This window comes from Ambystoma mexicanum, chromosome 8 (genome assembly GCF_040938575.1).
Source record: "Ambystoma mexicanum isolate Mex_15411 chromosome 8, UKY_AmexF1_1, whole genome shotgun sequence".
Classification (NCBI taxonomy): domain Eukaryota; kingdom Metazoa; phylum Chordata; class Amphibia; order Caudata; family Ambystomatidae; genus Ambystoma; species Ambystoma mexicanum.
Window position 1 is genome coordinate 1,674,462,443 of NC_090929.1, and position 72,089 is coordinate 1,674,534,531.

Below are 72,089 nucleotides of genomic sequence, written 5' to 3' on the forward strand. Positions count from 1 at the left end.
GCTGGGTAAGCAGCGGAAGCCGGATGTGCTGGTTGTACATCTAGGGGGCAACAACCTAACTTGTCTGGAGAAAGGGACCTTGATGAGCGAGATGATGGGTACCTTACACAAGTTAGCTGCGCAACTGGGGGAGACCGAGATAGCATGGTCAGAAATCATTCCGAGACAGGAATGGAGGGGCGCTGAGAATCACGCAGCAGTGGAGAATTTGAGGAGGAAATTGAACGGCAAAATGGCAATATTTTGCAAGGGCAGAGGTTTCCCTCTCATCGGGCACGGATTGATCAACCTTAAATTCCCGGAGTACTATTTGAACGATGGAGTGCATTTGTCGCCATTGGGAATGGAGCTATTTTTCTCGAATGTGTGCATGAAGATATTGGAACTATGAGGGGAGAAGGGGGGAGCCGTAGTGACGGTAACCCACCTTCGGTGTGGCGGTATTTTGGCGACCAGTAAGGAGAGACAGACTCCGAGTGAGCCATTGCTAAGCAGGAGGGGTCTTTGCTCTTTTGGACCAGTGCCTCCTGGGAGCCTAAAACGGCGGGGGCGTCTGGTGGTAGCAATGAGGGCTCAGCTTCCCCCCAACAAACAGCGCTCTCCCAGCCCAGGAACACCTGCAGGGGCAGGTAGGTCTCAGGCACGAGGGGTTTGGGAGAGTTGTGCCTTATTATGGACTTTGGGAAAAGGGGGAAGCAAGTTGTTGGTCACGGAGCAGTCGCCGCACCTTTGGAGCTATTTTCATTTTGTTTGCTGTGTTTATTATGTGTAAAAATAAATCTGCAGCCTTTTTATGGCAAAAAACAAAGGAAACCTGTTTCATGCTGCACCGTATTGGAGGGGACATGAAGGGGCAAAGGAGTAAGCATGGTAATGTAAGTGGCATGACAAATGGCCAAATGCCCAGGTTATGGCACCTCACGGATGTCAGGCGAATGCCAGGTCCTTCAACGGAAGGAACCCCACAGGACGAGGGGAATATCTCTATATTTGCACCACAGATGGATACAGCTGGTCATGGTTGCCCTAAATGGAACATACGTGATGTGTTATGTATATAGCGCTTTGGATTAAGGCGCTATATAGATAACACATCATTATCATGATCATTACATGCAGTTGCAGCCCAGTATCCTCTACACAGACCGCTGAGCTCTTCAGGTTGCGGATCTTGAGTCTAGTGTATCTAAAGGATACAGTACACTAGGCATAATCACCCGTGCGTGATATTAGGTTTATCACTTAATGCGAATCACGCAATGTACCGAAGAATTATCTCAAGACAAATCTGATATGATCCTGCATAATGTATCATCTGTATACCGATGACAAACACTTCTTCATGAAGTAATTGGGTATTATACATTCATGGACCTTTGGCTACTATCATAAGTGATGAGCTAACCCATTATATTTCCCCTCTCCTCCACTTCTCCCCCTCTTTTCCCCCGGATGTTTGCTCTTTTCTTTTTGTGATATGTTGCTAATGGCTCATTTTGTGTGATGTTACTTTATGTTGGATCTTAGCCTAGGCATGACATGTTTGACACTTATTATTTAGTCGCATTGTGTTACAAATTCCGAATTTTACCCTGAGAAAGACCACAGAGGTCGAAACACGGGTTGGCAAACGGGCAAATGGTTCTAGAGGCGAAAGCACCAACAATTAGTTCAATCACACAACTAATAATAAACCCTATTTTGTAAATCCAATGTATGGTGAATTTATGAGATCAGATGGACACCACTATATGTTAACACAGGCTGTCACACAGTGCTGTGTTTTTGTTGTTTCTCTCCTAGGCAGGGGTTAGCCTAGTAGTGCCAGAATCTGCAGCAACTATAGCGCCTACTCTTAAGAAAACAAGCACATTCTTCTCAACCTAGGCGCCCGCACATACCTGGTCACACCCCGTGCTACTTTCTGTTACTCACATTCAGAAGGCACACCTGCGTTTTTGAGGTGACAAGATGGGCCTAGCCGGCATGGATACTGGTCAGTTTTAAGGGGTTCATTTAATACTTTTTTAACGCAAAATAATGTCAAGATAACTCAGTCGGTTAAGCAGCTGCAGCAGGGTCCTGTGTAGCGTACAGGTTCGAATCCCCATCGCGGTTGACTCAGGCTTTCATACTTCGGAGGTCGATAAAATGAGTACCATTCAGGTGAGCAGAATCACCAGAGAATAAGAAAGTACTGGGAGTTAGCAATGGTCCATGTTGCCTTTACCCCTAACGCCTGGTGTGCACATCTCAGCCCCTCTCCCAGCAGCCTCGGGAGAGGCAGGGAGGGGTGGTGGGGGGTGCGGGGGGTGTTAGTGCCCTAACCCTGATCTTGACTGGGCTTTTGTGTTTGCAGAAGGAGTGGTGGCCTGGCTCTTGCTCAGCCTCTGGAAGCAACCCTCTGCAGAGCCCTGGAATTCTCAGAAGCCCAGGCCACACCAATCAGTGCAGAAGAGGCACTTCAAAGAGGCCCCTTTGAAGCTAGAATACTCATGATAAAAAAAAAAATAGCAATTACACTTATATATATGTTGGAGGCTCTGATGAATAACCCGGTTTAATCGTTAACATTTCAAAGGGGCTGCGAGGCTGCTGTTGGAAAGGGGCACCTTCTGTAATAGGGCGGCTTATCTCTCAATGGGAAAGTGACTGTACATTGTACATTCTTCAAACTGCCCAGGCAGGTGGGGATCCAGGCCCGATAAGCTTCTTACACAAGGTGGGGGCCACAAGAGTGAGACTGGGGGCCAGCAGGAGGGTTGGGTAGAGTGGGAGCGTGGCCATGGGGCGAGTGTGGCCCTCTGGAGAGAAAGCCAGAACCCCAAGGGAGAGTGTAGTGTGGATTAACAAAACTGGGTGAGGCTCAGGGTAGAGGGAGGCTAGGGGTAGAGTGAGGCAAGGGGCCGAGAGAGGCTAGGGGCAGAGTGAGGCTCAGGGTAGAGTGAGGCTAGAGGCAGAGTGAGGCTAAGGTTGAGTGAGGCAAGGGGCAGAGTGGGAAAGAAGCCCTAGGCCCAGTGGAGCACACGAGGGAAGCCTAAGGGAGAGTGCAGTCTGTTTGGAAAGGTGGGAGTGAGGTCCTTGCGAGAGTGCGTATCAGGGACAGCAAGGCTCAGGAAAATGAGGGCAAAGTCGTGGGGTGAGTGAGGCCTACTAGAGAAGAAAGGGGAAGCCTAAGGGAGAGTGGAGTTTGGCTGAGTAATAGAGAGTGATGCCCGGAGCAGAATGAGGCTAGTGGGTGGCAGAGGAAGAGCGAAGCCACGGGGGAGGTGGCATGAGCAAGGGGCAGAGGAAGTGGGAATCCTAAGGGAGAGTGCAGCCTGGGAGAGTGAGAGTGAGCTTCAGGGACAACAAGGCTCATAGGAGAATTAGAGCAAAGTCACGGGGTGAGTGAGGCACAGGGGCCAGTGAGAGTGTGAGGCCTACTGGAGAGGAAAGGGGGCATAAGGGAGAGTGTAGTCCTGGTGGAAAAGGGTGAGGGAGGCCCATGAGAGAGTGAGAGTGAGCTTCAGGGAGAACAAGATTCATAGGAGAATGGGAGCAAAGTCACGGGGTGAGTGAGGCACAGGGGCCAGTGAGAGTGTGAGGCCTACTGGAGAGGAAAGGGGGCATAAGGGAGAGTGTAGTCCTGGTGGAAAAGGGTGAGGGAGGCCCTTGAGAGAGTGAGAGTGAGCTTCAGGGAGAACAAGATTCATAGGAGAATGAGAGCAAAGTCACGGGGTGAGTGAGGCCCTTGGGAGGAGTGAGAGTGTGAGGCATACTGGAGAGGAAAGGGGGCGCCTAAGGGAGAGTGTAGTCCGGGTGGAAAAGGGTGAGGGAGGCCCTTGAGAGAGTGAGAGTGAGCTTCAGGGAGAACAAGATTCATAGGAGAATGGGAGCAAAGTCACGGGGTGAGTGAGGCACAGGGGCCAGTGAGAGTGTGAGGCCTACTGGAGAGGAAAGGGGGCATAAGGGAGAGTGTAGTCCTGGTGGAAAAGGGTGAGGGAGGCCCATGAGAGAGTGAGAGTGAGCTTCAGGGAGAGTGACAAGATTCATAGGAGAATGGGAGCAAAGTCACGGGGTGAGCGAGGCCCAGGGGCCAGTGAGAGTGTGAGGCCTACTGGAGAGGAAAGGGGGCGCCTAAGGGAGAGTGCAGTCCGAGTGGAAAGGGTGAGCGAGGCCCTTGGGAGGAGGGAGCTTTAGGGAGAGCAGGACAGGTGGAAGAGTGCGGGGAAGCGGGGGGCAGAGGGGCATAGTAGAGAGTGCCACGGGAGAGAGTGAATCATAGCCTGAGGTTTGAGTGAGAGTGAGAGGAAGCTCAGGGAGAGGTTCAGAATGGGGGTAACGGGGTGACCATGGTGCAAGGAGGGTTAGGCGCACGACAGGCCCGGCTCCAGGAATTTTCATCTGGGTGGGCCAGGGTTCTGACCAGGGGGGCCCACATTTCATTGGGTGTGGGTCTAGGTCTAGGAGTACCCTAATCAAAGTGCTGGCGTGAATCCAGATTTCCCATTTGCACTGCTCTATAAAAAACAGTAGATAGCAAAAGAGAAGCAAGGCAAATAGTGTTGCAACTTCAATCTACCTATCTTCCCTTCCCATCTGCTCTCCCCTTTGTTATATCTGATCCTCCTTCACCTTTCACTGTCCAGACACCTTCCTACAGCTGCCTAACCACCGTTCCCATTTACCTACCCTTCCACCTATTCACAATAGCACCCAGCACACCTTTCCTGGCCTGGCTTGGGAGAATTGAGGGTGATGCCTCCTCATCTTCCTCTGAGAGGCTGAGCAGTGAGGCCCCCAGTCTTTGTACCATCTCAGATGGTGTCTGCCCAACAAAACCTTCCTGAGCACTGTGGCTACTCCCAGCAGACCCCAGAGGAGATGCTGGTGCTCCTTCCATCTTGATGTTAAAGATATACCCCCATAAACCCTAGAATACCGAAGCAAGGAATAGGAGATTTTATTTCCTACAAAATTACATTTTTTTCAAACTAATTTTTATTTTCAAGAACAGAACATACCATGCCCAATCAATACAGGTAGCCTTGTTGATCTTAACAATATTTAGAGCACAAAAACATATCCTCCAATAGGATACACATGTATACAATCCTCCCTTCACCCACCCAGTCCACAAACCCCCCCCTCCTTTCCAACTGATCCCCTACAGTAGTCCCATTCTGAATGTTTCCCATCAATGGTTCATGTCCAAAATTATTACATTTTAAACACAAAATGTTAGATTTTGTTGCATTTTTTCATACATTTTAATTGAGTTGAGAGTGCAAGACAGTGCTAGGGCTGCATCAGGAGGCAGACTGTGCTGGTTGAGGGGTTTCCGGCATCCTGGTATCGCTCCTGGTGGGGCGTGGCATGAAGGAGAGGGCCTTGCTCCCCTGCCATGGCCCTGCACATCATTGTCTGGTACATACTGTTTATACACTGGTTATAATATGCAATTGTCCATGATGTCTCTTTGCATGATGTGTTTACTTTGATTTGGTATTGAATGATACAAATTTGTTCTATAAATGTGGCCCGGATATTTTCAAAGTAAGATGTGTGTGTGTGTGTGTGTGTGTGTGTGTGTCCTTATGCCTGTTCTGCCCATCCATTAAACCATGAGTGAGGCTTTTTGGAATAGCTTATAATGCAAACTGAATCACTTCTAGGGGAACCTAATTTTAACAAGCAATGCATAGTGAAAAATAAAATGCTCAGGATCACACACTTTGGTTCAGTGGTAAAGCCATAATTTCAGACTAGCCTGAAATTTAGATACTACACATCTTCTGAGCTCAGGTTGGTACAAATATATGTTGAATTTTAGCTTTGAATACCTAACATAATGCTCAATTATATACAGATGACTTTAAAAATGCACAAGTCACATGATAAAGCAACCTGACAATGTATTCATCACTGTAGAAACATGTTGATGAAAAGATTAAGGGGGGCATTTTGTTTTGAATTATAAACTGCATAGAGCAGAATTCTCCTGTTTGCACTTTTTTGCAAAAGGGGCCATTCATTAATTTTAATTGTTTCCACCAAGTACTGGAAAAGTAAAGAGTAAAACACAGGCGAAAATGGCCTTTGCTCTTTACTTTACCACTACGTGTCTGGAAAAGTGTAAATCACTTCCACAATTAACGATTGTGGGAGCCATCCACAATGGATTCCTTTTGACTCTGTCCACTTTTGCCTGGTGTAAAGGTCAGGCAGATCCCATAGGAATCCATTGGTTTTCTGCCAACGTAAAAATACATGCTGGTGGAATACCAATTGGATTAGGCAGGGGGACCTGGTTAAGTCTGATCTGCTCTCCAACTTCGCCTGTCAAATCATACAAAATCCTACAGCTTATAAAAAGTGGAGCTAAATGCATTTAATGCCACTTCTTCCACTCTGCTTGACTTGGAAAATAATCCCCTATGACTGTAGCTTTATTTTCCCCATCCTGAATGGAAGCCTAAAAGCTCCAGCATAGCAATTAATGAGAACTTACAAAAAGTCTGATACAGCCACAAAGTGAAATGAAATAACAAATTTATTGTTTCACACAGCTTGTTCCATATCCCCTTAATTACTAATCACCCAAACAGCTTCTTAAAACCCTATATATATATTACTTTTTAAAGTGCCACAGCAATGGTCCCTGCCTTTTTACCTTTTTTCATCTTTCATTTATTTCTAAAGCGCTAGGACAGTGGCCCCGGAGGCATAAGAGCGCTGACATTACATACAATAAAAACAGAGCTCAGAGAGGCCTCAGGAGAAACCTGAGGGAAACTAGTGGAGGCCAAGGATCAATGTACTTGAAAAGAAAGGTGTTCAGGACACATTTGAACCAGGGAAGACTGGCACACAGCCTCAAATCAGGCAGAAGAGTATTCCACAAGTGAGGAATTGCGGCTGGGAAGCATCCATTTTGCACCTGTACCAGCTTGGCCTTTGGGGTGAAAAGCAACCCAGTGTTATTGGATCTTAGATTATGCCTGTTAGATAGCCACTTCAAATGTGCTGCCATATAAGAAGGGCTTAGTCCATACATGCAAGCATGTGCAATGCAAAGGGTATGAAACTTGATTCTCTTTCTAATGGGGAGCCAATGTAATGCTCTGCGTGCTGTTGAAATATGATCTGTTTTACGCATACCAATAACGACCCTCACTGCGTTGTTTTGCACAACTTGCAGACAATTGAATTCTCCTTTGCTACCCCAAGTAGACTGCTGGCACAGAGGTCCGGGCGGCTCCCCATGATCGCCCTGGATAGGGTGGCACAACTGGAGGCCTCAAGGAATGGTCTGATTTGTGCCAAAAGTGTAATGTAGTATGTTGAGTTAGACACTAGGCCACTGATATGGGACCTCATTGAGAACTACCGGTCAATAGTGATCCCCAAGGTTTTTACTTTTTTCAAAGTGGGGAGCAGACTGTCTACAATTTATATTACAATCAATAGGACTGATCAAGCTGGCGCCACTTGGGGCCGGTGCCCAGGATAATATTCTCAGTTTTTGAGTTATTCAGGGCTAGGCCATTATACAGCATCAGCTGGATTTTAGCTGTATGTGGCATTAATGACCTCAGTGTCTTTGGAGTGGTCATCTGATAAAGGGAAAAGGCACAGTATCATCAGCATATCATAGCACTTCCTGTTGTAAATAATCTGCCTCTGAGGCACGTTAAAAAGAAACAATCTCAATGGTAGGGCCTGTTCAGCCATGCTATTTGCATTTAAGGGGAGAGGGTAGAACAGGGGGTGGAGGGCATTGGCATTTTAACCTTGTCCAGATGTTAAATTCACCTCTGATGGCACTCTTTAGAAAATATTGAAACACTGCTTTTTAGTGATAAAAGATGTGCACCTTTTATACTTTGCCCGCAACATTATAGAAAACGCTCTTCTTTTATATTATTTTACGGGGCTTCATGTTTCATTTCTGGCACTGCATAAACACCCAGCACCCAGGATTTACATCATGCTTTCCAAACAAATCTCACAACAAGCATTACATATTCTGTTTGCATGCAAATTCTGTAAAGTTACTCAAACAGATTACAGAATGAGGTTATCAAGTCAGTACCTATCAGTTTGAATCACGAAATGTTCTGGCAGAATAGACTAGGCTTCCAAACAAAGATACATTCTATTTAAGTCGCAGCCCCACTGGTAAGTATGCATGAGAAAATCTGAAATTGGTCAATGCTTGCCAACCTAGCCTTATCATTTTCAGGTAGGGCCTTGTTGGACCAGCACAGTGAGGTGCAGCTTCATTCCCTAGGCATAGCAAGCAAGACACCCACATCTGGGCATATACACATTCACTTAGGGAGACAAACGGAAGCCAACATGCATTGGCAAAGCCAACAGCTTGGGATTTTGATTAGGCATGGATAGGCATTTGCCAGGCACTGCCATAAGGGTACCACATGCGGGTACCAAATAGCCATAAATGGCAACAGCTGGAAAATGGTGCCAGTTACTGGGCATATGATTGCATGCCTGGCAAATGTCGGCTAATACCTATGCACAAGCAAAAACTGATGGAATGTGATTGCTTGTTTAAGACAGGACTTTAGTGCACTGTCACTGAGGCATTGACAAATATATTGAAAATCAACTGGCTGAAGACACGCATTAAGAGAACCAGGAGTTCATTTACAGAGGCAATTAAGTAATTAAACACTCAAAAGAATGCTTAGATATAACACTGGCAGGCCCTACACAGCAACACATTTGGTGTTAGTTTGTGATAGAGCTTGCTCAAAGAGTTCTAGAAAGGTTGGGTTTTGGTGATGAGGCATTAACATAGCCATGGCTAGTCATTAGGTGGGTAACTGACCAGACACCCCCATAGGGTGTGCGTTTCTCCTCACATTGTATTGCAATCCTATCTGTGTTTCACAGCATGTGTTCTGGTTGCACCTAACAGGTAAAAAGTCTCTGAATCAATTAGAACCACTGTCATTGCTCTGGCCAGCCTTCCATACCATTGTTTGCATATCAGACTTGGCCCTGTCACTAATATCAGAAGCCCGTCGCAAACTGCTAGACCACAGGGCCTAAAAATGCATGTGGTTACTTGTGTTCCAGTGCAGATGGAACACAGCCTAGCAATTGATAATGAACTGCTCCTTTTGGTGGCAGCACCAAAAGTAATTTGCTAATGGCTTGTCCCCTTCTGTAATGGCACATACATACTACAGAATTATGAAATGGAATGTTGCGCAGATAAACGGTAGTGGTAATGTTTAATTCAAAGCCTTGCATCTATCACTTTTTAATTTTATTACACTCTTCCCCTCCAGAATTAAATGTGTGTTACTACCAACCTTATCTTTTCACTTATACTCAAGTAGTTAATGCAGCAGAATATATACTTTGAATGTAATTTGTAATGGGCCCCCCTCAGTTGACGCACCTTCTGCAGAAATCTGTGTTCAAGCAACTTTAACTGTCATTTATATTGTTTGATATAATTAACCATTTTATTAAGCATGATGTGAAAAACCACTATGTTCCCACAAAAAATAAACATACTTTAAATTACAGAAACCAAAATTGTGATTTTAGGTTTGAGAAAATAGTTGTAGGCAGCCTGCTTGAATATGTGTGCTACCTCACTTAGAGGTGTGAATGGCCTTCCATCTCCCAGGTCATTTGTACTTTCATAGCTGTGGGGCATAAATCATTGTCTAGGGCAAGAAAACAAATCCTGGCCGAGCCTCCTGCAGTTCAGTCTCTCAGAATGAGGTCTCTGAGGTTGCTGATGAATGTTTAGAGTGACATCCACCCCCCACTCCTTGGTTACTAATGGCGTATTACACCACTGGCATGACCTCCTTTGTAGGGGGGGCCGGGGGCTGGCTCTGGGGGGGCCTGGCCCCCCTTCCCCCCCCCCTGCTGGAGCTGGGCCTGGCGCACGAGAGAGCGGAACTCATTGGGGAATGAGGCCCAATGGTTATGTGAATGGTATCCCCATCAGCCACGTGCTGGAACCTTGAGTCAAAATGCCGCAGGCCGCGACGCGGGGACAGGTGGGGGTGCGCCGGGTGGCAGGTGGCAATTAGGGGTCGGGGACAAGAGAGCAGGGGGTAAGGGCGCAGGACCCCCGTTTTAAGCCAATGAGGGAGGGAGGGGACTACTGTGGACCAGGCTGTAGGGCGGGGGGTGGGGAGGGATGGACGTCTGGCACCCCACTGAATGGGGCAGGAATTAGGAGGTGCTAGATTGGGCCTGGCCTATCACCGACCCATAGAAATGCCCCATATACTATGACGACTAATAACAACGCCTGCATCTGGACCCATATGGTCTGTGCGGAAAGCTTGAATGCCGCAGTGTTCACGTGTCGCTGATACGGAAAGCTAGCTCAGTGGTTTGGGCTCTTGCTTCGGAGATCTCTGCCCAAAGTGCTGCGGCGGGTTCAAAGCCTGGCGTGGCCGACTCAGCCCTTTATCCTTTCGAGGCTGATCAATTGAGTACCATTGCTCTAGGAAGTAATATCAGGTATTGCAGCGTTTACTTGGGGGTTGGGGGGCGGGGGGATGACATGGATCACTTGTTTGAATAATGGGGTGGTCCATAAAGGGTGCGAGACCCCGACCCTCCGGTTAGGCACGAGTGATCTTTCTCACTTTCTCAACATGAAACCCCCCAGTGTCCCCCACTCGGATAGTATAAGATAAGGAAGGTGTCCCCCAGGGTCGGCCCTCATCACCTAATGAACCAGGAGAGGGACACTGGTCTCCTGCAAGGGGCACCGTACACCACCCGAGCTCTTTGGGGGACCTGGGGACTTCCCCACCACCCCTTGGCAATATCATTATCGGACAGCAAACACACTGTAGTCTCTGGAAGCCACTTCCTGTTGCTAAGCGACGGAGTACCTACCGGGGAAGAACAGAAAAGTGATGTTGGAAAGGAGGAGGGACCTTTCCCTAAAAGCATCATATTCTGTGAAAGGATGTGGCAGGCTGGCGGCTTTTGCACACCCCAGATTTACTGCCTGATAATGGCCCTAGTGACGATCATTAATACTTGGCAGGCACTGCCAGGGCCTTCTCACTGCAGCGCTCTATTTTTGCATTTAATTCAAACGGATTTCAACTATTTCATAGTACAGGTTTCGTTTATAATGAAGGCTTTTCCCACACGCCGGCAGCACCACCTTTCGGGTTTACTGGAAGCTCAAGGACACTCTTGCAAATCAGAAAAGTGGCAGTCTTTTTAGAAATCCTCACAGTGCACGGGTGCACGATAGAGGTTGGCAGCGTTTGCTGGGCGGCACGGCCCCCAACCCCCCCAGTCCTTCCACCCACCTCGGAAAAGGGGAGATGGGAACTGAAGGGGAGAATGATGGCTTTTCACACTACTTTTCTGGCTAGCTCAGAAGCCAGCCGTGAAAGGCAAATGCGATTATAAACAGCAGGTGTACACTTCATGACGCCCCTCTGCACCCCTCAGTGCCCTGATAGCCCCCCTCAAATCCCCTCAATAGCAAATACGTGTTTTGAGCGGAGGGGCAGGATAGCACTGGAGATGTGGGGCACGTGTTAGTGACATGCAATGGACCTGTGACCAGGTGACAGGCATGTGTACCACACAGGCACCCTAAAGCAGATCAGAGACACGTGCAAAAGAGACTCTCTGCTCTTCCAGTTTCTCTCATATACCCCACCACCGAGGCACAGAAAGGGATGCCAGCCTCCTCTAACACTCCTCCTGCACTCTCCCTTCTCCTATTTCCCATCGTCCCCATTTCTCTTCTTTTGAATGTGACTAAACCTCTCCCTCTCTCTTTTGCAATCCTCTACACACCAGCTACTCCGCTCTTAGGCTTTTGTGATGACTAGGTCTCCCTTATCTCTACACTCGTCCCTGTCTCTTCTCCCTTTCTTCTTCTTAGTGACTTTGACCTTCATCTCACCACTGCTCACGCCTCATCTCCTCTTCTCGACTCTTATCCTCTCAATCTGATGCCCTCTCCCCGTTTCACAGCTCAGGTTCCCCTCTTGATCTCATCCTTTCATCTTTTTCATGGGGTACGACTGCCGTTGCGCCCCCCCCTACTCGTTGGACCACTTTTTTCTTGTTCTCCAGCTCTCCCTCCTACTTCATTCCCTACTCCCTTTTCAGCTCTTTTGGTTATTCTTCCTTCCTTTCTTCTTTTCCTTCCTCGCTGCCTTCCACTGGCAATGTTGCCTCTCTCTCTCTACTGGCCAAGCTGCTCCTTTCCCGCCTTTCCTCCTTCGAGTCTCTCATTCTCTGCGACCGCTTGTGATCTTGCTGCCATTTTTGACCCTTCTCGTTCCTTGTCTACACATATTTGTAACACTGCCCATACCCGTTGTTTCAATGTTTACAATATTCATTGTGCCCGGCCTTTTCTTTCTTTTCACGCTATGAAACTTGTAGTTATCTCTTTAATCTTTTCCTAGCTCCCTTGTTCGGCCTCCGTGCTTCACATCTTACTCTGCTTAGTTCGGTTTATTACTCAGCGTTCGGTCTATAACTCAGCAATCGGTCTATAACTCAGCGTTCGGTCTATAACTCAGGGTTCGGTTTATAACTCAGCGCTCGATCTTTAACTCAGCGTTCGGTCTATAACTCAGCGTTCGGTCTATAACTCAGGGATCGGTCTATAACTCAGCGATCGGTCTATAACTCAGCGGTCGGTCTATAACTCAGCAATCAGTCTATAACTCAGCGTTCGGTCTTTAACTCAGCATTCCGTTTATAACTCAGCGTTCGGTCTATAACTCAGCGTTCGGTCTATAACTCAGCGTTCGGTCTATAACTCACCGTTCGGTCTCTAACTCAGGGATCGGTCTCTAACTCAGCGTTCGGTCTATAACTCGGCGGTCAGTCTATAACTCAGCGTTCTCATCTTCTTTTATCTTTACCTTCGTGCATCTCTGTTACCTCTTCTCTTTATTCTAATCTTTTGACTATCGTCTTCACTTTTCATTTTCTCTGTATTGTCTATAAGTGTATCCATGGCAACTCCCCATCTTACTTTTCTGCTCTTGTCACTTTATACTCTCCGCCTTGTCCGCTTCATTCTCAATCCCTGCATCGTCCAACTGTTCCTAAAGCTCCCCCTGCCTCTTTGTTTCTGCTCTTTCTCTCTTCTTGCTCCCAAATATTGGAACTGTTTTCCCTTACCCAATGTTTACACAACTTTCGCACCCCTCCTAAAATTCATGCTTTTTCGAACAACTGATTTACTCTTTTCAGTCTGTCATCTGATAATATTTTGTATCAATTTTTGTGAATTGTTTTTGTACGGATCGTATTAATATATGTTCAGCGCTTTGGCAAAATAACTTTATAAATACCAGTAAATGCCCAAAATTCCAAAATGGAAAAATAAAAAGAACAGTGAAAATAGTCCAACCGGACGATGTGCACAAAAATATACTTCTTTGTGATCATTCAATCATTCAACTCTTTCTCAAAACCAGCGAAGTGAGGTACTATACTTAATTGCTCTGTTGGGCGTGGACCTCTCCCCCATTATGCAGGACTCTCAAGTCTAGCCGTTTTCGCACTAGGCAGGATTCCCGAAAACCAGGTATTCAGGCATACTGCGATTAGCTGCTAAGCATATAACCCACTAACCAAAAAACTCAAAACTCTCTACATGCGTATATCGCTCAAAACTAACAAAACCACCTCTCGCACTTCAAGCCGCATGCACTTCACCACAATGCTACACCACAAAGACCGCACCAACAGCACACAAGAACTGACATCGCTCCGATACTCGCACCAAAAGCTCACCACATGGTGTATCCTGAGTTGAAGCTCCCAAAAGACCACCACTTCTCTCACTATCCTACTCACTCTTCACCCTACTAACCCATCCCTACCTTCTTGTTTGCAGATCCGCCAGAGCACCTGGGGACCAACTGCATTGGTGATGGTGCGCGGTACAAATATCTTTAACATTTAACATTTAACATCATGGACTTGTAAAGCCTATATAACATGTGGTTGTATAATGAGTTAAGGGTGCATCACTCAATTGCCACTCGGCTTCGGGAGGATAGCTCAGGGGAAACACGCTTGCCTTGGAAGCAAGACAACATGGAGCAACACAGGTTCGATCCCTGGGTCCGTTAGGAACCTCTGGGTATTAAGTGTGTTATAAATAACCAATTACAATTACACTCATGGAGCCACCTGGCAATGGTGTATGTTGCCAGTCTAAGGGCTAGTGGCCAGTTTCTTCTGAGTTGTTCTTTTCTTCTAGTTCTCATTGGCTTTGTTTGGCTTATGGTTCTGGTTTGTTTTCTGCTGATCTTCACTGCTTATATCAGAATCGTGGCTTTGCCACTGGTCTGGCAGAGGCTGTTTATAAACCCTCTTGCAAGGAACTTCTGGAAGTTTCAGTGTTACTCTCGGACCAAGGGAGTCTCATCTTAGATGGTGTGTTCTCGGATGGGGGAGAAGGAGTTCCAGGGCTTCTAGGACTTCTCCCCTGAGCTGAGGGCTTAGTGAGCCAAACCTCAGGTTTAGGGTTCAAGTACACAGTGACTTACCCTGGTAAAGGGGTGCTAACATGTTTCTCTAAGTCTCGGTCTTCTTCTGGAGTGCGGGCCCCTCCTTCTCCAGCACTCTTCCTGTTCTTTTGTTTTCTCTTTCTTTGTCTCCAGCTCAATCATTGTCCAAGAGCCTTTTGTTTCTTAAGATTGTTAAACTTCTTATTTAATTCAGTCTTCCGCTTCTCAGTTGTGCGCCTGGCTTTGGCCATGGGTTCAGCAGCACTACTTGTGCAGCATACATTTCCTTTCCTCCCACTCCCCCTAATTTTACTGGGCGCAGGTTGGCATCACTATCCCCTTGGGCTCCACCCAAGGTCCGGCACCGGGTTGGAAAGTGGGCATGGGTGCAGTCTGGGACTTGGTAGGGACCGACGAATATAGAAGTAACACCTAGTGCTCCTACTCAGACGAGTGTGCAAGGACCACTTCCTGTCCCCGCCCCTCGCCATTATGGTCCACGTCAGAACCAATATCACCTGAGACAGTCATACTGCGCCAAGAGTCTAGGGGGGAAAGTTAAAGCAAACTAAGACTATGAAGGTGCCTTACGAATGAGAATAGAAGGTGAGACAAGTAGAGTCATAGGTAGTTGTTACTATATAAAGAAATTATTAGATGGCCACATGCATCCGCACAAAGTACATGCAGAAGACACAAGTACAGGTAGACACGATGAAACGCATGGACATGAAATTTGCACTTAGACATGAAGTACATACACACAATATATATATATCACAGGGCTTGCAGTAGCAGTGCTGTAGTTATGGTTAAGTTGCTCATCTCATAGAAAGAGCACTTTTTGGGTGGCTTATAACTTTGCCCCGGTATATGGACTCACTTCCCGATTCGGGGTCCCCGGACATGTCTGGGCAAATCAGGGGGCGACATGATGTCTGCAGACACCGTACACACCCGCTGATTGGTCAGTAAAAAATTTGAGATGCGTCAAAACATTTGAAAGGACGCTATGTTGGATTCGAGAACATCACCCGTAGTCCGCGGACATCACAGTAAAAACATGTTAGAAAACACAACATTGCACTTGTCAAACAAGTGAAACTATCTCTGGGGAGGTCAGGGATGATGAGGATGGGATGGGAGATGGCTCTAAAAAGCCCAAAATCTGGTGTTTTTTCTTCTCCTTTGTCCGCAAACATCCCAGGTGTACGGGGACCTTGCTGTAATGTTCGCGAACATCACAGATGTTTGGGGACATCCATGGGTCGGTGAAAAGCAGTTTTTGGATGGCTTATAACTTTGGTGCCACACAATATCATTGTAGACCTGACCCTGAATGGTTATGCAAAGTTTTATGCTGTGAGTGGGCAAAATGAGGGGGTCACAAAATATTTGAAAGGCTTATACATTTGGTGCCGTTTGACCAATCTGAACAAAACTTTGCAAAAAGATTTTAGACCCAGATTTGAATGGTTTTGCAACGTTTGGTGGGATTTTGTCATTTTTAGATGGCTGTCAACTTTGTTGCCCATTTGACAAATCTGTACAAAGTTTTCAGAAAGATTGTAGACCCAACTTTGAATGTTTGCGCAAGTCTGAATGGATTTTGTCAAGTGGGGGCTAAGTTATATGACTATTTTTTGTACATACAATTTGACACTTTTAAAAAAAGAAAACATGGATGTTTCTGTGTTTTATTTTTTGAAAGGTGTTATAATGTAGGTACAAAAAAATAGTGATTTACCTTTGGTGACTGAGGTATACCCTGTGGCCATAGGCAATGGCCAGATTGTCTGGGTGAAGGGCGGAGCCCATGACCAGACAATCTGGCTTCTGGCCATGACCATGAGGGAACGACAATGGGATTAAAGTGGGTATGGCCGGCGATGTGGTCGTTTTATGAAATCAGGATAGGTTTGAATTGGAAAGAAAATTCTGCTCGTGGCTACAACCCGAAGTGCTGGACAGAATTGCAGCAAACATTCGCTCTGAGTATTAGCAAGGACCTCAAAGCGTGGTTTTGAAAATCTGTGCTGTGTTTTATTTTTTTTAAGTGTTAAAATGTAAGTACAAATAATTGTTATATAACTTTGGTATCGGGGCAATGGGCCTGGCGCAGAGCAAGGACGAATGCCTACTCTGATTTACTTATTGGGGCATGCAGCATGGCCGAAGCCGTAGGTTTAAATGTGAAAAAAATTATGCTTGCAGCTGCAGCCCGAAGTGCCAGACGGGATTGCTGCAAACCGGCGCGATGAGCATCAGCAAGGACCTGAAAACATGCTTTTGCAAATCTGCCCTGTGTTTAACTTTTTTGAAAGTGTCAAAAATGAAGTACAAAAAATTGTGATATAGCTGTGCTACTTTGGCAGTGGGCCTGGCTATCGGCAAGGACAAATGTTTACTCTGAGTTCCCTATTGGAGCATGCAGCATGGCCGAAGCCCATGTGACATGGATTGCGGAGACTGGCCATGTAAGCCATGAGCACTGGCCATTGGTCACATTATGAGGGCATAATGGACACTGAACTAGGATGTAGGATAGGTGCAAGGGATAAGGGGGGGTGGTTTGGTGGGCCTGGGCTCATGGTCGAGCCTCATGCCCTAGGCAATTGAACCATGACTTGCATCGCCAGCATGCGCTGCTGATAACGACACACATCAGTATGCGTTGCAAAAAATATGATGTTTCTTAAAGGAGATTTGCAGTTCTTTGATATATGTTAAAAGAGGAATTATTAATAACTTATAAAATTCACAGAAAAATATTGTTAAAGGGACTTTATGGTTAAGTTGCACTAATAAAAACCTATGAAATTCAGTGAAAAAACGTTGTGAAAGGGACGTTATAGTTAAAGTAAAATCGAATCCATGATATTTGTGATGTCATCTTTGATGGCCTGGGTGTTAGTCTTAGCAGTGCACGGTGGTGGGGTGAGTTATGTTTGCTTAGCTTACCATAACTGGCGAATTTCTGGGGGTTTTGGTTTTACGTGTACCCATAATATGGATAGGTTCTTGTTAGGGCAAAGTAAGTGTAATGTCCCTTTAACTAAGTTTTTGCACTGAATGTGCTAGGTTTTTCATCCCAGTGAGCAGAGATGGCTCTCCTCATGACGAACTTGTTGAAATCCCAAATTCTCCTGTGTATGCATCCATTTGCGCTACCCCTTCCCTTTCCTGAGTGTGTGAGTGGCTTTTCCTTTTGTGATCAAATTGGCATGCTGAGTCTGTGGCGTACAATGCTGTCTGAGATGGCTGCAGGTAAGCAAAATGGAGCTTTGTAGGGAGACTGCACCTGCCCGCCGTATGTGCAATCACAATGCAGGTATCCATAGGACTCGAGTATTGGCTGCATGTTCGGATTGTCGAAAGCACTTTGAATTAGTTGTGGGAGCGCACCTCTGTTCCACAGCTATGCGCATACATATATCCTCTGTGTCCTGGTAACACCGTCCCTGTCGCGAACCCTACCGATTCATGCGGTAGGCTACTGTAAAGATTGGAGGGGGATGTCAGTACTTCTGCTCTCTATATGGTAGAGGAGAGGCACATAGGACCCCATCCAAGATTCTCTATAAGGTAGCAATGTACGAGCAATCAAGGCCTAGCTTCTCAGGAGGTGATGCGGGCTGGTTCTTAAGTACAGTTTAGTCCCCAAGCACCCACAAAGGAATGTCCTCACACTGTATTAGTTAAAACACAGTCTTTATATAATTAATATTCAAGGTTATGTACAATATCACGATAACTCACTTTGTACTCGGTTATCTAAAATGGAAATTATACAGTTCTATGTGATACCACAATTACTATTACATCTCTTTAAAGTGCATCAACTGTACAGTTAAATGGCACACAAATCAGTTCGTAACGGAAACCAACAATAGATACAAGAGAAAAGCAGTTGGTTAGAACAATTGGCAGAATACTGGCCCCGATACCTAGACACCATTCTGGGTGGAGATCCCCCCGCCTAGGCAACCTGTAGAATAAAGATATATCACAAGCCCAGTCAATATATTGTTCACAAGAGACTTTCCAATAGTTCTGCAACCCCAAAGTACCTGCCGTTGTAGCGTTCCTCGTCTGGGAATTGACAGCCCTTCTTGAGTGTCCTTCCTTTAAGGTAGGAGTCACAGGTCGTCGAACGTCCAACGGAGAGCAGGGTGAACTACGGCAGTGAAGTGGCGGCTTCTTTCCTAGCAGTGCTCATCGATGGGGAATCGTAAACGTCCTGCAAGGAAGAGGCGTGTGGGTTACCTCAGTGTCGATAGTTCAGGACCGCAAAGAGTTTGAAGAACTGTGGCCCAGCAAGGGCGTCGAGTCGTCGGCGTCTCTGTGTTCTTTGGGTGGCGGGAAACCCACCGGCAGATGCTCCTCGGCGCATCGACGGCCTGGCCTTCTCTGGCGGGATAAGGCGGGCGGCGGTGTGGACGAGCACGTCCGTGAATCGAAAGTTCTTAGGCAACGGGAGCACCCCGGCTCCGGTTGGTGACGGCGGTCAGCGACGGGCAGTCGGCGACGGTGGTGGACAACAGTGTCCGGCGCTTCTCCTTGTGATTCCGCATCGGTCCCCGTCTCCGGTCGGCAGCCTGTCATAGGTCTGTCTACCAGGGAGCTTTGGCAAGGATCAGCTGGTGCACGATGGTCCCTCGTAGATCGGGAAGAGGGCGCCTAACTAGGTCCTCTCTGGGTCAGTCCTTGGAGACACAGCAGCTTTCAGATTGATGGAGGAGAGCGACAGCAATTCTTCTCTTCCAGCAGGGCTTCAAGGTTAAGCTTCAGTTTTACTACAGTTACTCGTCGTAGTGGACTGCAGCTTCTGAACACGAATTCTAGCAGTGAGAGGCCCCCAGATATACTAGTGGATCTCCTATTCATTCTGCTGGGTCACACTCAGGCAACCAATCGATCAGAAGGGCATTCATACAGGCAGGCAGCCAATCAGGTGCATAGTGCATTCAGGCCATTCACTTCTCTCCAGACACTCACAAGAAGTTATGTGTATTGGGACAAGTACCCAGCCATTCAACACTCCACACTGCATTCATACCAGTTTCGGGCAGGGCTGTTTTAGTCATTGTGTCCAACACCAGAAACCAGACATCCACAACAAGAAGTGCATATTGGTCACACACTCCATTCACCCAGGTCCCACCCACAGGGCGTACCCACAACATACAGTCACTGGGAAGGCTCCAGCCAGTTTGGCCCAGACTTCACAACAACACCATATATGGAACTTCCACGCATCAGCCAGTCAGGGGGAAGGGTAAGAGAGAGAGAGGGCTTCCCAGGACTTTGGGAAAACAAGGTAACAGGCAATAGGCCACAGGGGCCATCTTGTTTCCTATCAGGAATCAACTGATTCCAATGGCAGGGCCTGGCTATCCCAAAATGGAGGATACTCGGAGCACCTGTCAAATTCAGCATGAAGCTGCCACCAGCCCATACCCTGCTCTGTGGGCCACACAAAGGTGCCCAAAAATATACAGTAGGGGCACAGGGTTGCACCCCGACCCATGGGGGCTGTGAGGGTATCCCATGGGTCTGTATACCAAACCACAAACGGGAAGAGCTGCACTGCCAGGAGTCCCACATGGACTCCTGGGCAGGAAACAATACAGAACACAAATGAAAAAGGAATACAGGACAAGGACAGGGAGACCCTGTCCCTCCAATGCATTTCCAGCATCACAGCTACCGCATTTCAAGCAGCCCTACCGCCTATGTAATTTGCTGTTCAAACCTACCGATTTATGGCTGCAGCAAGCCTGGCTGTCTGAGGCCCAGTGGGAGCAAGGAACAGCATCCTCCAGTGTATGGTGGGCGTGTTAAATGGCCCATTAATTTGATCAATGTGCTGCTTGCCCTTGCATGACCCGTGAAATAGACACACCATCTCTACACTGAGCACCGTGAGTTAAAGTGTCAAGATCTTGCCTCAGGTTTGTACACCTGGAGAAAGGATTTCACTGCAAGTGTGACAGTCTATAGTCAGTCTGGAAAATGGCATTGCTGTTACTACTTCGTTACTCCCATACAACTACATCTAAGGACAACTAAGTAAACAGCACAATCTTCGGATCTGAAAGAATATCAGTGGTGGTTGCAAAGGTACTGTGGCTGCATGGGGCTGCCTCAATAATGATGTCCTTGCTCCACGTAATGAAGCTGTGTTTCTCCATGTTGAAAGCATTCTGGTATTGCACAATTTACTCATCTCCGTGAATGCTGGTACTACAGCTAATACCGTACCAGCAAGTGACCATACTCCATGCGACGACACCTCAAATCGAAACACAAGGCCGCAGTGCCCAGGGTACTGCCCTTCCAACAACGCAGTAGGTTACGTTCATCTACAGCATTCTCTGCATCTGCTCCAGTCAACACCAGGGACACTACTGTAGGGCCGCGCATCCGTAAAGAATCCTTGCACACCATATGCTGTGCAGCAGACCATTACCTGTCAAAGGTCATTGTATTGTGCATGTACTGTGACGCAGTACTCTGCAGGAGGGAGCAATTTTGAAATGCTTGGGTAGGTTCGGTCCGGGAGCATGACAATGACTGCTGCCTACTTAAGTGAAGGCCACACAACATCTTCCTCTCTCTGCACTTACCATATATAAAGAGACTCTCTGCTCTTCCAGTTTCTCTCATATACCCCACCACCGAGGCACAGAAAGGGATGCCAGCCTCCTCTAACACTCCTCCTGCACTCTCCCTTATCCGTGTGGGTGGTGGCCCTTCCGTACCCTTCCTTCCCTTTCCATCCTTTACTTCTGTGTCATGTGTTAAAATACCAAGAAAGATACAAAACAACGCAAAAAGCAAAAAATGAAAAATAAAAACTCCTTTCAGAGCTAAGAAATGGAATCGCCAAGGAAAGGATGCAGGCTGCCACGCAGCCTATACGCTCCACATATTGCGGGGCAAATAATGGGAGGCGTGGCTCTGTGAAAAACATTGCAGTAATTTCGGGTAGAAAGCGCTGGCAGTAAAAAGAGGCTTCTTCTTGTGTTTGTTTGCATTTCGAAGGGTTGAAGTGCGCAAGACGTACTAGACAAATGCTTGCTGTACTTCCAAAAAGGGCAGCAATGCACTTTGGATAGGTCGCAGAAAAACCTGATTGCCAGGATCAATAAGATGAACGCCATTCGTGCAAAAAATCTTCGTGCTATGAAACTTAATATTTCCATTGTGGAAGTAGGACATGGTCACATGTCGGAAAAAGGCACAAATAGACTTCTTGACAAATTTGCCTCGCTTTCTCCATTTGCGGACCAAATCAAGAAGCACGCAGCCATATCCGTGTCTGCGTAATGTGACCAGAAATTATGCAGGAGATTGAAAACATACTCATGACCTGGCCAAGTGCCTCCTTCATCAAAAACTGCAGAGAAATTCCAGTAACATGTCCTAAACTTTTCCCTCCCCAATCAAAAATAATAATATGTGCACATCGTGCATCACCAAAGTGGCACAAAGAGGACCCAAACTCAGCCACTTTATTGCACGTACTTCACACCAGTGCACATCCACATGATAGAATCCAAAATGAACAGCCACTGCACTGTGTTTTGCATTCACTTTCAACCAATGTATCTAGGAGTCCCCCAAAATCCATGCAGTCTGCCTCCTGAAACACACAGCCATAACCGTACACTTCTGCATTCCTCTTTACAAATACGCCTTCCACCACAGTCTGTGCATACACACCACACCCAGAAAACTTACTGAGCATTCCCTTAGCCTCCACAGTCCCATTTCCATGCCTGCCATCTCAAAAGTCCCAGATATGGCACATGTAATCCTGAAACTGCTGCGATGTCTGCAGACTTTTCGTACTGTGTGCAGGAGTGGGTGAATACATTTCAACCAGGGTAGGGGATTTCGTTTGTAGTGGTGGCTCTGAAAAGAGCCTTATTTTTTAGGTGCTTGCAAAGAAACACCTTTTTTCGGTTTTTATAGGTTTTTTTATCTTCTCCTACTCACTTTCTTACAATAACATCTTCAACGCAGCCTGTAGATTGCAAAACAAAATACCATTTCCAATGGTGGACAAAGAAATTCCATTTCCATTGAAAAGTTACTCATTTCGAAAATCAATTATGTCAAATCACACATGCTTCTGTTGATAAGACACCTTCTGACCTCTGGCTGGTGACAAATTACATTGGGATAGTCCCATACTCTTCTTGGTGGTATGCATGAGAAAAGCACCTTCGCAGTGGGAAAAATGCACTTCACTGCTATCATCAACTTCTTTAGTTGGCGGAACATATGTGAACAAGCCATGAAACCCAAATACAAGGCTCCATAGTGCACCACCACAACATGAACAGTAGCGAAAGTGACCACTTCTCTACAAAGTGCAAGCACAACGCCGAAACTGCACACATCGACACTGCACCACAAAGCCTCCACTCCTTCCAAATCAAAATTGCCATCAAAGCCTCCTTCCACAGCATACTTGTGCAGATCTAGCACAAAGTCATGACCCACGATTAACACTGTGCGTCTCTCCATCTCTACCAGCCTCACTACGCAGAGTAATAAAATAAAATGTTACTGGCTCTTCCTGTGAAGCACACCCTCAGCAGCTGATTGGATAATCCCCACAGTCACATTCCCATGGGCAGCATGCTGAAAAAGGCAGGATGTGGCACGTGCGCTTCCCCAACTACAGCGAGGGCAGCATGCCAGTAAAGCAGGAGCAGTCCTTCTTCCCTTTTCACTACTTTATTTCCAGCACTACTTCATTGGGTACTGCTAAATAGTCACACACACAGTCACCGATCACATCCAAGACCACAGCAGCTAACACTGTCAGTTCTGTACAACATTTCATAAGTAACATTACACATTCACAGTGCAAATGTCGTGTGAATCGAAAGCACCTCCAGTAGAAATTTCTGTAAAACTATCCAAGATTTCTGCAACCACATTCATCCACATCGGCACCCATCACCACAAAGTACATGTATGAATACATTTTCTACACTATGTTTACAACTCTGTTATAAGTGCCTCTGAGCACGGTATCTGCCAGTGAGCCTCCACAAGTTCTCGAAAATCATACTGCCATTTCTCCCATCACCTACCATCAAGTACCAGTTCAATGGAATGTGATTGGAAAGTTTTCTTTTACCCATATTAGCCATTCTAATATCCAAACAGTTACTCTCTACTTTCCTCCTAACAGTGGTACATTTTTTTTCTGCACACTAACGCATCTCCTACAACATTTTTAAACATTTCGCTCAAAAGGAGTACCAAATGTATCCCCCCAACCTACACCTGTACATACATTGCATGCATAAAACAGGGTGCCTGCCTTGCCCACTACCTTGCACACTTCACAGAATATAACATTACTCACAACGGGAAAATAATGTATGTGTGCATTGATAACCGTACCATTCGTAAATGTGGATACTTAAGTCCAAGAAGTGAAATAATTGCTGTACTCATGTAGGAAGCATGTATGTGCAGAAAAGGTAATGAAATTTTACACACAAACACATTTTCCTTTCCAAGCTGTACACCTTTCCCAACCTTTTTCTCACCCTTCTACAAGTAGGACTAATCCCTTTGCAGAGTGAATACTCCTACACCAATGCACAGACTTGCTAAACAGCACGTCATATGGCATCCTTACAAATGAACCACATACCCCTTGCCAACAATTCTGCTGCTCCCAAATCCCCATTCCTATACAAAGCTGTCCAATTACAGACACACACTAAGTCTTCCTACCAACACATCCCCCTAACATTTCATGTAATGTATTATACAAATGCAGTCAGTATACCATTAACAAACATATTGTGTTACCGTCTTCTTTCACAGTTGCAGTTACCTCCTCTGTCCTAAAGGCCAGTAGCGTGTCAACTTAAAAATGCAATCCAGAGGAAGCCTACTCTCGACAGCCAACAAAGTAAGTGCAATAATATTGTGGAGGTGCACCTCCTATTAAGACAGTACAGTGTTCTTGTATGTTGAGGTACACAATTGCATCAACCCACTGCTATTTGCTTTATGCTTACGAAGTGCACCTCAGCATTTGCTTACTTTGTGTTATCATGGCGCCGGCATTATAGCAACTCCCAAATAGCAATATAGCGTTCCGATCGTACAGTAACACACCATTACACAATCACATACCTGTATCTGTATTCCTACCCTCATATTCATCCATTCATGCACAGATAAACACATATACATCACAAAATGTGCAGGCCTACACTTTCCGTTTTTCTCCAACAGCTGCCACAGAAAGCTTAGCAAAAGGCACTCTGTTGAAAACAACGCAGAAATACACCAGCTCTACCTAAAAGCATAGAAAATACCCATGCACCCCTAGCAAATTTTGTACAGAAAGTTGAAAGAGAACACCTAATACAAAGAAGTATACAAACATAGCAAGCAAACGTGTATTGCAAATGACACCAATTGTTCAAACCATTTATTGAAACGGCTCAAACCAGTTGTGTTTAGAAATAGTAGGCGTGCACACAAATGCTTCACACAATCCTACAAACAGTTACAGTGGCTCAGGAATAAGACAGGAATGAGAATACTGTGCTTCAATGGTGAATGCCCGTTAAACAGACAAGTTGATCCACAGGAAGTGGTAATGAACTTACTGCAGGTTTTGGAAAGCAAAAACATACCCATGAATTAAATCTTCCAGATTTCCTACATGTGGAAACATACATGTAATCTCTGCACTCATGTCATTCAGGAAGAAGTCCCTAACGAATGCTTTCTCTATGTATGTATACCTAACTGTGATTCATTTAATTTTAACAGGCGGTACACAATGCAAACCATAGCATATTGTGTTGGCCTTGCTATTCCGATAATCGTTCCAACTTTCATATACAATCCCATAGGCAATACATAATATAAATACTTTCAATGTACAATGAAAATGGGAAAAAAGTAACTGCAAGCTTAATACCTTCACACACGGACAGGTATCATTTGGCAACAAAACATTCACACCAATAGCCGTACTGTACCACACAGGCGACAAAACCAGGTCAGGTCACTATGCTGCGTACATTACAAAGCACATGCAATCTTTGAAGAAGTTGGAAAGGAATTTGTTTCCTTTCATCGAGGAGAGGCCCAAACATCTCCATCCGCAAAGGCACTAAACTGCGTAAGAGGGCCCTGCCACCCACGTATGCCCAGCCATTGCACACATAGTCTGCCAACATACTCTGTTTATTCGTAGCACACTGCACATATAAATAGTAAATAGGGGCCGTAAAAGCACATATATATTGTGTAAGCTTTACATTCATTGCACCATGTATAAGGTATCAGCATGTTTCCATGTACATAAAAGGAAGTTTGAGGTAACTGGAGGACTTACCATTGGAAATGCACGATGAAATGGGAACATGTTGCCGCCTGATTTTATTTTTTTTTATTTTTTTTTATTTTACTTTCCAATATTTACATTTGAAACATAACATTAAGGAAAACACTTTATATTATCAACATTTTCAATCATAAAACTATTTACAATTACCACCTCCACCCCCCACAGAAATCACTAACAACATTTAATTGTTTAGTATAACAAGAGAAATTTACCCCAGATCTTTTCGAATAAAGCAATTTTTTCTTATCCCTCCGATAAAGCATCCTTTCCATCTCTGCCAGATTATGTATTTCTGCAATCCACATCTAAATAGTAATCGGATCAACTGATTTCCAATGCCTTAAAATTAGTTTTTTTCCGACAATTGCGCCTTGAAAGATCAATTTCTTTTAACACGTATTCAAGTCTCCCAACATGTCATCACTACCAAGTACAATGGTCTTAAAATGCATAACAATCCATTCATTGAGAATTCTTTCACAATTTCTTTCAAATTCAAACCAGAAACCCCTCACTCTTGAGCAGTCCCATAGCATGTGTTCCAATGTGCCAATGTCATGTACACATGGCCAACAATCAGAACTGTCACTCATTCCCCTTTTTTCCAACCGCTTAGGCTTCCAATACACTCTGTTAATGATTTTAATTTGACGGGATCTTTCAGTTAGCCCTAAAGAACATAATTTGACATTCTCACAAATACGTGACCAGTGATCCTCCATAATGTCACTCCCAATCCTCCGATTCCATTCCATTCTCAGTGAATCATTGCTTTTATAATTAGCCACAATTAGTCCATAAACATGACTAACTAAACCACACTCTCCCACTTTCGGTTTCCATCCGAGCATGACCACATTAATCCTTACATCCATGTTCACCTCACCTATCGCCTTCCTGATATTCCGATAGTCTGCCATACAAAAGTTAGGAATAGAAAACTTTGACTGTACTTCCCTAGCAGTAATCCATTTCCCACTTTTGAATAGATCCGCCATCCATTGCACACCAGCAAGAAACCACTCAGGCCAGAATAAAGTATTTCCCTCATACTTAATACTCAGGTTCATCCAGACTGAAGCACTTGGATCTCATAATGCATCAAATCCTAAATATTCATTCAAAACTTTCCAAGAATTTCTCAAACTCTTTGTCAATGGATCATTTACACCTGCCCCATTTGGCTTAGTTGTTAATATGGCCCTAGGTGACAATGGACCAATATGACTGGTTTCTGCACATACCCAGTTGTGAGGTTCTGCTCTTAGGAAAGCAACTAGAGTTTGTGTCATGAAAGCCAAATGATTGGCTCTGAAATGTGGGACTCCCAGTCCACCCTTAGCCAATGGCAGTTGGTGGTTTTTGATCCCATAAGAAATCTTGAATGAGTCTGTCCAACTCACGCCAATATTTCTTGTCAATATCTAATGGGATCATACTTAGCACATAGTTTATTCTCGGAGGTGATACCATTTTTAACACATTTACCTTCCCCCATAGGGAAAGGTGCAACATGTTCCATCTCTCTAGATCCAATTTGAACGTACTGCAGACCATATTCATATTTTCACTAATAAAATCATTAACATTTGGTAAAATCCACACCCCTAAATGAAATAATTTGTCAGCACACCATCTAAAGCCCAGCCGCGTGATGAAATGTTTGTCACATATAGTCACCAAGGGTAGGACTTCTGATTTAGCCCAGTTTATTTTGTATCCGGAGCATTGGTTAAAGGCTTTCAAAATGTCCATAAGTACGGGCACTGATCTTCCAAGAATCTTGAGGACTAATAACAAATCATCAGCATACAGCCACATTTTTTGTTGCAAACCCCAAGAGTTTATGCCTTGTAAATCCTTTTCAGCTCTCAATGCTATAGCCATTGGCTCAATTCCAATTACAAATAATAGCGGGGACAAAGGACATCCTTGTCTTGTACCAAGTTCTACTTCAAATTAAATGAATCTGATCTTTGTCCATTTGTGTTGACGTCGGCCGTTGGTTTGGAGTATAGCAGTTTAATCCAAGATCTAAATTGGACACCAAATCCCATTTTTTCAAGGACCTTGAACATAAATTGACAATTTACTCTGTCGAAGGCCTTTTCAGAATCTAATGAGAAGACCGCTAGTGATTCTGATGCTGTTCATATGGTGCGTAATAATTTCCTAATATTGCTGGAAGTCCTTCTTTCGTTTACAAATCCAGATTGATTTTGAGCTATTAACTTTGGTAAGATATTCTCCATCCTTAGTGCCAATAGCTTTGCAAATATCGTGTTGTCCACATTAATTAAGCTAATCTGTCTGTAACTAGACACCCGAGTTTCATCTCCGTCCTTTTTTAAGAACACAAAAATCATTGGATGCCTAGTCATCCCTGGGAGCATTCCTCTAGACTTAGATGTTGTGAACATGCTCGTTAATAGGGTCAGCGCTGAATTGGGTAGCCATCTATAAAATTCCACCGGCAGACCATCCGGCCCCGGTGTCTAACCAATATTCAATTTCGCAATTGCTTGTTTAACTTCATCCATCGTTATATTTTCCTCTAGCATTCTGGATTCTGCCACTGTAATCTTTGAAGTTGAATTCTTTCTAGGAATTCTCCATTAGTCGCATTATTGTGTGGTTCATTTTGATATAGTTCTTTATTGAATTTTCTGAACCCCTCATTTATTTCTTTTGGCTTGAACGTGAGTTGGCCATCAAAGTCTCTGATTGATGTAATTGAAAGTTCTGACTTTATTTTCCTCAATCTAAAAGCTAGCCAACAATCACACTTCCCTCCTCATTCAAAATAAGTGCACTTCTGTTGAAAGTATCTTCTATCCACTCAATTTGAAATTAGATTTTTCAATTCCTTCCTTAGTTTGGTCAATTCGGGAATCAAGATTGCATTTGTTGGATTAATCATCAACTCCTTTGATATGACTTTAATTCTTGATTCCAATGCCATATGTTTTGTGTCTAATATTTTTTAAACCACTTGCTAGACTTATAAGCATGCCACGGACCGTACATTTAAATGCCTCCCAGACAATGCCATGCCTGACTTCCTCATTGCAGTTTTCCTTCACAAAATGATCAATTTCAATTGAAGGTGTGTCCATCTCTTCATTGTTGTCTAGTAGCATTGTGTTTAGTCTCCACGTATATTGTTTGTTTGCAACAAAGTCCAATTTCAAATCCATGACCACGTGGGCATGGTCAGTCAACACAATATTTCCTATTTTGCTTGACTTGAAACTCACTGCCACACTTCCCGCCATCAATAACATGTCTATTCTGGAGTATGTCGCATGAGCTCCAGAATAAAAGGTGTATTTCCTTATAAAAGGATTTTCCATTCTCCGTCCATCTTTCAAATTGTGTTCCTCCCTCAGATCACTCAGTGCCCGTGACTGCATGTCAATCCTTCTAAACTGTCTTGAGCCACTCCTATCCAAGGCTTGGTCAATGACCATATTGAAGTCCCTACCTAAAATTATATTCCTTGACTTTAGATCTTGAATCACTTGTACCACTTTCCTGAAAAATGAACCATCATCTGTTGGAGCATATATATTGCAAAAAACAATCTCATTGCCCTGAATATTCGCCAATATTGCGACAATTCTACCCTCTCCTTCGCACCCTCTCCTTTGCACATTTCTTTTATTACTTTTATTACTTTGCTTGGGGCATGTTTCCTAATCAATATGGCCACCTCTCTAGACCTTGAGCTAAAAGATGACCCATATACTCTTCCAACCCAACCTTTCTTTAGGCTATAAAGTTCCTTCTCTAGGAGGTGTGTCTCCTGAATAGAACATATATCACCTTTTTGATCATTCAAATATGTCATTACTTTTTTCTTTTTCTGGACATTGTTCAGACCATTTACATTCCACGAGACTACTCGTAACTGATCACCCTTTTTCCAGTGCAATTCGTTCACTACTTCCAATCCCAAACGTTGCTTTACCTATAGACCCTGATTAAATATTGAGTACCTCAATTTGAACCCCACCCATCCCCTCTGAAACAGATGCAAAACACAAAGAACAGCGTAAAAGATGACCTTTTATAACACATTCCAGGTAGTCCAGCACCCTGGACACCTCTCCTAAATGACTTGAACTCATAATAAAAATAATACATAATAACAAAACCAGAACTCCTAAAATGAACCATTGAAACCAGTGTCATCTCCAATTGAACCGCCGTGCCCAAACGCCCCTAGCCCAGCCTTTCATATCCGTTTAAGCATTCCTTGTATTCCTTGTATTCACCCTCATAATGCAAACCTCAGTTATGATTTAACCATTCAACTAGAATATTATTGCTCCAACTCCCTAATTTATCAGTAACAATACAAATCCTGTAAAATAATTTGGAGCATTACCCAATTTTCCCATTTGTTTCCACCCAGAACCTAGATCTAATCCGATAACTTTCTAAGTCTCTATAATATCAATCAAAAGTCTAATTCACCCCAATTAATGATCCACAAATTGACTAGTTTCCCTAGTGTAAATATCTCAAGCAATGATTTGTACCACGCCTCTTTAATCTACTAACTATCCCCCATCCTGAAGTATGTAATCATAAGCCATCCTGTTCTGTTTTGAACCATAACAATTAGTGAAAACGACCAACAATGTATTCATTGCAATATCTCCTATTGGAAACATACTATGTCTCGGTCAAGATTTAAATACTGCTCCTAGTGTCCTGAAAACATAAGTAATCTGTCAGTAGAAACCTACATTTGGTGATGTGAGTCCTATGAACACAGTCTGCTTGGGTATTTCGGCCATACGTATGTAAAAACAATTTTTTTTTGGGGCTGCATGACCACTATCAGACCACAAAGCCACGTTCTTGACACATTACAGTAGAGTAATAAATCTTACAATCACTCTAGTCCTTCCGTGGTCTACAATGGAAGAGTACATCAAATGGGAGGGGCTATGGGGGAGCACTTACTCGAGAAAAACATGCTCCGCTTCTAAGTATACTGCATTTGTTTATGGTATCTTCTCCTCGATCTGATCCGGGGAACAAACCAACTGAGAGATCCTTTGAAAAATTAATGCGGTGTGATGCGGCTAAAAACGTTGTCCACTTCTGAAAAGGCTCATCGACGGCTGGTCCGCATTACGGTACACCAAAAAATAAGGTGATCGCATGTTACGTGAAGCGTGCAAGGTCCTTTACTTCAACATTTATCAATGCCGTGCTTCCAGCATGAGGTACATGTCACGGATCAGCTGATCAGAGGCCCGTATCTTAAGACACATCAGGTCTCTTACTCCAGTTATTCATCAAGTTCATAGTGCAGAAGCTTGAAGGAGACAGTGAGTTTACTTTAAAAAAGGAAAACGTTTAACTGAAATTTTAAGCAGCGCCATTTTCTCCATGAAATTAAGTCAATTATAAAAGCATAACTTTAGGTTTAGACGATCAAAAGGAGTACAGGTTACCTGTCATTTCAAAAGTAGATGACACTGACACATCACTCTAATTAGTCATTGCATTAGAGTTGCTTTCCACAGCATTCAACCATGTGTTAGCCTCATTTGGGTCTGTGGTAGTTTTCACACCATTAGGATACACCAAAATGAGCCAGTTGGCCCTATTAAAGAAAGCTTTCACTCTCAGTGATCTTGCCAGGTCTTTGGGTCCCTTGAAAGACTTCCTGATTCCCAAAACTTCTTTTGGGTAGTCTGGATATATGAAAATCCTACTATTTTTGAAGTGTACAATTTCTTTACTTCTTGCTCCTCTCAGGACATCTTCCTTGGTTCTGGTGTTCATAAAGGAGACAAGAATCTGTCTTGCCTTGGGACCCACCTTCTTTTCTGCCTATTCTGTAGACGTTATCAATGTCCAGTGGGGTAGTTTGTTCATATTTGAAAGAGGTTTTCATAATTTCCATGAATTTCCTACGCCCTTTGACCATGCACCCAAGACCCTAGGCCTTGGCCACACCCATTACAACGTTATGCAGCCATGCAAGTCAACATGCGGCCAGGTACTAGAACCCACAAACGTAATACAGCCACCAGCACTCCTACGGCCTTTGGCCATGCACCCAAAAGCCTAAGCCTTGGCCACACCTACTTCAATGGTATGTAGGCATGCATGCAAACATGTGGCCAGGTACCACAACCCACAGCCGTAATACAGCCACTGGCACTCCTACACAACCCCCGCACCATAACACAGCCATGCATGCATGTTTTGAATAAAGCTGGGTTTTAGTGTGCACTTTGAGTACTCGTTTATTGAGTATTGTTTTTTACACCAGCGTGCCTAATCGGACGTTCCTCAACACTGGTACCATCCGGCACCTGGTAGGGACGTGGTCATGGGTACTGTCTGACATCCGGTAGGGAAATGGTGACAAGTACCATCTGGCACCTGGTAGGGACGTGGTGATGGGTACCGTCTGCCACCTGGTAGGGGCGTGGTCATGGGATCATCCATCACCTGGTAGGGAGCTGGTCACGAGCCCCATCCAGCACCTAGTTGGGTTGTGGTGATGGGCCCTGTCCGGCACCTGGTAAGGATGTGATCATGGGCCCTGTACAGCACCTGAGACGGCATGGTCACGGGCCCCATCTGGCACCTGGTAGGGAGGTGGCCATGGGCCACCTCTGGCACCTGATAGGGACATGGTTATGGGCCCTGTCTGGCACCTGGTAGGGACGTGGCCATGGGCGCATTCCAGAACCTGGTAGGGTCGTGGTCAACCATGTCTGGGGGCATCTCGAGGACGATGGGAGCAGAGGTTAATATGTTCCTACGGGCATAATGCCCTCATGGTGCTATCTGTTGTGTAAAGAAATAAACAAGGGACTGAAACATCTCAACCATAACAGTTTAGCTCAGTGCCTTTACCAGATCTAAGTTGTTAAGTTGTTAAAGCGGGCAGACATGGGACATCAAGCTCCTGCAATGATCGTGTGTGTGGGCTGAATTTGCACCACAAACAAACCCACATCCCTATGGGTTTTGATAAAGCACAGACATTTATTGATTAATAAATTGATTGATGGCAACCTGTGTCCTTTGCTCCAACCAGCTTAAGTCTGGTTCCATTATCATTACTTCAGTCTCACACAAGGAAGCACTTCTCCTGATAATGGCAATACAAGTTCAATTCTCCAGCCCGGGCACAGCCTTGCCCTGCTTTAGCGTCCATGTAGGTACTGTGAGGGAACTGATGGTGTCCACACTTCTTTTTCCCCAGAATCGTCCTCTCAGGTGGCCAGGGAAAGGCCATCGCTTTTGGATGCCGACTCTGGGAGTGGATATGAGAGGGAGGATCACCTGGGTGGAGGGTACTTCGGTAGTGGACGTCCTTAGGTGAGACGTGGTTTCCCCATTTCCATTTCAGAATCCTCTCTCTCTCTCTCTCTCTCTCTCTCTCTCTCTCTCTCTCTCTCTCTCTCTCTCTCTCTCTCTCTCTCTCTCCCTCTCTCTCTCTCTCTCTCTCTCTCTCCTTCCTTCTCTCCCTCTCTCTCTCTCTCTCTCTCTCCTTCCTTCTCTCCCTCTCTCTCTCTCTCTCTCTCTCTCTCCCTGACTCTCTTACTCTTTCTCTTTTCCACCTCTGGAGTCCATGTCTTGTTCCGGGTCAATTTACTACACCTCAATGGGTAGATTCAGAAGTTGGTCCAGTTGCTGAGTACAAGGACCTGGTCCATTATCGGAGACCAGAACAAGAGCTCCTCAACTCTAGGTGGAGAGAAAGTCAACTCTTATTCCAAACCTTTGTTACATGTTTCCGAGGCAGGTTGCACACCCTGCGTAGTCTCCAGATTTTCCAATCCTTTAGTCAGAATATTACTGCCCCAGGGCAGTCCTCTGCCATCATTGCTCTCCAACATGATGACCAAGAGTGTAGTGGGCGTGTCTGGGAATGTGGACACGCTTTCATTCATCGCCCCAAGGTAGTGTGCAGTACAAATATCCTTTAACATTAATATCAGTGGGCCGCGTGCCACTGTTCCTCCATTTCAGACGGAGTAAGTCCTGTCACGGGGGGCAAGTAAATAATACGAAGACTTTCTTCAGATTTACCCAATTGTACAGAAGTTAAAAATCTTTTTCAAATAGCTAAAATAAGGAGTTACAAAATATAAAACTCTGCGTAAGCAACGCCGTAAATTGTATAAACGGAAACACTGCGCGTCCCACTGGACACTTTATAAGGCCTTGCAGCGGAAGCTTCTTTAATATATTTGTGACCTGATTATCTTTAGTTGCGAAGCCATGTTCCATTCAAAGACGAATAAACAACCCTTTGGTAGACCAGGCCCATCGCCAGGCTGATCCAAACCAGTTCCCCATGTCTTAGAGAAATCACTGGACATTTTTTAAAATGCTCAAAAACATCTATTCCAGGATGATCCAATGCTTTGTTTTGGCAACTTCACACTTGCACGTGTACTGGGGAGTCGGCTTTCCAGTGAAAACCTAAACTGCACCTGCCCGGACCTACAATGTGCAATGACCCCATAACCCCTGTCCACCAGTGCATCACGAGAAATCAGTATTAGGGGGGGGGGGCAAACATATGACATGGTGGGGTGGGCTGGTGGCAGTTAATAGACATCCTAAAAAGTTAACTCATGGTCAACAGTTGCAAAAATGCCCTTGTAGCAAGCGACTGCATTCTTTTACTTCAAACAGACATCATTCCCAGCACAGCTTCCAGAAAATGTGTAGTGCGAGGTTGTATTTAGCAGAAGAGACATCACTTCCGGCTCAGCTTTAAATAACAGCCAGTCAAAACTAGTTTGTAAAACAGAAGAGATATCCCTCAGACCTTAGTTTCAAATGACAGTCAAGGACAGTCTGTTTAACAGAAGAGATATCACTCATGCCTCAGAAGAGATATCACTCATGCCTCAGAAGAGATATCACACATGCCTCAGAAGAGATATCACTCATGCCTCAGAAGAGATATCACTCATGCCTCAGAAGAGATATCACTCATGCCTCAGAAGAGATATCACTCATGCCTCTGTTTCAAATGACAGTCAAGGACAGTCTGTTTAACAGAAGAGATATCACTCATGCCTCAGAAGAGATATCACTCATGCCTCAGAAGAGATATCACTCATGCCTCAGAAGAGATATCACTCATGCCTCAGAAGAGATATCACACATGCCTCAGAAGAGATATCACTCATGCCTCAGAAGAGATATCACACATGCCTCCGTTTCCAATGACAGTCAAGGACAGTCTGTTTAACAGAAGAGATATCACTCATGCCTCAGAAGAGATATCACTCATGCCTCAGAAGAGATATCACTCATGCCTCAGAAGAGATATCACTCATGCCTCAGAAGAGATATCACTCATGCCTCAGAAGAGATATCACTCATGCCTCCGTTTCAAATGACAGTCAAGGACAGTCTGTTTAACAGAAGAGATATCACTCATGCCTCAGAAGAGATATCACTCATGCCTCAGAAGAGATATCACTCATGCCTCAGAAGAGATATCACTCATGCCTCAGAAGAGATATCACTCATGCCTCCGTTTCAAATGACAGTCAAGGACAGTCTGTTTAACAGAAGAGATATCACTCATGCCTCAGAAGAGATATCACTCATGCCTCAGAAGAGATATCACTCATGCCTCAGAAGAGATATCACTCATGCCTCAGAAGAGATATCACACATGCCTCAGAAGAGATATCACTCATGCCTCAGAAGAGATATCACACATGCCTCCGTTTCCAATGACAGTCAAGGACATTCTGTTTAGCAGAAGAGATATCACATAAAGCCCGCAAGCAAAGGGGGAAAGGCGGCAGCTGCTCCCTTGCTTCTTTAGCAATGGTTGCAGAAATCTCACTTTGCCCCAGCAAAATTGTTCACAGTTTTCAGGATCTGGCTGTATACCCCAGTGGCGGTTGGTGCATTTTTTTATTGGAGGGGTGTAAATATTCCCCCCAAATATGCCAGTGTGACGGAGCGCAGCTAGGGAGCCTGGACCAATTAAAAGGTGTTGGGGGGGCTTTTTAAAATAATGGCTCGATATGATGCAGCAATTGGGTAAAATGCCAAACAGTTTGCAATTGGTTTTGTATGGTAAAGCATGAAAAAATCCAATATATATAAGTCACCAACAGTGCAGAGGAGCATTTTACCTACACATTTTCAGGTTGCTTTTGCCCACAATATACACCAGTATAGAAAAATGTTCACTCTGGCCACACCCATACTGGCTGAACCAATATATGCCAGTATTCCCATTTAAGCACATATTCATGTTTGCTTAATTCATAGTGCCAGTAATGATACTATAAGAAATCATGTCCACGCTTGTTCTCCCTAAATATGTCAGTATCCCCACGTAAGATCATACTCTAGTTGGCATTACCATTAAAAATGCCCTGCCACAGTATGAAGATAGGTCCAAACTGGCTGCATTAAAATACCATTCTAGCTATATAATAAAACTTATCATGCTTGCTTTATCAAAGATACCCAATACAAAATGTCTTGCAACAGTAAGAAATGGCTAGACTGGCTGCATCAAAATGGCAGTCTAGCCACATAATAACACTTATCATGCTTGCTTTATCAAGGTTGCACAATACAAAATATGCAAAAGTAAGAAATGGCTGGACTAGCGGCACCAAAATGCCAGTCTAGCGACACAATAGCACTTATCATGATTGTTTTATCAAAGATGACCAATACAAATGGCATACCATAATAGTAAATGACTAGACTGGCTGCATCAAAATGCCAGTCTAGCCACGTAATAACACTTATCATGCTTACTTTATCAAAGATGCACAATATAAAATATCATACCGAAAAAATAAATGGCTAGACTTGGTGCATTTAAATGCCGGTTTAGCTACATGATAAACCTAACATGATTGCCTTATCATAGATGCCCAGTAAAATGCCATGCTTGCTCTCTGCATCACCCAGCACCTTGTGCACACACAGTGTGATTATGTGTGCATTAGAAGTGCTCGGGAGCCCAAGGAGTAGGCATGGTATTTTTTTACTAGGCATCTATCATAGATGGGCAGCAGAAAAGAAAATACCATGCCTGCCCCGTGTACCTCCCCAGCGCCTAGCACAATGAGCTGATTTAGTCTGATGCCCAACCCCCCTCCTGCCAAAATAAGCTCCATGTCCCAGTACAAACACACACGCACACACATTCACACAACCTTCTTACGCAGTATGCAGCCGCTCATTCACACACTCAACCATCATCATACACTCACTCAATACACACAACACAAACATGCACACATACATACACATACTTAAATTAACATACCTTCTGCCCCAGTACTGATGTTCCCTGGCAGCGCTCCAGCTTCCGTGTAGCATGAACAGGAAGCAGGAAGCAACAAGCACTTCCGGGTTTGTGCACATGCGTGCAAGAGCTGGAGCACTGATGACGAAGTGGCCTGCTCAGTCTGTGTGAGCAAGGAGGCACAATAGGGCTTCCCATTGCACATACAAACATGCAGTTCCTCAGCTAGCATCCCCAATGGGCCATGCAATGTTGAGGAAGCAAAATGCCCCTTGCTTTGCATGGATCATTGGATATGCAAGGCTGGGTAACAGAACTGTCAAACCGAAACCGCGTTTTCCTTTAACAGTTCAAGCCAGCCGAGGAGCGCTCCCTCAGCTGCAAAAAGCAGCTGAGGGTGTGCTCAGTGTTTACATTTGGCTGGCTCCTTGGCTCCTCCCTAAGGGGCGAGGGTGCGTGTGGGTCAGCACCCTTTGCCCATTATGGAGAAGCCGCCACTGTAGCTAGGAATGCATTACATACAATACGTTGGCAGTTGGCAATGCTGGTTGCTCATGCTGGTCATGGCAACACACTGCTCCAGGCAGCCTTCATGACATTGGTGAAGCTCCAGTACTGTAATAACTGTCAGCAGTCCCACAGCAGGGTGGACTGACAGCCACAGGGCCAGCCCGCAGCACCGACACTGGGGTAACCCTAGGGATACGGCCATCGCCAAGCAGTGCCTGTTCGGAGTGCCAATCGGCACACGAGAACCGTGCTGCAAGGGTTGCTAGGAAAGTTCTCAAGTTTAATGATTTAGCCCTAGTTTAAGTGGATGCCAATAGGTGCTACATCAAAATGTTAACAATGATTATGTGTTTAAACGAGTACTTAAATATGTGTTTTGTTTCAGGACACAACTAGCATGTTATATTATTTTATGTTATGCTGATTGACATTTATAAAGCACATATCTGCTATAGTCGGGCATACAATTACAATATAGGGGATTGCCCCAAAGTGGTACAGCTATTCAGGGGGTCTCTAATAGTCACACAAAGAAATTCAAAGGCTGTAGGAAATAATAAATTGATAGACCCTAGTCCTAATGTACATGGTATCCAGTAAGAGATATCCTAATTATTTTAACCTGAAACAAACTGAGATAATCAAATAGAAATATAATACCAAAAAGAAAGGTTTTTTTTTTTCCTTTTTTCTATTTTACAAAAAATAAACAAGAAGAATTATGATATTGAAGTGACATAAAATTTACAGCGAGAAATAAACATTCCAGAGCATATAAGTCTGGGTGTACAATAACAAATTTGCCATAATTTAACATTAAATAAAGACAAAAAATATATATAAAAGGGAAAAACATTCAGTGCAATTTTGTTTATGCAAAAGTGTAAATTCACTTATACAGGTCTGCATACATCATCCCATATGAGCCAGTGCAAGTTGCACCTTTAATCCCAAATATGTCAACACTCTGGGGATGCAGGCAAGGGCGGTGGCAACAGAGCCGGGGAGCTGCTGTACTAGAAAATATTTGGGCCCCTAAAACTTATTTATTTACAAACCAAGCACTGCATGACACACGTGTTAAGAGTGAGGAATTACATACTGGAAGTTTTAGAACAAATGTTCTATGTTTCAGTGATGTGGGGGCCGAGGAGAGATGGAAGGAAGGCAGTGGTGTGACTGGGGGAGAGGGTTAGAGGAGCAGAAAACCAGGGTACCCACACTAAAGAGGACCATGGTCAGAGATGGAAGAGTAATGTAAATCACCGGTACGCTGTACCACTAGTTTGTTTGCTTTTTACAGAGCGTCCCTTTAGCTCAAAGCAGTACTGCAAATGGCCAAAATCTAGTGGGGAAACTCCCCCAAACCCTACGTTTGGGAGGCGGGTATCAGTTAGAGGGGGAGTTAGGGTGGGGGAGAGGCGGCTTGTCAGTGGTGTGGGCAGGGCTGAGGGGAGGAGCTAGGTGTTCAATAATGTGGGTGCCTTGAATAGAGGATGCTGGCTGCTTTGCATAAAAACAAAGTGCATTTTGGGAACATAATGACCACCAATTTATCAGACATGTCTGTGATAGTAATTCAAAAGTACATTCCTTCTGCGCATGCAATGCACACTGGGTGCTCATTCCATCTGTCAGAGTAGTCATCATGACAGTAAAATGTGTGAAAAGCATGAGACATATGTATAGCTTTGGACAGTTTCATTGCTTGAGCTTGGCTGTCCGGGTGACCAAAAGGCAGGAGGATAGCTTGGGAAGACAGCTCAGCGGCAACATGCTCGCCTTGGATGCAAAACGACATGGAGCAACACAGGTTCAATCCCTGGGTCCGCGCAACCTCTGGGTATTAAGCGTGTTATAAATACCCTATCATTTCATATGATTTAAGTTGCACTTCATGAATTCAGAGCAGAGATCTTCCTTAACTTGAGGGGTGGGTCTGTTCCTTGGGCCAACGCAGAATGACACACCTGCACAACAATTTTTTCAGGAGCTCAGTTCCGTCTTGTTCTGGCCCAATTCCTTCCCTGGTTCAAAGGCCCGAGAAAAACATTCTGGATGCTTTTTTTTTTTCTCCTGAGCCAAAAAATAGAATCAGCTTGACAGGCCAGTTTTCCAACTCACAGCCAGGCAACACACATACAGTGTCTGTGGCTTTGCAGCCTGAGCACCTTAACGACCTCCAAACACATTGCTTTTATTAGCAGGTGGCCGGTAACATAGTTCAGCGGGTTGAGTGCTCGCTGCTGCGATCTAAGTGTGATCTGCAGGTCGCAGGTTTGAATCCCGACAAGGCCGACTCAGCCTTTCATCCTTTTGAGGTGGATAAATGAGTACCAACTTTGGTTGGGATGATTAATGAATGTAAATATGTGCAGCGCTTTGGAGTAAGGCGCTATATAAATAACAAATCATTATCATTAGCAGAAGATCTTTTCATATGCATGATGGAACACTTCCTGCTGAAATACCTAGCAAAGCACCAGTTACCTTGCAAATCTATGATGGGTAAAGTGATCAACACAAAGCACCCTTTCAAAGATTGTTCATATCCATGGCGTCTACTAGCCTGGCATGCAATAAAGTAAAGATGCTTTATGTCAATAATGAAATGTTCTCAACATCATAAACAACAGCGAGCTGGAGGTTTGTGAAAACGAATCTCCATATCCATCTGAGTTTATTACACAACTTATTTTATTGCGTCTCTTAACTCACTGAACGTACAGAGGGGTTAAATATACTGGTCAGGTGGGCATTCTTTTGCATTCTGGGACTAAATTGTTTGTCATTCAGAATGTAAACATGTAAGCCAAAATGATATTCTCTTGGCTTAAGATGTTGCTATACGAATGTACACGTTGTCATGTGGCTTTACTATGTGTGTTTTGTAAGTAAACTCTGAAAGATAGTATTGTTGTAGGCCTTGTAATCCAAAATTGTAATTGTAATTGTCATTTATACAGCGCCCTGTCCCCATTTGTATGGCCTCAATGCACTTTGGGGTTGGAACGCCCTCGTGGACCGAAGTCCATGAATGAGAGATTCTAAGTGTTGAGTTTAAGATGCGTTTGTATATTCTGCCAGGTTAGGACGTAGGAGGGTTGGCTGGGCCCCAGTAAGCCGCCCCGAGGTCAGGCATGTGGGCGGGTGCTGGTGGTGGATTAGGGTAGAGTGAAAGGGCAGGAGATATGATGGGTGCCCAGCTAGACCAAATTTAACATATTTGTACCAAGAAAAGCTGGGAAGGTTTTCTGTCAGATTTGCAGAGTGAGTTAAAATCCCTACTTCACTGTTGCGCTAAAGTGATCCTGGTCAATTATTGTATCAATCTATGACTTAACTGCAAAAATGTGAGACCTTATTTCAAATAGTTTGAACATAAATCAAACTATTTCAAAACCTGGCACCTTTCCAATGGAACAGATTTAATGAGCAGGAAGAAATTAGTGTACACTTGTACTCCTCTGCTACTGGACCACAAACCCGTCACCTAGAGTTTCACTTTTGGGTCACTGGCCCTCCCTCACTTCTATATCACTTATATTCTATATCATACTATATTCCAGTGCTATGCAGACGACACAGAGCTCTCCTTCAAGCTGCCGTCCTCTACCTGCTCCTCCCCTCTCATACCTGACTGTCTGACTGCTGTTCTGGCATGGTGCTCTGCCAATAATCTCTGCCTTAACGCCAGTAAGAGGGAGATCCTTCTCAATGGGATGTCTGCTCCTTGTCACCCGTCCACTCTCTGACGAGGCTGCGTGGGCCCCTTCCCCCCACCCACTTGTGAGGCAAAAACATTGGGATCAACTTTGACTCCGCTCTCTCTTTCTAGCCACACAACACAGATCTTGCCAAGAAGTCCACCTTTCATCCCCTCATCAGGGGCATTCTACCCTTCCTCACCTTCCCCCAGAAGCTTAACGTCTCCAGAGCCCTGGTTCTCTCAAAGCTGGACTACTGCAACAGCCTCTTCATCTGTCTCTTTCCTCCCTTTGCCCCCTTTAAGTAAACCGGAATAGGACTGCAGGACTTACATTTGGCCTTAAGCCTAAGGACCGCACCTCTCCAGCCCTAAAATCTCTCCACTGGCTCCCAGTGACCACAAGGATCAAATCCAAGACCCTCTGCATCATCCACAAGGCTGTCTGGGGCCTGGGACCTCTCTACATGTGCTAGCTTCCCCTACCTAGCAGCCCAACAATGAAATGCCCTTCCTCCACCCATATGAGCTGAAAATCCCACCTAGCATTCCGAAAAGCTATAAAAATATTGATCTTAGCCTGATCACCTCTCAATTCACCCCCTGGCCTGTAATTATGTCTGTAAGAAAATGTACAATGTATTATGACATGTAACTGTAACTAGGCCACAAACTATGATATGTAACTGCAACTAAGCTCTGCACAAGTAACAGCACCGCGATGCCCAAGGGCTGCCTGAGCGGTATACAAATGTATAAATAAATAAATGAATAAATATCCAGCTTTCCCTCCCTAAATACCTCCCTGCCAGAGTCCGTCAGTCCATTGGCACCAACTCTCTGCAGGTCAAACGTTTATCCAAGCAAAGAGGGGGAAGTAGATACCTTTCCTCTTTGGATTCATCCCTCTAGAACAGCCTCCCTGCCCCCTTAGACCTGAGCCGGATCTTCTTAAATTCCAGAAACTTCTCACGACTTTACTTTTCTCCTCTTTCTTCCCTCTCCCCCTCCCATGCTGAATGCTCTCAGCCGCTGCAACTGGGGCCTGGTCCCTTCAGGGTCCCACAGGAACCAGACCAAACCCCTACCAGTCCTCCCAGCATCCCTCGCCAGCACCTGCCCTCATGCCCCTTTCCCCAGACTAGCCCTAAACCCGCTGCACCCGGCCCACTGCACTCATCTTCTCTTCCCCCTCTCTCTGACCTGGCTTTTGCCGTCTTGGCCCCTCCAGCTCTTGCCCTCCTGCTCCCTTTGGGATCTCACACTCCTGCACTTCTCCCTCTACTCCTCCCCCTGCCCTTACCAACTTGTCTTGCACTTGCATGATAGGATTGTCACAAGGCCAATATAACTGGCTTTTGTTGTTCTCTTTTCCTCCTTGTCCTCCCCATCCCCCATCTTGTCTTGTGGCACCTGGAAACACTTGTGTATAGGTGCCATACAAATGTCCATTACATCACTTGATTTAACAGGCAAATGTATATCTCAGCAGCAACGCAGTCCGCTACACTAGAATCTTTGGTACACTTACTGTGGTAGAGCCAACATTAATATTCTCCACTGCTGCTGCCAGTCACAGAAGTGTCTTGGGCCACACAGAGTACTACCCCACAGGAGAATAGGCGAAGCGCTGTCTTGTTATGCTATTGTATTGTATCTTCTATAACACACAACTGCCGTTTTCTCAATTTCTAGAAGCTTCCGGATCGGCAAGCAGTGAGGTAGGAGACTAGTGCAGCAGCGGGGGACCAGGGCAAGATTGCTTTGTTACAATGTTGATGTGTCCAGATATGAAGTTGTACGTTTTTGATATTTTGTCAACTCACCTGGGCAGTAGTTTATGTGCACTCCAGGATACTAGGTTACTTGTTTGTATGGTTGTCTTTAGGTCTGTCAGAGTGGTGCTTAAGATGTGTGGGCAGTTGAGTTGGTGTATCTGTGGTTGGTTAGTCTGGTGTTTAGCGAACCTTGGTGCCTATACGTTCGTTCAGGTGATGTATGTTATATTTTTAACCTGTGTTTTGTCAGTGCACAGGTTGTGTGCCATGATGTACTTTCAGTTAGGGCGGGAGGTAGAGTGATTTTGAACCGGCTATTGTTGCCAAATATTTCTCTGTTTGATGGCAAACCTGATTGCATTGAAACCACGTGCAAGAGTGAAAATATGAGTCTTTCAAAGTGCACTTTAAGCAGAGACAGCACATAAAACATAAATGGCAGCTTTTTGCTTCAGTTTGTTTTTGACAGAGGTGCACCAGGGAATCAAGGACCAGTTAAAGGGTGGACCAGCAGAGCAGCTCCCAAGGCAGCCAAGCAAGAGAGGAGAGTGACTCACCACGATAGCCATGCAACAGAGGAGAGTCTCACCAGTGCAGCAGAGGAGAGTGACTCACCAGCACAGCCAAGCAGCAGAGGGGCGATGACCAGAGGGACACCTAACCATAGAGCTTTGCTTGTACAGTAGATTTACTTTAGTGCATTTTTAGTTTTGGCTATTAGGTGGCGCTTATAAGTAAAACGCATTGCACTGGATCAAAGCTAGTAAGCAGAGGATATTTGAGGAGGGACACACAATTTGAGGGTTTGATCTAGTTATTTACCAACCCACTGCATGCCCATGGACATTTTGGTCCCAATGGCAATTCCTACCCACTACCGGCTCCTCCCTCCCTGCCCAAAATGCATCCTCCTACGATGTCCTTGAGCTAGCTCTTTCAAGCAGTAACATCAATATTGTTGGCCAGTCAGTGTTATTTCTAAGTAGTCTGCTATGAATTAAGAGTTTATGGTTTAATTGCATCTGCAAAAGTGCTACATATTTGATAACAATTTCTTAAACAAGGGTGCCTTCAACCACTTGATTCATTTATGTTCCTTGCACCGAGGTCCTCTCTAAACAGATATTGACAAAGTCAACCATTTAGGCTTGTGTATAGGTATGGGAAGGTCATATGTCAGTCACTCATATGCTTAGATAATCACAACATGTTCCAGCTGTTGCATCTTATGAACGGGTAGTTCCATTATGACAGTGCCTGGCAAATGCCTACCCGATGCCCACACAAAAGCCAAATCTGCTGTCTTTGCCAATGTTTAGATTCATTGGAAATTACTTCAGTCAGATGTCTACTGGCAACTACATAGTGCATTGAGTTTAAGGTACAGGTGTGGGCGTGCTCAAAGTACTGAATCTCTCTTTTGCTCAATGACTGTTGCTTACAAATAAAAGTAATAATTAAGTAAAAAGATAGAGTCATTAGAAATGAGAATTCAATTGTCACCTGTCATGGAAGGATTAACTTCCTGTACTATTCATGTAGGGAAATTACATGTTTAACTACTGGCAATGTGTAGAGCCCTACACAATTCACATTTGATTGCCAATCAAAATATATTATACATTTGTAATTGTGTTTTTTAGAGTGAATGATGACCCACAGATTACACTAATAAACATCTCTTAAACAGATGTGTGGCAAATAGTACCTTGTTTAATTTGCATGCACAGTTGGATCAAAGATATATATTTATGAATATATTGTTTTGCTATTTCTGTCAGGGACGAATCTAGTGCCATTAGTTTATTATCGCAGCCAATGTCTAGTTTGGCCACAATGCAAAAAGAGCCATTGAGCATTGCCAACCAAAGGTCAGGCCATGACCCGCCCGCCCCTCCCCAACACTCCCCCACTCGTCCCGCCATGCAACTCCCTCTTTTTGGATGCAGCCAGCGTACCGCTAGTTCCTTTTTTCAACTTATACCCCTGCCCATGGTCCAGAGTTTCCTGTTGGCCAGTCCACCCGTGCCCGTGACAAAGAGGAGAGAAGCTGCAGTTTGCTACCAGGGCTATGCCATCTGAGATCCTGGGGATCTGAAAAATGGAGAGGCGAAACAAGCCTCCACCTCATTCTTTCAGGGTGAGATTAGGAGAACCTCAAATATATAGATATGTACATTTCACTGGCATGAAAATATAGGTTATGATCGGGGATAATCCTGAGTAAATATGCAGTGCACATAGCGGTCTTTGGAAGTCACTTGAGTTGGCTGAATAAAGCCAGAACAACAGTTTTATTTATATTTATTCGAAGAACAGTGATGTCCATTTCAATCAGAAATTACTTCCAATAACACATTTACAGATGTGGAGGAACTCCCGCGAAGGGCACCCGTACAATAGCATAAAGATGAGGACAAGTAATCAAGTGGTGAGACAGTTTATGAGGGCGCACAAAAGTGTAAAAAAGCGGGACATATACCAGGGACAAACGAAAACAGAGAGAAAATACATATATATATATATATATGAAAACGGGTAAAAATAGGAGTTCTATTTATATATGTAACATTATATTAATAAGCGTCACTGGAGGTAGTCAGGGGGAGGCAGGTAGGATGAGGAGACGGCAGGGGGAGCTCCCTCTTTAGCAAGTAAGTGACATTTTTTTTAAACTTTGTTTATTTTTGAACAAGGCAGGATGACAATTACACAACCACTTGCAACATCATAAAAGCATTGTAAGCATGTTAACCCCTCTGACCCGTTCCCGTGCCCCTCCACTCCCTCCCCCTCCCCCCAGGTCCGGGCACCCTCCTCCGGGGCCGTCTGTCCCGTACCCCGGAAGTAAGTGAAATTTAAGCCAAGTTTTGAAGAGATCCACGGTGGGGCTGGCTTTGATTGTTGTGGGTAGTGGGATCCGATTTGTATTTCTAATTTAAATCCTGATTAAATTACAGACTAGCGCCACTCTGTTACCCATGTCGAGTGGCCTTGGATGCGCCACTGGAATCTGCGGTTCGGGAACCTTTGAGCTGTGCCTGGCATCAGCGGGTCTTCTCTTAAGCCTGGGAATTGAACTCATTTCAGGTGGGGGCAGGCCTGAATGAAAGAACTCTGATCACAATGGGAAATGACTCAAAGTCTCAGGGTAAATAAAGTGAGGTATTCCTGCTCTGTCTATGCCTGACAGCACAGCTTCACCTCACTGGGCTGCTTGCAAGTTTGAAACCCTCCGCCCCCCTCGTCCCCCAAAAAAGAATACCTTTATTGAGACTGCCTGGAACTGACCTCATAAAAGTCAACCCTCTATTTAAAGTATTGCTTTTCCGTTTAAGTGAAGTCCCAATTGCCAAAATAGTCCTAGGTCAGCTAACACGGTCCTTATTCCTCACGTTTTTTTGATTTTACATTTTAATGAGGGGAAAAAACTTCTGTTACGCCTTTTTGGGATGTTTTAAAATACAGTAAAACACAAGACAAATGCACGCCTAGGAGGAAGGAAGTCACACTTTTCCCTAGATGACCCTGTGCTTAAAGTGCACCTTCCTGTTGTGGAGGCGCAGAAGTGTTCTTACAATTGCTCGCTGGCTGTTTTTCTACCCTTGAACGTCCCTTTGAGTGTGCCCTGCCCACTCTTCTTGCCTAGTTTGAGACTAGTGTATATCCTATTAGGAGGGGCTATTTGGATGGGCCTGGATTAAAGACTCATGGTGATCTGGGAACTCAACAACGCATATAACCGAAGGGCCCCTTCTATTTCACGGCTAACGCCCTCTTATTTCAGCTGGAAATATCCTCACTCCAACCATCCTTTAAAAAAATAAAATAATGTATACAATATTTTAAAGATCATATTTTATACATTTGTATACAATTTCAACTCACCAGTAACTTGCACTTCCTGCAGACCGAATGCAGTGTGCTTAGGTTCACAAGTGCATCACAGATTTCTCAGTGCCTTAACAGAACAGAAACGCACAAGTATCTGGTCAAGCACTTTCCATTGACCTAATTTATAACAGCCCCTTTTCTGTTTCCGTTTCTTGTAACGGAAAAGGGATTCTTTTCTAACATGTTTCCGTCCTTCCAGTTAGACCTTCTTCAGGCCGTTTGAGGAGTTGTTTGATGATCATCTAGAATACAGCAAGAGGAGTACATTATAGAATACAGAGTTCTAAGGACACGCTTCTGCTCCGCTCTTCTCTTACACAAACAGTGTCAATCTCAGGTTTGGGACTGCCAGTCCAACTCTTCTCAACCAGTTGTCCTCCGTGTCCTTATAAACCAGTAGGACCTGTGGGTGACAGGAGAGGTGTGACAATACTGTCTCTTTCCCTGAGTTACACATACACGTGTTTAGGGAGACTCTCAAGCTGGCCAAGTAGATGTCTAGAGGATGTCTGACAATGAAAGCTTTCAGTCCGTTCCCACACGCCCTCTCCACACACTAGACACATTAGTTACTCTCCTTCTTGCCCACCTTCCTCCTGCCCTACTTACCTTGCATCTTCTTGACTCCTTTTTGCTTAAAACAAAAAGTGTCTAAACTTAAAGACACTCCGTCCCCTGCACACCTTACAAGCTGAAAGAAATCAGTCAAATTTCATAACATTTGCACTTTTATATATAGAAAGAATTGTCAATTTAGAACATAGGTAACAAAATATCTTCATAAAGGTACAGAAAAAAGGTATCCACTGACTTCCAATATGGCCAGCATGAAAAACAAATCAAACCAGACAAAGAAATAAGCTCCCAATTTTGAACTGCAGCTTCAAGCTCTACGCGTTTCAGGGACTATCCCCTTCTTCAGGAGCAAAAATATCTCACAGTTGGAATGTTGTCAAAGAAAATAGAGTCTCTGTCTGTGCACAACGTACACAGAACCAGGATCCCTGCGAATACTCCTGCCGTCCTCAACAAGTGAAATGTGATTGCCGAACTCTAAGGCAAATCAATAGCCAATCCAATCCAAATTCAGGACTTCCAGTACCCCGCATCCAATGTAAAGCATCCTGCTGATTATAGAAATGTATAATGCAATTCCAGAAGCGCACCTCTTCACCTCAGATTCAACGGCTCCTCTCCAATTCACACGTAACAGATCCCTTGACTCCTTTCTGCTGCCAGAATCTCCTCTGCCTGCTGTACAATGACTCTACAGCTCTAAAGTAACGCAGTGTGTTCATTTTAAATATTGTAAGCTTTTGTTTTTTTACTTTTTGATTACATTTGGGCCTTTTTTATTGTAGTGAATTTAGATATCATTTTCTGGTTTACAACTCTTACAATGAGTAAGCACAATTCAATTTTCAGAGATTTCATTCCTTTTATTGTGGTGTTTTAAAGATTGATTCTAATAGTTACATTCTTTTTTTATTTTAAAAAAACCAAATATGTACCCTATGCTTATCATGTTTGGCATTGTGTTCATGTGCACGTATCTGCCTCACTGCGGAATGTGTACAGTGCTTGTTCAAAGCAAAATGACTTTGCTTATTAAGAAATGTGGGCCTCAGGCTTTTAGTCGACTTCTTGTAGCCGCATTTATTTGAGAAGGAGTTTCGGAGTCGAATTTTGCGTTTAGTAATGTTGAGCTCAGCTGATTTCCAGTGATGCCCAAGAGACCAGCACGGGCCACCTGTTGAGGTGGGGCGCGTGGGCGCTGATGGTAAATTTACACCTTTAATTAGACTCTAAAGGTGACTTTACATCTAGGGACAGCTCAGCAGGGTCTCTGCTGCTGACTGTCCGTCATTGGGACCTGAAGTAATACTGGACACGAGGTTAAGGCTACTCCCGTCCACTTTTCAGGCACGTTCATTAGTAATACCATTGTGTTATGGCCACCAGGGCGTGTGTCCCGTGAAATGACACACTGTCACTGTCGCCATTAAAAACAATTGACTGTGGTCATGGGGCTGCCCCCCCTTAAAAGGGCATTCCCTGTGGCCGATGTGTACACTGGATGTGGAGGCGGGAATTGGAAACAATCATTGTCAATGCCAACAGTTTGGGCTTTTGTGTAGCCATGGGAAAGGCACTTGGCAGACACAGCCGTTTTGAGGTGCTTCCAGAACCAGAGATGGTTCTCCTCAAGTTTTAGAGTGGCAGGGAGGCTGTTCCAGAGGGAGGCCCCAGCCAAAGACAGAGATCTACCCCCAGTTCGTTTCTTTGAGAAACGACTGACTCTGAGGGAGTTGGAGGTAGAGGAGCGGAGTGCTCGAGATGGGAGGTATTTGCGTAGGGATAGCTGAAGGTATGTTGGACCCAGGCCCCAGAAAGCCTTGTGGACAATGCAGAGGGTTTTGAATTTAATCCTTGCATCCACAGGGAGCCAATGGAGAGATTTCAGAGCTGAAGAGATACGATCCCAGGGCTTGAGGCCAAGGACAAGTCTCGCAGCCCTGTTCTGGATAAGCTGTAAAGGGCAGAGAGTAGAGGCAGGTAGATTAAGAAAGAGGCTGTTGCAATAGTCCAGCTTAGAGAGAACCAGAGCTTGGGAGACAGTGAGCTTCTGGGGGAATGAGAGGAAAGGAAGAATACCTCTGAGGAGGTGCAGTAGGGGGTTTGACTTTTTTGATATATCTTTGTTGTAAAGAAAATTGTTTATTTGGACTGTACCTGTCTGTGTAATTGTTATTGTTCTTCTTTTTTTGTGTTTTTGTTATTAATTGTGAATAATGTGTATATGTCAATTTTTAAATTTGTGTAAATATGATGCAAAGATTAAGATGGAAATTGAATGGTGATGTAATTTTGTAAAGATGTGTAAGCATCAAAAACAAAATCACTCAATAAAAATTGTATAAATGTGGGCAGAGAAGGAGAGTGTGGAATCAAAGGTGACACCAAGGTTCTTGGCCTCGCAGGCAGGGATAGGAGGAGGGCCAAGGGTGGCCAGCCAGAGAGTGTTGGGAAAGGAAGGTGATGCTGTGCCAATGAGGGGGATCTCTGTCTTGCTGGCATTAAGACAAAGATCGTTGGCGGCACACCAATCTTGGATGGCAGTTAGGCAATCAGTGATGAGAGAGGTGGAGGAGGTGGCTGAGGGCAGCCTGAAAATGAGTTGAGTGTCTGCGTAGCACTGGAAGTTTGAGCAGAAAATGGCAATACAGCAGGCGAGAGTTGCCAGGTATTGGTTGAAAAGCCAGGGCGAGAGGTTAGACCTCTGGGGAACACCACAGGTGGAGAGGAAGACAGATGATAGGAAGGACCCAAGTTGGACCTGGGAGGGTCGATCAGAGAGGAAAGAGGTCAGCCAGGCCAGAGCCTGATCGGTGATGCCCAAGTTATCCCGGAAACGGTTGAGCAGGATGGTATGGTTGACCGTGTCGAAGGCAGAGGAGAGATCAAGTAGGATGAGAACAGAGGGAATGCTAGAGTCAAGGTTAGAAAGAAGATCTTCACGGATGTTCAGGAGAGCAGTTTCCGTGCTTCTGCCAGATCTGAAGCCGGACCGATGGTCATGGAGACAGCCAATAGAATCAGAATTGAGGTTTAGCTGAGAGATGGCCAGCTTTTCAAGGAGTTTGCCTAAGAAGGGGGTAATGGAAATTGGGCGATAGTTGGCCGGACAAGAGGGATCCGCTGTGGATTTCTTGAGGAGGGAATGCACAAGGGAGTGCTTAAGAGGGGAGGGGAAGGGTCCTGAGGCAAAGGAGTGGTTGCAGAAGTCGGCCAGGGCCGGAGCGAGGGTATCAATGTGGTCCTTGAGAGTTTTAGAGGAACAGGGATGAACCTGTTTTGATGAGGCTTTCATAGATCGGACTTGTCTGGCGACCTCATCAGGGGAGAAGAGAGGAAAGGAAGAGAAGGAGGGTGGGGGGTTGGCTGGAGGAGGGTCAGTGGGTACCGACAGAGAGGGGAGAAGAGAGGGGGTGGAGAAGCGTGTGGATAGGATGTCCTGGGTTTTTGAGATAAAGTGTGAGGCCAGGGTATTGCAAAGAGCCTGAGAGGCAAGGGGAGGGGTAGAGACTGCAGCAGGGTTGGCCAGCTCTTTACAAATTTTAAAGAGTTTGGGCTGAGCTGTTAGATGCCGCAGAGACACGGGCTTGAATGTGGACTCTCTTCTTGGTACGGACAGAGAGACGGTATTGCCTTTGGAGAAGGCGACAGGCCAGTTTGTCAGAGTATGAGCAGGAATCCCTCCATTTTCTCTCAGCCGCCCTACACCTACGTTTAAGTGTAGCTAGGTCGGAGTCATACCAGGAATTGCACTTGGCTTTGGACTTCAGGTGGATCCTCATGACAGGGGCAAGAACATCAAGAGTATCAGAAATAGAAGAATAGAGAGAAGACAGGGCTGTGTCAGGGTGTGAGTCAGCCAGAGGAAGAGGGGGTGGGGAGAAGGTGGAAGCAAAAGCCTCGACTGACACACGCTTCATGAGCCGGATGTCCAGGAAGGTAGATGGCAGTGTTGGGGTAGGTTTGGCTTGGGGGGAAGAGAGAGAGAGATGAGAGGAGAGGAGGTAGTGGTCACTCCAGGAGAGGGGAGTGGAGAGAGGGATAGATAGGGGGAGGCTAGAGGAGATCAAGACATCAAGTCTGTGCCCTGCAGAGTGCGTTGGGCCAGATGGGAGGATAGAGAGGGAGAGGGAATCGCAGAGGTCGCAAAAGAGCAATGTTGAGGGACAGGGAGAATCAAGGTGAATGTTGAGGTCACCAAGGAGGAGGAGTAGAGTGGTTGAGGCCAGGAGAGAGGAGGAGAGGTCAGCCCACTCAGAGAGAAAAGAGGTGATTTGACCAGGGGGCCGGTAGAGAGTGGCAACAGTAATAGAGTGTCTAGGAGAGATTGAGAGCCTGCAGACGAGGCAATCGAAAGAGGAGTAGATCTGAGTGGGAATTATAGTGGCAGGAATCCACTGAGGAAAGATCAAGGCTACACCCCCTCCAGGGCGAGTGGATCTGGGTGTGGAGAGGATCTTGTAGCCATCAGGGAGGAGAGTGTCAAATCTCGTGTCAGAGCTGGCCGTGAACCATGTCTCTGTAAGACCAAGAACATCAAGGTCAAGTTCTTCAAGGAGGTGGCAGATGTCAGAGGAGTGTTTGACAGCAGAGCAGAGAGTTGAGAGTGGCAAGATGAAGAAGGTTGCCAGCCTTAAAGACCCTTCGGAGAGGGGTACAAATCAGAGGTACGCCCTGCGGAGTTGTGGAGGTAGCCAGAAGATGGGCAGAGGAGGGAAGAGTGGGAAAGGTAGCCAAGGAATGAGAGGAGGGGACAGCCGGAGAAGAAAGGAAGTTGATGAGGCGAGGAAAACGCCTATCGAAGAGGAGGAGATTTGCCTGGGGACCTTGGACCATGACAGTGCCATTTAGGTGGACGTTAAGGATGACTCTGAAGGAGTTAAAAGAAGCCATGAGGACTTCCCAGAGAGTGCCACCATTTATGGGAGAGGAGGAGACAGGACAGAGCACAGAGATCATATGGGGGGTCCATAGATCAGGCGAAGGAACAACAAAGAGGATGTCGGTGAGGGTCTGTCTGGAAGAGGCGCTGGTATAGGTGTCAGCAATAGGGAGACCAGGGTTGGAGGCCAAGATATCCTTTTTAAACTTCTTCTTTCCAGACATGGTGAGAAGGGAAGGATAGTTGATAGGGAAGCAGTTGGAAAAGATGGGAGAAACAGACAGCGCTATGAGTATGAAGAGAGGAGGCAGGGGGAGGAGAAAGCAGGTGCAGCGGTATGGAACCGTCACTGGGCTAGCAGGATTACAATCAATGGGCAAAGTTAAATGCAAAATACACCCAAGTTTGACTTTCAAGTTAAATGCAAAATACACCCAAGTTTGACTTTCAGGTTAAATGCAAAATACACCCAAGTTTGACTTTCAAGTTAAATGCAAAATACACCCAAGTTTGACTTTCAAGTTAAATGCAAAATACACCCAAGTTTGACTTTCAAGTTAAATGCAGAATTACACCCAAGTTTGACTTTCAAGTTAAATGCAAAATACACCCAAGTTTGACTTTCAAGTTAAATGCAAAATACACCCAAGTTTGACTTTCAAGTTAAATGCAAAATACACCCAAGTTTGACTTTCAAGTTAAATGCAGAATTACACCCAAGTTTGACTTTAAGGATAGATGAAGGTCCTGTAGTTAAGGAGACAAGAGGGAGTCAGATGGTAAGGGTGTGTACAGACACAACTACAATTTGAGAACATAACAAGGAGAGCTGAAGGAGTACCAGCAGAGTAGGTAGTACAAAGGAAGTGCGAAAGGAGGGACAAACCACAGCAGAATGTGTTGTAAGAGTCATGGTAGTCCAATATTCCAGGGGTAGCAGCCTCACGGAGGGTTTGGCTGTGGCAGAAATATCATGTTGCAGCCTGTAAAGCAGACAGGGAAACTGACAGGAGCCTTTGTGTAGGCCTTGCTGCACTGGGCCGGCTCCCGCCTCCCGGTTGCTGCTATTGGCCTATGGCGACCTCTGCAACCAATGGGAGGGGGAGACCGGTGCAGGCCCAGAGGAGCTTAGGCAAAGGGAAAATGAGCAGCCATCTTGGAGATGTTTTGGGTGGGCAGTGACAGTCAATGGGTGGGCAAATCACCAAACAACACCTTCAAGCTGTGTGTCTCTTCTCATATGCCATTTTTCCCTAGCTGTACTCTAATGCAATAGTTTCACCCCATAAAGCACCACCCAATACCCAATAATGAAAGAAGGAGCAGTGTGGGGAGGGGGGCAGAGACATGTGGGGGCAGCGAGGGTCCATTGGAAATCATGAGCAGGACGTGTGCATTGTCATGTTCCGTGGAAAATAATTCTGGGGAAATAGGACGCTGACCCGTGTACAGAGTAGTGCTATGACTATTTCATTACTAACTGCTGAGGATGCCGGCACTGAACTAAGACCAACATGTGATGTATTCATAACCACTGGCACTCCTCCCTGTAACCTTCCTTACCATTAATGTTTAGCTCGGTGGTGCCATTCGAGAAGAGGACCAGTCAAATGCAAACCAGGCATGGTCTGCCACGCACAGGATACGCTGCACTGCTTTGGCCTGTTCCCTCCACATGGGACCAGAATCACCCTAGACATGGCTAGGCCTTCTTTAACCCCTTCATTGAGGTGCGCCTTGGTCCCCGGTGACACCGCAAGCAAGGGACCACGTCTGCGCATTCCTTCTTCCATCTAGGGAGACAGACTAAAAGCAAACATTGGTGGATTCGGGGTTCTGAATTTATCATAGTCACTGGCATTGCTCTGGGCAACCCTCTATGTTTCAGTTTTCAGACCCTATTCTGACAATCCCCCTAAAGGGTACGCCACAGCCCAGGGATAGAGCGCAGCATAGTGGGGGAGTGGGGCCCAGGTAGGGTGGGTGGACAGATGAGAACCAGGCATACGTGAGAGCGAGAAACCTGCATAAGAGTGGCTGAGCGGAGAGTAGAACACCTGTGGTGAGAGAGCAACGGCATGGAGGCCCAGAAGACAGTGTTGCCCAGTGGCAGTGCTGCTGTCAGAGAGTGTCCCCTGGTCTGACACCCAGGGAAGTGTCAGTTTTAGGAGCTATTCCCTGGGGAGATTCAGGACCAAGGGAGAGGACAAGGCATATCAGAGCAACATGGTGCCCAATGAAAACGCTCCTAGCTGCTGCCACCTGTTCTCTTTAGTTTTTGCTATAAGGTTGTATTCAATCGCCACCTAACAGCCAGAAATGTTGCATTTGAATACAGCAAGGACGGAGAACACGTGTGAGGAGGGACACACAGCTTATGGGGTTTGTTTGGCTAGATACCTGACCATTGACCGTCGAGGAGGAGTGTGGATGGCGCTGCTCCCAGGTTTGTGAGGTAGAGGGGATGGGTAGCAGGATCTTAAATGAAGATTTATGCCCCATCCGCCAAGTCCCAAATACACCTCACAAAGACACCAACATTGCAGAGAGACTAAATAAAATACAAAGAACTTTGAAACCTCAAAAAAAGAGATCATTTTCAGAAAAAAAGAGATCATTTTCAGGGGGGCAGAAGTAGGGTGTCATTAAGCATTGTTCCGTTTAAACGTATAACTTAAAACACACGGTTCATTTATTCGACTACAGAATGTTAAAAAAAAAAGTTAATTGTCCCGTTTAAACGCATAATTTAAAAGAGGCACATGAATTTATCTGGATACACATTGCGATAAAGTGCATTGCGCAATCATAAATAAAAAAAATAAGTGTTGCCTGTCTTTGCTCATTTGTCAGCGGAAAACATTAAAATTCAACCACCAAAATCCCGTTGACGAGAATATTTGACTATAGCGGCCATTGTATAGAAGTGCCAAGAGCATCATTTAGAGAGACATCAGTGGCGCCCCACAGACATGCCCCATTAACCCCCACTGAAAAGAAGGGCATGGCATGCCTTTTTACAGATGTTTAAACAGATGTTGCCTCTTAGTTTGCTAAGCATCACTATGTTATGTTATTGTGCATTCATATAGCGCCTTACATAGCATTGGTATGATCTCAGAGTGCTGTGGGTCGTACACTCTCGGGCACCGTAGTTCAGCTCAGTGGAGAGAGTAGAGTATTTTGTGCTTGGGTGCACGCAGTATGTTTGCAGCTGATGCGGTGTGTAGCTGAATTCTAACGCTAGGCGTGGTGTGGTGGCTGTGTGAGGTCAGTAGAATGTGTGCGGCAAGGCCGTTGAGCTTGCGGTCGGCATTCTGGCGGTGGTGGCGCTTGTGTATGATATTATGTGCGCAGCTAGGTCACCCAGCGACCACTTCAGAGCAGTGAATGTGTATTTTTGTATCATGTTACAGAATTTCCATACTGTATCCCTTATCACTGTGGTGGTTTTACAGGGCCTGAACTTTGCCTGAGAAGTAGCACGTTGTGACAGCGCCAGGATGCCATCGGACTTTAGTCTGTGGATAGCAAAGGGGAGGGCTGGGGATATTAAGTACATCAGAAAGGGGTGTTCACTAGCAGACGAACACATGCAGAAGGATGAAGATACATTGGATGAGAGGAGGTAATGTGGCTGTGGTGGTGTGGGTTCATCTTCTTAAATGTGATTAGTTATCTATAAGTCTACAAAGTCTCGCAGGATCATCAGAAATCACGGGCGCCATTTTGGATGTGCTGGCTATTTAAGAACGTGGCCAGGATTCATGAATCCAAGGCTGCACCTGCCTCTTCCTGGAGGTCCTGAGCACAGGAACACTTGCCTGAAAACGACCTCCCGAGGACCCAGATTCAGCGTTGGCACTGCTGCCATATCTGGAAAAGAGAAAAAGGCGTATAGTGTGAGTTTAAAGAAACATCAGGGATTGGTCACACGGACACGGAGGGCCAATTTACCTAGTTTTCGTTCCGCTGTTCATCAGTTTCGTTACCGCTGGTGACCGGAAAGACCATCCCCGCTTGAAAGAGAGAGAGAAGGCAACATTAGGTTTTTCCTGGAAGAACAAGCATTGAAGCAACAACTACAGAACATAGAATCACAGCCAGTGAACCTAGCACAAGGAACACTTTGGACACCTGGAACATTACAGAGTCAAGCAGGCAAGAGACACCTGGAACATTACAGAGTCAAGCAGGCAAGAGACACCTGGAACATTAGAGTCAAGCATGCAAGAGACACTTGGGACATCGTAGGATCATGCAAGTCAAGAGAGTTATTGACCACCATATTGGGACATTGCAAACCCAGGCATACCTTGTACCCGCAGTAGATTATTCAGAACTGCCGATACAGTAACATGAGATTGTGACTTCCTGAACACTGGAGCTTTTGAGCAGGAAGGACAGTTCAAGGAACATTGCTGCTGGGCAAGAGATTCTAACATCAGGTATACAATATGATTAATACCCATCAGGCCCCTTGAAACAAAGTGCCCCTCAGGTTTACCCAGTACGTTCCTGGCTAGTAAAACACACACTGGAAACACTGAAGAACTCACTACAATATAGACAGCACCCATGATGGTCAGGAGAGGCACAGTGAAATACAAAATGGTGGACAGGCTAAATATAGACTAAGCCTCATGAACCCGAAGCACCCTTAGGGTCCCAAAGGAAGAACAACCAATCACAGCTCTTACATAATTACCAATCACAGGTGCAGACCTTCACCAGGAGACCCCCCCAGGGGGAAGGAGGAGCACACTATCAGAGCAACGAGCCCTAGTCAGCCAATGTGCATTGTAGGAGCCAGAGATTTGTGTTTGGAGAAGATATGATACCGTAGACCATGGAAGAACGAGCGGCTGGAGAGACTGATATGAGTGGCAGAGGGGCAGCAGAGGAGAGCCGGGATAGGTGGTGAAAGCTAAGATGGTCAAGGAGAAGGTAGTAACATCAGAGGGTGATAGAGAACAGAAGGAAAGAGATCCTTTCAACCATGTTGTTGAATATCTACACAGAAGATCTGGGCGATCTGGTATCAGGGATGGGTGGTGAGATTCAGCAGTACACGTATGACACAAATGATATCTCAAGGGGTCTTCTCTGGCTGCCATTCTCCACTAGGTATCATATGTGATGAATATATCTATTCATTCTGGTTCTTCTAGGAGGGCTGGGAGAACTGATATGTTGCTCCTTCACGCTCCTAAGTGAAAGCATGTGCACTATACATCTCAAGCCTCCTCTTCTGCTCCTCCTTGCACCCCGGGAACTCACGGCCACCACCCATTCAACTTCTCCTTTCTTTGTTGGCATTCACAGAGGCCCTCAAAACACATATTTTTCAAATTGACTATTCCTGATGTGTTTCTATTTATTCGGTGACTAATATCTGGTATTGATGTTTTATTTCTTTCACTGTTTGTTTTTATACTGTATTTGTTACTGTGTATTTTATACAATGTAAAGCTGAATAGAATACAATAAATAAAGACGGTGGTGGACAGGAGGAGGTGGTAACATCTGAGGGTGAGAGTTGACAGGAGGAGGTGGTAACATAGGGTGCGAGTTGACAGGAAGTGGTAACATCTGAGGGTGAGAGTTGACAGGAGGAGGTGGCAACATAGGGTGCGAGTTGACAGGAGGTGGTGGTAACATCTGAGGGTGAGAGTTGACAGGAGTGGGTGGTAACATCAGAGGGTGAGAATTGACAGGAGGAGGTGGTAACATCAGAGGGTGAGAGTTGAAAGGAGGAGTTGGTAACATCAGAGGGTGTGAATTGACAGGAGGAGGTGGTAACATCAGTGTATTCGAGTTGACAGAAGGAGGTGGTAACAGAGGGTGAGAATTGACAGGAGGATGTGGTAACATCAGAGGGTGTGAGTTGACAGGAGGAGGTGGTAACATCAGAGGGTGAGAATTGACAGGAGGAGGTGGTAACATCAGTGTATTCGAGTTGACAGAAGGAGGTGGTAACAGAGGGTGAGAATTGACATGAGGAGGTGGTAACATCAGAGGGTGCAAGCTGACAGGAGGAGGTGGTAACATCAGAGTGTGAGAATTGACAGCAGGAGGTGGTAACATCTGAGGGTGACAGTTGAAAGTAGGAGGTAGTAACATCAGAGGGTGCAAATTGACAGGAGGAGGTGGTAACATCAGTGGATTCGAGTTGACAAGAGGTGGTGGTAACATCAGTGGATTTGAGTTGACAGGAGGAGGTGGTAAGATCAGTGGATTCGAGTTGACAGGAGGAGGTGGTAACATCAGTGGATTCAAGTTGACAGGAGGAGGTGGTAAGATCAGTGGATTCGAGTTGACAGGAGGAGGTGGTAACATCAGTGGATTCGAGTTGACAGAAGGAGGTGGTAACATCAGTGGATTCGAGTTGACAGGAGGAGGTGGTAAAATCAGAGGGTGAGAGTTGAAAGGAGGAGTTGGTAACATCAGAGGGTGTGAATTGACAGGAGGAGTTGGCAACATCAGAGTGTAGAGGGGCAGGGGTATACATCCGCAGGAGATTCTACCCCCCTACTAGCTCCCCTTTATTGGAAACATGAGACCATGCCCTGTCTAATCTCAGCTACTATACCAATAATACAGCGAGCATATGGAAGACAGTATTCATTAAGACAACCATATCGAATGTACCCTCGAGTTGATGACAGCATGCAGGAGGAGATCCCTGAAGAAATATGAGCAAGAGCTAAGAAAATGGTCTGATAACGTCATAAGAAAGTGTGGACAAAGTCCTGAAATACTGACTGAAGACGATGTGTGCATCCTAGAGGAGAAATGATGAAGTGAAGACTCAAGTGAACCTTAAAATGGAAAAGGAGACGATTACACAATAACAAATGCTGTAGAAATTAGAAGTTTAATGAATGTACAGACGCTGAAACGCAAGAAAGATCAAGTCATCGTATAGGCTAGCTACAAGTAGTAAATAAAATTCAGGCTGAGCCACCATTGTATCAAAACTGGACATTGGTATCATGAAATAGTAAGCCAAAGAATCATTGAGAATGATTGAAAGGCTTTGTCGCAATAGAATACAGGCTAGTGGAGCTGCGTGGAGAGGCTGCCTGGCCTGAAGACAAGAACTAAGAAGTCGAGGTCGGCTATCTACTCTGAAGAAGAACAAGAGTGGAGAGTATGAATCCTCTCACGCTGAGGTGCAAGAAAGAACATAAAGGATGCCACGTTTTAATTCAATTAAAGCATTTAAAAGCCGCAGAATGAACCAAATCGTGATCTCTTGTCATGTGAGTCAAGGATGGAAATAGAGTTTCAACTTGGAGTTCCAGATACGATAGTGGGTGCCATTCCTAGGACGCGAATACACCACAAGGCCAGAGCACAAAGAGAATTTCATGCAGAAGGCATGGGTGATGAGAGATCAGTGGTCGAAGTGCACGAAAAGAAGTAGTGAAACTATGTTCCCGGCTGGCCTGTCCCCGCTCCCCACAAACTCCATCGCCACACCCCTTCCAACACACAATCCAAACACCCAAACAAACACACTTGCTGTTTATGGGAATGTTCAGTGCTGTGCACTGAAGTGCAAGCTTCAACTTCTTCCTACACTTTTATTTTAAAACGCTCCATTCCATAACGGTTTCTTTTAAAAACAAAAGTATAGGAACAGTGAAACTTAAAAATAAAAAGTATTGGAGCACCGCTCCTGAATGCTCCTGCCCACTTCGACCTCTGTGAGAGATGCTGGGCTAATTGGGTGGTAGGTCAGTCTCATGTCCTATTTACTTTCAGCTGGGTCTTGGCTTACGTGCTGCTAATTGAACCGAATGTTCCAGACATGGTGCAAGCGTGCCAAACCAATTGCATTAGTTCATATAACGAAGGACCTTAGAGCTTGAGAAATGAATGAAACACGGTGTAACTGATTTGTATGATGTATGAAGAGGTAGGCATAAGCTGTCCACCTGGTATTGGACAGCCAATAACAACTCTAGCTCCTATATGATTGTATATCTAGATGTGAGTTAGGGAGAATTCTCCAAAATGGCTAATTTCCCTTACCTAATGAGTCCCTCAGCAGCTTTGCTGGATTTCTAGGATTTATTTTTCTCACCTGGTAAGAATGTGAGCTTTTTTTCCCCACTCTTACATGTGTTTTGCTGTGTGTGTTTAACATTTTTGTGTTCATAGACTATGGAGCCTCACCTACTCCATAGGCATCATCTTTTTACTGTGTGTTACACAGCACCTTCAGTGCAGTAACACAGGGTTGTCTTTCTAGACTTCCCAACTCAGACTCCATTTTCTGGGACTGACTACTGTCTCCCAGAAAATGTAAAGTTATCATTGACTTTATTAGTCTTTGTAAAACCACAGACCAAGTACAAACTATCTTTCATAGAGTAATGGAAAGGGTTAATAGTTATCCCATTTTGTCTGTCTCTCATGGAACATTGTTTTGTTCCCTTTTCATTAAGCCTTGGCTGGTGGCAGTGGTATCTACCCTATTTTTCGTACCGCGGTTATAGTACATAGTCTTGGTATTGTTTTAGGCTATCTTAGTAGCCTCGAACTTAAACCCGCTAGACCATATATGTTTTTATACGGTTCGGGCTGGGTTTAGTCACCATTTCTTTTCGTAAAGATCTTTCTTGTGTTTTACTCTGTGTGCCAAACCAGGTTTGGTCCCTTTGTTTGCCGATCTTTGGTGGGCTTCTGCACAGAAGCCCTCCTTAGGCGCCTGAACGTCTGGGTAGTCAGGATGTGAGGGAGGGGTAAAAGGACCCCTGCCATGGGTTCCCTTGGTAACCCAAGTCACACTCCTATTTTATTGGCTAGGTGACTGTCCTGCCAGGACAGCCACCCTGCTGTGTCATTGACAGCCAGGCTGTGTGAATGGGGGAAAACTGCATAAAAAGCAGGTCTCTGGGAATGAGAAGGCAGAGTCGCCACTGGATCGAGAGAACCAAAGAGAAGCTGGAAGAAGAGGACCTCTACCACGACTGAACCTCCCGGTGAGGCCCTGCTGTGGGTCAGAATCTGCAAATTTCGACGACAGGGAAGATCTGCAAGGAATCTTCTCCCCTTGAGCTGGTGGGAACAACCAGTTCACCAAACTGCAAGTCAGGCCTCCCTCCTCTGGTCAAATTTGCTGTGAACAGCTACAGTGAACCGGATAGCCAGGAGGATCGGACCCTGCTTGGGTTTTAAGGAGCACACCTTTTATTTGTCGCTTTGCTCCGCTGCTGGTTTCTTCCCTGGGCAGTGCAGGACCCTCCAGTCTTCCTCCTTCTTGTCAGTCCGGCAGTCGCTTCAGGAATCGTGAGCCTGCAGGACCTGCCAGGAACGTCTGCCTCAGCTACAGCATTCTTCTGCTCTAAAGGTACTGTGCTAACCCGGTTGTTCGTTTTGTCCAGCCGCGGTGAAAGTGTGTGAAATCTTTCGCCAATCCAAGGGCTTGTCCTTCTTTATTCTTGAAAGTAAATTTTCGTCTGACCAAATTCGTTCTGAACTCTTGGCAAAGACTTAACCGTGAACTACTCTGAACTGTGTGATTCTCTACAAAGACTTTGGTCCATTGCCTTTGGGCCAGGCCCCTTGATTTGATTTCCTCACTGTAGTTCCTTTTTCTAGATTGCCCTGCTTACTTGCTTGTTGGTGCTGCTCAATTTGTGTCTAACTTTGTCTTTCCTTCCCTTTTAAATTACTGGAGTGCCATTTTGCTCACCCTTCGTTTTGAGCTTAACTTGTCCAGAATCTATTGGGTGTGGTCTAGTGTATTAAGATCGTGATTTTTCAACTGCTTAATAATAGTGAAATGTTTTATAAGTGATGTGTAAATGAAAGTATATTCTTTTACTCAGAAACCTTGAGTCAGTGTTTGTTTGAATCATAGTAATTGCTGTCCTTTGTGTAACTATTGATACTGCTCACTTTACTCTAGAGATAAGTCTGGCTGCTCAGCCATCGCTACCACTTTACTGTGTAGTACAGGCTTGTAGCAAAGGTGCATTTGTACTGTCACTTGTAGTCCTAATTGTGTCTGGTGTTCCCAAAGGGTACTGCATATAATTCTGCCTAACACTGGTGTACAGCCGTGAGGATCAAGTACTTAGAGTGCTGCTATTACCTTGGATCAACTAACCACAAGGCTAAACATCACTAAAAAGCAATATTAACCATGTCTGATATGGAAAGCTACAGTCAGGAGACCCTCCTTAGTTACACTGTGGATTATCTGAAAAAATCTGTGTAGAGATAGGAATCTCTCTGTTAAAGGCAAAAAGTCTAAATTTATTGAACTTTTGTTACAGAAACAAAGTCTGGAGGGTGGGTTTGAAATATCTAACCCTTCAGCAAACGTGGAAAATGATGAGGATGATAATGTGTCTATTACTGATGAGTTAGATGAGGCAGGTGGGTCCCATAATGTAGGCCTCACTGCTCCTTTACCTGCTCAGCAACCTCAACCTTTGTCCACTGGGACCCCTCCAGGTCCTACACTCAGTCCTGAATTCATTGCTCTATAAAAGATGAGGCTTGAATTGGAATTTAAACGTTTAAATGCTGAAACTGAACAAAAGCATCAAGAACTTAAGCTCAGAGAAATGGAGATTAATCATGCCTTAGAAATGAAAAGGTTGTCTTTGGAAAATGCTTCCCTCCCAGAGCCGTCTAGGTCTTCCAGTCCTAAGAGACCCTGAATGCCTAAAGAAATTGTGGTTATGTATGAGGTTAAGCTTGATATTTTGGAATGGTTGCCAATGTTTGAATATAACCATCGGATTCAAGTCATTACGGGGAACCAGTTGCTTCCTTGGCTCTTCTCTAGGCTACCCACTGTTGCATCTGTTGTTGTGATGGAGTTGGGGGAGGTGGATAGGATGGATTATGAGAGTGTGAATCTAGCTTTAATTGCTAGATTTGGGAAGACCCCTTCCCAGTACCTTAAGAGGTTTAGGACCCTCAAAAAGCATGACGGTACCCCTTTGGCTACCTGGGTATGTGAATGTTTGAAAAACGTAGATGGTTGGGTTAAGGGTTACAGAGTAAACACTTATGAAGGTATGAGAAATCTTGTTATGTTGGAGTCACTTTATGATGCCTGCTCTCCTGAGCTCGGACAGCACTTGGCTGATTCTAAGGAGATAGATCCAAAGAAGGTAGTTAAGGCTGCTGACCTGTGGGTTGCCAACAGGGCTACTCTCAAGGATTCTGGGGCAACTCAGCAGAATGATGAGGGAAAGCAGCCAAAGAAAGATAACAAGGAGAATTCAAATACCTCCAATCTAAAAGAGGGTCCCAAATAGCAACATAAAGGTAAACCACAAGGGACTCCAAATCAAGCTAGTGCACCATCTGGACCCAAACCAGATGGAGGTCAGAAAAAAACCCCATTCATCAAGACATTTGGGAAATCATATGTTTGTGGGTCAACTGACCATGTGAAAGGGGATCCCAGATTTAAGGGTAAACCTTCAGGGATCCTTAGCCTTATCCCCAGAGTAAGAAGTACCTATGGCAAGTGGAAACTTTCACCTACTGGCTGATGAACCCATAAGAGTCTCAGCCAGTGTTTCTTTTGTGTCTGTGGGTTTGTGGGAACAACAGAATTTAGATGTCTATAATTCCATCCCAGATAATGCTAAAGAGTATTATAAAGATAGTGTTCTTGTGAATGGCCAGGAAACCCCTGCCATCAGAGACACTGGAGCCAGCATAACTGTAGTGGATGAATCATTTTTCAAGGTGGAGGATGTTGATAAGGCACCCAAACGCCTCATCAAGTTAGCTGGAGGCCCTGTACAAATGCTTCCCCAGTTAGCATCTCTCATCCAGTGTAATGATATGACTGTCAAAATACCCGTTAGTGTGCAGAGTGAAGTGCCTGGGATAGTCCTGTTGGTTAATGACCTGAAAACTCTTGGAGTTGTGTCCAGCACCCCCAGGCCTCCCAGTAAGCGGAGACAGGAGCTTACTAGGCCTGCAAGGGAGAGGACCTTGAGAGGCTCTCCAGAGGAGGTGATAGAGGAAACTATCACTCCCACTCCACAGGAGCTGTTCACTGCTATCTCTGGAAAGAAAGAGGCAAAGGGGAAACCCAAGACCTCAAGGAAAAAGACAGACAGCACCCCTGTGCTACCAACCAGGACATTCCCACGATTGTCCAAAGTCACAACCGTGACTCCTCCACCTGCTGAGGCAGAGTGTGAGGTACAACCCTGTGTGGTTGATCCAGTTTCTGAGCAGTCAGATCTGGAAGAAGACATTGTTTTGGTTGGAGATCTTCACCCTGTTGGCCATCGTCAGCTGCAGTCATTATTGGCAGAAGGTGGACCCAACAGGGCAGACTTCAGCAGAGGACAAAGGGAGTGTCCTACTCTTGAAGGTCTTCGACAACAGGCAGCTTCTCAACTTGATGGGCAAGGAATTGGAAACCATAGGTTGCACTGGGAAGATGGACTCTTCTACAGTGAACCAACTGAGTCTATCCCTGGCGACTGCAAAAGACTTGTAGTGCCCCTAGAAAACAGACTCCAGTTCCTACAGTTGGCCCATGAGATACCTTTGGCTGCTCATTTGAGTTTCAAAAAGACCAAGGAAAGGCTCTCCTTATATTTCTACTGGCCTAAGATGGGTTCAGAAGTTGACAAATTCTGTAGGAGCTGTCACATTTTCCAAACCTCTGGCAAGAGTGGAGCCAAGAACGTGGCACCTCTGGTGCCTCTCCCAGTGGTGGGAGTTCCTTTTGAGAGGGTGGGCATCGACATTGTTGGTCCCCTTGACCCTCCCACATCTTCAGGGAACAGGTTTATCCTGGTTGTAGTAGACCATACTACTAGGTACCCTGAAGCAATACCTATGAGGACTGTTACGGCTCAGGCTGTGGCTAAGGCTCTACTTGGTATTTTTACCAGAGTAGGGTTTCCTAAGGAAGTGATATCTGACAGGGGATCCAATTGTATGTCCCACTACATGCAAGTCATGTTGAAAAACTGTGTTGTCACTTACAAGTTCTCTACAGCCTACCATCCACAGACAAATGGACTGGTTTAATCGTACTATGAAGAGCATGATAGGTGCTTTAGAGGAACCCCTTAAAAGAAAGTGGGATCTTCTACTGCCATGCCTTCTCTTAGCTTATAGAGAAGTCCCTCAGGAGGGAGTTGATTACAGTCCCTTTGAACTTCTCTATGGCCATCCAGTCAGAGGCCCCTTGGCCCTGATTAAGGAGGGGTTGGAGAGTGCTCCTTCCCCCAAGCCAGTCAGAGTGACTGACTATGTGATAGGTCTCCAGAGGAGAATGTCACACATAATGGCTAAAGCTAGTGATAACTTAAAAGCAGGTCAGGCTCTGGTGAAATATTGGCATGACCAGAAGGCCAACATGGTTGAGTGTACTCAAGACCAGCTTGTATTAGTTATGGTGCCAACAAGGCAGAGGGCCTTGCAGGACAAATGGATAGGACCCTTCAAGGTTGTGGGCAGACTTGGAGAGGTGAACTATTTGGTGGACTTAGGCAGACCTAAGGAGGCTCCCAGAGTCTTTCACACCAACTCTTTAAAGGCATATGTCTCGAGACCAGAAGTGGGAGCTTTGCTTCTAGCTTCAGCTCAAGAGGAGGAGGAGAGTGAACCTCTACCTGATCTCCTCAGAGGCCAACCTTTGGATGAGAACATAGAAGGAGTCAATATCTCTTCTCAACTGACATCTGAACAACAGGAAGAGTGCAAAGTTCTGTTAAATCAGTTTGCTCCCGTGTTTTCATTTTCAACAGGCTTGACCCCTTGGGGCCAGCATGATTTATTTATTTATTTATTTATTTATTTATTTATCTATCTATTTATTTGCATTTGATTAAGCGCACAGGCAGCCCAATGGGCATCGTGGCGCTTGTTACAGAATTTGAAAATGGCTTATTACAACATACAGGGAGGTCATTACTTAGTTACGATAGTAGAAATTGCAGATATAGAGAAGAGAGAGAGAGGAGAAGGAGAAGAGTTAGTTAAACAGGGTAGTTTTGAGTTTTTTTTCGGAAAACCGAAAGTGAGGTTTCTGTTCTGAGTGTGCTGGGTAGAGCATTCCATAACTTTGAGGCAGTGAAGGGGAAGCTTATTCCTCCAGCTCTAGCTTTTTTGATGCGCGGGACCCTCAGTTGGTTGGTGTGACACTGTCTAGTGGGTCTGGTGGACAGAGATCTTGTTATAGTGTCAGACAGATATGAGGGGGCTGACAGATTGATGCATTTATGGGCGGTGGTAAGAATTTTGAATGTAATACGCTCTTTGATGGGTAACTAATGTGCTGCCCTTCTGGCTTGAGAAATGTGGTCTCTCTTAGGTATGTTGAGTGCTGCTCTTAGTGCGTTGTTCTGGGTAGTTTGAAGTTTGGTCAGATTGGCGTTGGATGTGCCGGCCAGCAACGCATACAATAATCTAGTTTCGCTCCAATGGTAGCTCTGGCGATCGAGAGGCAGTTATCTTTGGTTAGGAATGGTTTGATGGCATTGATATGCTTTGTACTCAGGGCTGAGGCAGATACGATAGCCTTGACTTGCTTGTCCATGGAGAGGGAGGCGTCTATGTGGACTCCCAGTGTTTTGACAGTGGGTAGAACTGGGATAATACAATTGTCAATGCAGAAATTGGTGACTGTTTACGTGTGAAAAGGAGAGGTTACAGATGTCAGAACATGTGAGATCCCACATCAAAGAAGAGGTCAACAAGATGCTTGATCTTGGGGTTATAGAGCCATCTACAAGTCCATGGTCTAGTCCAGTTGTTCTAGTACCAAAGGCAGGATCCTAGGAGTTGAGATTCTGTGTGGACTATAGAGCCCTAAGTGCAGTCACTAAGACTGATGCCCATCATTTGCCAAGGGCAGATGAACTGGTGGATAAACTTAGTGCAGCCAAGTACCACAATACATTTGATCTGACGTCAGGCTATTGGCAAATAGCCCTGACAGACCATGCCAAGGAGAAAACTGCATTTTCGACCCCAGCAGGCCTCTACCAGTTTAGGGTATGCCTTTTGGGTTAAAGAATGCACCTGCTACATTCTAAAGGATGGTCAATCAAGTTCTGAATGGGATGAGTACTTCTGCATGGCATACTTGGATGACATTGCAGTGTTCAGCCCTACTTCTAAAGAACGTGTTCATCACTTAGGATATGTTTTGCAGGCTCTTGAGCAGGCCCATCTGACCATAAAGGCAAGCAAATGTCATATTGGTCAGAGCAAAGTGGTCTACCTTGATCATGAGGTAGGAGGAGGTGAAATAAGGCAATTGCCTAGCAAAGTACAAGCTGTACAAAACTGAGCCACCCCTACTACTCAAACCCAACTGAGAGCCTTCCTAGGTCTCACTGGGTACTACAGGAATTTCATAGGGAACTATGGGTCTATAGCTTCTCCCTTAAATGTGATCTCCTCTCCGAAATTCCCTAAAAAGGTTAGATGGAATGAGGAGTGCACTCAAGCCTTTGAAAACCTGAAGAAAGCCCTTTGTCAAGCTCCAATCCTAAGCGCTCCTGATTATCACCAACCCTTCATTGTGCAGACAGATGCATCCAATACAGGTATAGGTGCAGTCCTTAGTCAACTGGATGAGAAAGGTAGGGAGCACCCCATTTGCTTCAGCAGTAGGAAACTGAAGGAACCAGAAACAAGGTGGGCAACCATAGAGCGTGAATGTTTTGCCATTGTGTGGTCTTTGAAGAAGTTTAGACCATACTTGTATGGATCTACTTTTGTAATTCAAACCGACCACCAACCCTTGAGATGGTCAATGCAAATGAAAGGGGAAAACCCAAAACTTCTAAGATGGTCAATCTGCCTGCAAGGGTTTTATTTCACCATTGAGCACAGAGCAGGATGTCACCACCAAAATGCTGATGGTCTCTCTAGGATGTTTTTAACTGACTAGAGTGAAGAGAATCATCCAGGAGTGGATTAAATCCTCCTGTCCCTTAGTCTGGGGCGGGGGTGGGCGAGTGTTATGGATAATTCTCCAAAATGGCTAATTTCCCTCACTTACTGAGTCCCTCAGCAGCTTTGCTGGATTTCTAGGATTTATTTATTTCACCTGGTAAGAGTGTGAGCCTTTTTTCCCACTCTTAAATGTGTTTTGCTGTGTGTGTTTAACATTTTTGTGTTCAGACTGTGGAGCCTCACCTACTCCATAGGCATCCTCTTTTTACTGTGTGTTACACAGCACTTTCAGTGCAGTAACACAAGGTTGTCTTTTTAGACTTCCCAACTCAGATTCCATTTTCAGGAATTGACTACTGTCTCCCAGAACATGTAATGTTGCCATTGACTTAATTAGTCTTTGTAAAACCACAGACCCAGTACAAACTATCTTTTATAGAGTACTGGAAAGGGTTAATAGATATCCCTTTTTGTATGTCTCTCATGGAACATTGTTTCGTTCCTTTTTCATTAAGCCTTGGCTGGTGGCAGTGGTATCTACCCTATTTTTCATACCGCGGTTATATTACATAGTCTTGGTATTGTTTTAGGCTATCTTAGTAGCCTCGAATTTAAACCTGCTAGACCATGTATGTTTTTATACGGTTTGGGCTGGGTTTAGTTGCCATTTCTTTTTGTAAAGGTCTTTCTCGTGTTTTACTCTGCACGCCAAACCAGGTTTGGTCCCTTTGTTCGCCGACCTTTGGCGGGCTTCTGCACAGAAGCCCTCCTTAGGCACCTGAAAGTCTGGGTAGTCAGGATGTGAGGGAGGGGTTTTAGGACCCCTGCCAAGTTGCACTCCTGTTTGATTGGCTAGTGACTGTCCCACCAGGAGAGCCTCCCTGCTGTGTGATTGACAGCCAGGCTGTGTGAATGGGGGAAAACTGCATAAAAAGCAGGTCTCTGGGTCTGAGAAGGCAGAGTCGCCACTGGATCGAGAGAACCAAAGAGAAGCTGACAGAAGAGGACCTCTACTACGACAGAACCTCCCGGTGAAGCCCTGCTGCGGGTCAGAATCTTCAAACTTCTATGACAGGGAATATCGGCAAGGAATCTTCTACCCTTGAGGTGGTAGGAACAACCAGTTTGCCAAACTGCAAGCCAGGCCTCCCTCCTCTGGTCAAATTTGTTGTGCACAGTTACAGTGAACCGGATAGTCAGGAGGATCGGACCCTGATTGGGTTTTAAGGAACACACCTTTTGTTCGTCGCTTTGCTCCGCCGTTGGTTTCTTCCCTGGGCAGTGCAGGACCCTCCAGTCTTCCTCCTTCTTGTCAGTCCGACAGTCGCTTCAGGAACCGTGAGCCTGCAGAACCTGCCAGGAACGTCTGCCTCATCTACAGCATTCTTCTGCTCTAAAGGTACTGTGCTAACCCGGTTGTTCGTTTCGTCCAGCCGCGGTGAAAGTGTGTGAAATCTTTTGCCAAACCGAGGGCTTGTCCTTCTTTATTCTTTAAAGTAACTTTTCGTCTGACTAACTTCGTTCTGAACTCTTGGCAAAGACTTAAACGCGAACTACTCTGAACTGTGTGATCCTCTGCAAAGACTTTGGTCCATTGACTTTGGGCCAGGCCCCTTGATTTGATTTCCTCACTGTAGTTCCTTTTTCTAGATTGCCCTGCTTACTTGCTTGTTGGTGCTGCTCAATTTCTGTCTAACTTTGTCTTTCCTTCCTTTTGAAATTACTGGAGTGCCACTTTGCTCACACCTCATTTTGAGCCTAACTTGTCCAGAATCTATTGGGTGTGGTGCAGTGTATTAAGATCGTGATTTTTCAACTGCTTGATAATAGTGAAATGTTTTATAACTGATGTGTAAATAAATAATATTCTTTTACTCAGAAACCTTGAGTCAGTGTTTGTTTGAATCATAGTAATTGCTGTCCTTTGTGTAACTAGTGATTTTGCTCACTTGCTCTTGAGATAAGTCTGGCTATTCAGCCATCACTATCACTTTACTGTGTAGTACAGGCTTGTACTAAAGGTGAGGTTGTACTGTCACTTGTAGTCCGAATTGTGTGTGGTGTTCCCAGTGCCTTAAGTGGCACTACAAATTGAGCCGGGGCTCATCGAGGGGGCGTGGCCTAACAACGGGGGTCTTCATGGCCCGTCAGGCCACGCCCCCTTGACGAGCCCCGGCTCAATGGGCTACTGGCACCCCTGCCAGGCAGTCTTTTGTAAAGATTAGCACCCTCTCCCCTATGGAGTAGAGGGTGCTGATCTCTGCATTTATTTTGTATAAGGGGGACAGCGTCTCGCCTATTCAGCCTTAATGGTGGCGCTGCACCTCGCCAGCTGGGGAGGGGCAGCGTCACCATTAAGGCTGAAAGGCTGAAAGGGTGAGGCCACTGGAAGCAGAGGCCTTTTTCCTAAAGACTGAAACTCCTGCGAATCCGCAGGAGCTTCAGTATTTAGAAAGCAAGGCCTCTGCTTCCAGCGGCCTCACGTTTGTCCATAATGGTGGCGCCGGCCCACGGGCATCCCTTGATTAAAGGGATGCCTCGCAGGTGCGGCGCCACCATTATGGCTAAAAGGCATTTTTTTCTGAAGCCTGAAGCTCTCGCTCACGAGCGAGAGCTTCAGGCTGTAGAAAAAAATGCCTTTTCGTGTTGTGGCCAGGGCTGCTAGGGGAGATTAGTGGGCCCCGGCAGGGCCCCGCCTCAAAACGAAATTTCGGAGCCTGCCGGGGCCCAGCCCCGGCAGGCCCCGGCCCACTTAAAGCCCTGGGTGTTCCCAAAGGGTACTGCTGTGAAGCGGTCAATATATAGTGCCTCCTTTGTTATTAATGTTGGCCTAAGCCTAGTGCTCTACGAGGAAAACCGCGTTGCAAAATTCTGATTTTGGATCGACTTTGCCGCCATTTTAGGATTCATCCGCCATTTTGATTTGTGTTCGCACAATTCTCTGTTCTAAAATGGTGGACTGTGTTTTCAACTTGCAACCAAGCCTCCCGACCTTTGAGTTCTGTTAATGTTTAGGCTGTCCGAGAGCCGACTGTTTAGACTAGGTAAAGAGACCTTGCGCTCATTATGAACTGTCATCTGAGTATTGTCTGCGCACATAAGACTCATCCCTGTATAAACGTTGGACCAATGTAAAGTAAACCTCAAACGTAGACACAGGCCGAACTGCATTTTGTTGGAATATAGACTAAGGCTTACCACGGGATCCGAGAACATACACCACCATTGTATCTTCATGGAAATGCAAACTTATGTAATCCTTTTGCATATTATTGTATAAGCTATATGTGAACTAGCCACGAACTCTAGACTACGAATTATTGACGTGAAGAGAGGCTGGACAATATTATTCTAAATTGTATAAAAGCACGAATGTCTAGATGTCCAGCACTCTCGCACCTCTCATTGTCAGGCTGGTATACGTTGCGGGGTGTTGAGAGCCAGATAGCTATCTGTGTTTCTTTGTAAACTGTGCAGAATAAAAGATCTGTGAATCTTTTCAGCCCGTGATTGGTGTATTTCATTTGTGGTACTCAGCCTCAATATTTCTTTGTTATTACACTGCATATAATTCTGTCTAACAATGTGTCCCTTAACCAATCACAGCCCTTGATAGGTTGTTCACTATTG